This window comes from Narcine bancroftii, chromosome 12 (genome assembly GCF_036971445.1).
Source record: "Narcine bancroftii isolate sNarBan1 chromosome 12, sNarBan1.hap1, whole genome shotgun sequence".
Lineage (NCBI taxonomy): Eukaryota > Metazoa > Chordata > Chondrichthyes > Torpediniformes > Narcinidae > Narcine > Narcine bancroftii.
This window is the reverse complement of record NC_091480.1, coordinates 20,818,741-20,879,492: the sequence shown is the minus strand read 5'-3', so window position 1 is coordinate 20,879,492 and position 60,752 is coordinate 20,818,741. Positions and strand designations below refer to the sequence as shown.

General features: G+C 40.8%; 1 protein-coding gene across 1 annotated transcript; it reads left to right on the top strand.

The window, feature by feature from the left end:
• Positions 1 to 8,195: 8,195 nt before the first annotated feature.
• Positions 8,196 to 47,453, top strand: clec19a (C-type lectin domain containing 19A). Its single transcript, XM_069905716.1, is given in 6 exon segments — positions 8,196 to 8,231; positions 8,233 to 8,347; positions 26,530 to 26,707; positions 31,493 to 31,586; positions 34,543 to 34,675; positions 44,886 to 47,453. Coding segments are annotated over 6 exon segments (642 nt in total). The 3' UTR covers positions 44,972 to 47,453.
• Positions 47,454 to 60,752: the final 13,299 nt, after the last annotated feature.

Sequence of the window (60,752 nt, the reverse complement as noted above, 5' to 3'; positions counted from 1 at the left end):
CCTTGTGTCTGTAATTACATATTGAAAGCTGCTTCCTTCTGGTAATCTCAGTCTGCTTCCCAATTTGTCCTTTAAGTAGGTTTTCATTTGGTGGTATGCAAACATTGTACCGTGAATTATTCCGTATTTGTACTTCATTTGTTCAAATGTTAATAAATTATTTCCCAAAAAACAATTTTCTATTCTCTTAATCCCTTTTCTCTCCCATTCTCTAAAGGAAAGGTTATCTATTGTGAAAGGGATTAGTTGATAATAATAATTATCAATAATAATTTTGGTAGTTGGTAATTTGTTTTTTTCCTTTCTACGCGAATCTTCTTCCAAATGTTGAGCAGATGGTGCAGTACTGGTGAACTTCTATATTGCACCAGTTTTTCATCCCACTTATAAAGTATATGTCCTGGTACCTTCTCCTCTATTTTATCTAGCTCTATCCTGGTCCAATTTGGTTTTTCCCTTGTTTGATAAAAATCTGATAGATATCTTAATTGTGCTGCTCTATAATAATTTTTAAAGTTTGGTAGCTGCAAACCATATTGTTTGTACCATTCTGTTAATTTATCTAGTGCTATCTTCGGTTTCCCTCTTTCCATAAGAATTTCCTTATTATTTTCTTTAGTTCATTTAAGAATTTCTCTGTTAAGGGAATTGGTAACGATTGAAATAGGTATTGTATCCTTGGGAAGATATTCATTTTAATTCAATTTACCCTTCCTACCAATGTTCTAAGTCATCTTATAATTTCTTCATTAATGGCTCATAATTTAATTTGTATAGATTGGCCTAGATTATTATCTAGTCTAATACTTAGGTATTGGATTGCTTGTGTTCACCATTTAAAATGGTGATTCTTTTTTTAAACTTTGTGAAATCCGCATTATTCATTGGCATCGCTTCACTTTTATTTGCATTGATCTTGTTCCCTGATATTTCTCCATATTCCTTCCATTTCTTATGTAATTCATTTAAGTATACTATGATGTCATCTGTAAATAGACTGATTTTATATTCCTTCTCTTTTATTTTTATCCCTTTTATTTTATTTTCTGTTCTTAACAGTTCTGTCAATGGTTCTATTGCTAAAGCGAACAGTGAGGGAGATGGTGGACATCCCTGCCTAGTTGACCTGCTTAATTTAAATTGGTTCGATATATATCCATTTACTGTCACCTTCGCCATTGAACCCTTAAATAATGCTTTAATTCAATTAATATATTTCTCTAGTAGGTTGAACCTTTGTAATACTTTGAATAAATAATTCCATTCTACCCCGTCAAAGGCTTTCTCTGGGTCTAAAGTAACAGCCACTGCTGGCATATTATTTCCTTGTACTGCATGGATTAAGTTAATGAACTTACAAACATTGTCCGTTGTTCGTCTTTTCTTAATAAATCCAGTTTGATCTTGTTTTATTATTTTTGGTACACAGTCGGCCAATCTATTTGCTAATAGTTTTGCTATTATCTCATAATCGGAGTTAAGTAGAGATATTGGACTATACGATGCTGGTGTTAGTGGATCTTTCCCCGTCTTTGGTATTACTGTAATTATTGCTTTTTTACATGAATCTGGCAAGTTTTGTGTTTCTTCAACCTGGTTCATTACTTCCAGGGGAGGAGGAATTAATAACTCTTTTAAATGTTTTATAGTATTCTATTGGGAGGCTATCCTCTCCAGGTGTTTTATTGTTTGGCAGCTTTTTTAATATATCTTGTATTTCCTCTATTTCAAATGGTTTTATCAATTTGTTTTGCTCCCCTTCTTGCAATTTCAGTAGTTCAATTTTAGCTAGAAACTCATCTATTTTGTTTTCTTTCCCTTCGTTCTCAGTTCGGTATAATTGCTCGTAGAATTCCTTAAAGTTTCATTGATCTCTGTTGGGTTATATGTAATTTGTTTGTCCTTTTTCCTTGATGCCAATACCATTCTTTTAGCTTGTTCTGTTTTAAGCTGCCAAGCTAGTATTTTGTGCGTTTTTTCTCCTAGCTCGTAATACTTCTGCTTTATTTTCATTATGTTCTTCTCCACCTTATACATTTGTAATGTTTCGTATTTTATTTTTTTGTCCGCCAATTCTCTTCTTTTTGTTGTATATTTTTATTTGTTGCTAGTTCTTTTTCTGTACTTACTATCTCCCTTTCCAGTTGTTCTATTTCCCGATTGTAGTCCTTTTTCATCTTAATTACAAAACTTATCTTCCCTCTGATGAAGGCTTTCATTGCATCCCATAATATAAATTTATCTTTCACTGATTCCGTTTTTATTTCAAAGTAAAATTTAATTTGACGCTCAATAAATTCTCTAAATTCTTGTCTTTTAAGTAGCATGGAGTTTAACATCTTGGTGGGATGTCCTCCAGTTCTATTGCTAATAACAGGGGTGAGTGATCAGATAACAATCTAGCTTTATGTTCTGTTTTCCTAACTCTCCCTTGGATATGGGTTGACAACAGGAACAGGTCAATCCTTGAGTATGCTTTATATCTACTCGAATAATATGAGTATTCCTTCTCCTTTGGGTGTTGTCTCCTCCATATATCCAAAAGTTGCATTTCCTGCATTGATTTAACCATAAATTGGGCTAATTTGTTCTTTCTGCTAGTATTTTGTCCAGTTTTATCCATCTTTGAATCCAAATTAAGGTTAAAGTCCCCTCCTATCAATATATTACCCTGTTTATCTACAATCTTCAAAAAAATATCTTGCATAAACATTTGATCCTCTTCATTAGGTGCATATATATTGATCAAATTCCAGAGTTCTGAATATATTTGAAATTTTATCATTACATTTCTCCCTGCTGGATCTATCATTTCCTCCTCTATTTTGATTGGTACATTTTTATTGATTAATATAGCTACTCCTCTGGCTTTTGAGTTATATGATGCTGCCGTTACGTGCCCTACCCAGTCACTCCTTAATTTATTGTGTTCCACTTCAGTTAGATGTGTTTCCTGCACGAATGCTATGTCTATTTTTTTTCAGTAAATTTAATAACCCTTTGGATTTGGTTATGTATTCCATTATTATTTATAGTCACATAGTTCAATATGGCCATCTTATATTCTGTTTGCATCTCATTTCTGCTTCCTCACCACCACCTTTCCCTTTTTCCCCATTTTCACTTCTCAGTTTTCTTTTTTTGAATGCACTGTCAGACAACACTTCTAAAGCATAAAATATCTCAACCATTTCCACATCTAAAATTCCCTTAACCCCCAAGTTCCCCCCCTCTCTGAGTTGCCCCTTGTCCCTTGCCGGGCAACCACAACTCCCCTCTCCATTCGGACTGCGAACCCGGTCGCAAGTGTCAACTGATTTCGCAGTGACTGCTATTCTCTCCCACCCAAGCCCCTCCAGAAAAGATTTTTATCTTCATATTACAACAAAGCTCCCCCTCTTCTTCTCTTTTTCTTTTTCATTTTTATTTTTTAACCCCTCCTCTTTCCCCCCCTTCTCCCTTATTTCCCTTTTCTTCCCTCCTTTAGTTCTTACTTATACATTATTTTTACATCTTTATATGTAGTTTGTCGTCGTTCTTTGTTCTTGTTACATCTCTTCACCTCTCTTTCTGTCTTTCAGGTTTTCTGCAAATTCTCATGCTTTCTCCGGATCCGAGAACAGTCTATTTTGCTGCCCCAGGATAACTATTTTAAGCACCGCTGGATATCTTAACATAAATTTATAGCCTTTTTTCCATAGGATCGATTTTGCTGCTTTAAAATCCTTCCTCTTCTTTAGGAGCTCAAAACTTATGTCTGGATAGAAAATTATTTTTTTTTTACCTTTGTATTCCAGTGATTTTTTTTGTCTTCTCTAATTTTATTCATTGCCTTCTCCAATATTTTTTCTCTTGTCATGTATCTCAGAAATTTTACTCAAACATATCTTGGTTTTTGTTGTGACTGTGGTTTCAGGGCTAATGTTCTGTGTGCCCTTTCTATTTCCATTCCTTCCTGCATTTCTGGCATTCCCAGGACTTTTGGGATCCATTCTTTTATAAATTCTTTCATATCTTTGCCTTCTTCATCTTCCTTAAGGCCCACTATCTTTATATTGTTTCGCCTACTATAATTTTCCATTATATCCATCTTCTGAGCTAACAACTCCTGTGTTTCTTTAACTATTTTGTCACTTTCTTCCAATTTTCTTTTTAAGTCGTTCACTTCCATTTCTACTGCCATTACACGTTCTTCCACATTTTCTAATCCTTTCCCTACATCTGTTATGACCAGCTCTCTTCTACTCACCTTTTCTTCTGTACTTTTTTTCTTTCATTTCACTAAATTCTAGTGTCAACCATTCTTTTAATGCTTTCATTTGTTCTTGAAATTTTTAAAAATCTATGTACTGTCCATTCATTTTACCTCCTATTCCTCTGTGCAGAGCTTGGTCTTCTTCTGTGTCTGCTCTTGTATCTGTGTCTCTTCTGACTTTCTTGTTGAGCTGCTTGTCTCAGTTTGTTGGGTATTTTTTTTTCCATGGTTTCTTGATGTTGGTCCTCTTCTTCTGGGCTGGTTATCTGTTGTGTCTCTTGCTTCATTTTTTCCGACTTACCACTCCCTTTCCGTTGCTTTCTTTATCTTCCAGCTGGGAGCCCTGCTGTCGTGCATCTCTCAGCTGTTCATGCTGTGGAGTTTCACTCAGCTGGTCCCCCCTCCCATCGGTGTTCTCCTTGTCATGCGCTGTTGCCCACCTCTGTTTCTCTGTTTGGCTCAGTGAGCCATTTTGGCAGTCCCGCGGTCGGTAGGTCGCGACCTTGCGGGGTCTCCACTAACCTCGGGGAGCGGGCTCCTCTTTCCACAGTGGGCCCCTGCTTTTTCGTGCAGTTAAGGCCTTCACCTTTCTCTTCTGGCATCTTTCCTTCTTTTCTTCCCGTTGTTTTTGGCTTTTCTTTCTTAGGTGCCATTTTCTCCACACCTTTATTTTTTATTTGTTATGATTTGTGTGTCTGGGGGGCTTTGCTTTTTCTTCACTTTGTTTCTTCTTTTCAGGAGAAGGCTGGTATTCTCCTACCAGCCACTCCTCCATCACGTGACTCCTCCCATTGATTTAAGTTGTTGATGTCACAGCTCACAACTCACCAGGGGACTTTAAGCCTCTGGTGTATTTTGTATGCCTTGCTTCCTGCATAACAAATTGCTTTAAATCAGCTTTCCCTTTGGAGTGTACGCCATTAGATGTTAATTTAAATATTAAAACTAATATTGCCCAATGATATTTGTTGCATGATTTGAATTGGCTCCTATGTATTCAAGTAGTTCTTTAGTGAATTCACCGATAAATTAGACCCAACAGGAGATTTGCAATAACCTTTTGAAAGTCTGGAGGTCCCCTTGGACTCAAACCAGACAGTAAACCTGATAATCTGGTGATTTTTCTGACCTCAGGGTCTGCCTTGGTATACAACCAGTATCATTAAAATATACACCGGCTTAAAATGGGAATACATCCACATAAGTCATTGGAACCCAGCACATCATGCTCCCCAGCGTCAGTCAGGAAAATAATCAATATTTAACATGGCCTATGCTTACCCCAATACAAATGCATTAAAAAAATCTAGACTTTGACAATCCTTTAAATGCTAAAATCATTGCAATAAAATAATTACTTTCCTTTCCATGGCCCCTAAAAGTTTGGCTGTAACATTGAGTGCTATGCCTTAGAAAGGTGCCATTTGAGAATATTTGCATTTTTGAGTTGGCCAGTATTGTGGGTTTGATTGTTAAAATAGACTCGGGAGAAAAGAGTCCAATATAGTGATAGATGTAGTTCATTGACATGAAGAGATATGCTCCCTGCCAAATCACATCAGAGAAATGATCTGGATTCTGCGGTCAGTGGTGAAGAAAAGCTGCCAACAAGAACAAGTCCAGTCCAACTAGGGAACAGGGAACTATAGAAGACCCATTCCACCCAGCGCACAGTATCTTCAACTCAGTACCAACAAGAAGGAGGTACAGGAGCATCAAAATCAGAACTGCCAGAAAGAGGAATAGCTTTTTCCCACAGGCTGTGAGATTGATGAACTGTGACAGGGCAGCCCAAATATTTATATATTTATTTTGATTATTTATTTGATCTTTATGTACTGTGTTTTATTTTTGTGTACAGCATGGTCTGGAGGGACTCTGTTTTGTTGGGTTGCATATTGCACAATCAGATGAACTTGGTCAGGGGCTTTTCCAAGTCACTTTAATGACATCACAGTTTATCAACTATGTTGTCTGGACAGCCAATCACATTGAAAGATTCTCATAGATATTAAACCAGGAGAGAAAAATTCAATTTTTTACTAAGATTTTAAAATAGCTTACAAAGCACAAAATGACAATAGTAAATGCACAGAAGATTAAGGTAGAAGCTGAAATATCATAAACTGACACAAAGTAATTAAATTAGCCCATTAGAATATTTTCCTGAGAATTACAAATGAAATAAAATTAGTTGTTTTTACGGCTAGAATGCTAAGTATGGCTTTGTAAGCAATCAACAACGTATGTACAATTCATGTAACAAAGCCTTTTCATACCACCGCGTAAAATGAGGATTCCCGGGAACCTTTCCGTGAACCGGTGGTGTGAAAATGTTAGCCAGGGAAAATTACCTGGGTCCATGACCCTTGTAGGGTCTCAGACCTGGGTAATTTCCCCGGATCACCCTCTCCCTGCGGTCTGAATTGGCAAATGGCAGAGCAGGAGAAGCGTCGTGACGTCAGCGCTTGAATACTGCATCATCATTCAAGAAAGAAGGAGTATGTGGGAGACGTTTTTGTGCAATAGGACGATGGGTTGAATATAGGCATAAGTTTTACTGATTTTTGGAAAAGCTGTGAGTGTGTAATGTGTCATCGCTGGGAATGATACGCCCCCCAAATAGCTGGGGAAGGAAAATTACAGGGAATTTGAACTGTGGTGTGAAAGTTGCTGGGAATTTCACCTGGGTCCAAGTAGGGTCATCACTCACCCACAATGTGAAAAGGCCTTGTGTTTTAAAGCGTGATTCTGAAATACTTAAAGATCTTTTCAGATTACTGATTTGATTTATAATAGTGAAGATTGCAGAAAACTACGCTATCTGGAGGAGAAGAGAAGCATCAACAACAATGTCTGGATCTCTGAATTGATTAACATTTGTGCTTATTTCAAATGTTGCTATCTGTTTCAGAGTGTAATGACAGTGAATGCCTTGATGGAAACTATTCAAGTCTGGCTGCCACCTTGCTGTGTGCGGTAAATTCATTGGATGATGTCAAAAATGTTTGGGGGATTCTTGTCCATAAGTTCCAAGTCATATTAATGCTTTGGATTAGAACGTAGTTGGCATGGTTGCTAAATCTGTGAGCAACATGGAAATTGGTAGCATAGATGAACAGTAAAGAATGTTGCCTGAGATTACAACAGGATTTAAATCAACAGGGAAAATGAGCTAAGAAATAGCAGATGAAATTTACTCAAACAAGTGTGAGATATATTTTGGGAAGTTAAAGCAAGGTAGATCATGCACTGTAAATGGCAGGGTCCTGCAGAGTGTTTCGAAGTACGAGTACATAGTTCATGGGTGGTGAAGAAGGCATTGGCTTCAGTGATCAAGGTATTGAGTTACAACCGAACATCGTGTCGGGGAGATCACACCATGCAGTAATTGTCCCTAGAACCTGGGATCTCATGAGAATGTGGACTTGTCAGGTCGGATGCAGGGATGCCTGTTTAGAGTACCTCAACCTACAGTCTCGGGGGGGTGGGTAAATCGATTAACCGGGGGATAAGGAGAAATGTCTTCATTTTGAAAGGAAGCCTCGATCACAGAAGGCTCTGGAATTGCTTGGGAATGGAAATAACACTATTTGGGACTGTATCTGTGAAGAGAGAGAGGTGGAGGGGAGTTAACATTTCAGATCTAAGCCTGAACCAGATACAATTCCCATCCAGGGCAGCACTCCAACTTGTTTCTTTCTCTTTGCAATCTTTCAAATCCACTTTATTATGTAATTATGCTGGTGAGTGGCCAACTTCATAAATTGCCCTTTTCATGACTGTGGATAAAATGTGCTTCATGTGATAAAATGCACCACTCAAATCCCCGAGATGTTCTCTCTCTCTCTCTCTGGAATCAAACGTACCTTTTTAGGATGTAAAATCAGCCTCGTGACCCCAGTGGCTCATTTCCATAAAGGCGAGGGTGGAGGACTGGATGAAGTGCGGAGAGCTGGCTGGGCTCGATCAGCGGTGTGGGAGACGGTCCAAGGGCTCGCACAATGGTCAGATGGAATGTGTGGGTCTTCCTGGGGCTTGCGGTCACTTCAGAAACAGCGGTCCCCCCGACACAGCTTCAAATTAGCCAAGGTAGGAGAAAACGGTCCTGGAAACAATGCCTGCGTGACAAAAGTTCAGTGGGAAAGCTTGAATGACTTGATGGAGTTCTCATCTGCATTTTGTTTTAAATTTGCACCATTGCTCTGGAGTGACATCTTATATATAATATGCCTTTTCTTTCCGTGTCCGAATGGGTCAGAACCTTCATGGGGAAAGACTGTCTTTTAATTTGCAAGTGGGGAATGAAACTTAACTTGGGGGAGGGAATAAAAAGTTTTGCAGAGTGCTTGTTGGCAACAGCGCCAGTCAATCTGTACAAATATCTAAGTGATCTATATCCCTCCAGCACCCCCCTTCTCCCAAGAATTGAGCTCAGTCAACAGCCCTCCAGACTGGATTGGGAGCTTCAGTGTGTGCAGCGCTCCGGAGATGTCCAGGCAGGAGGCGTTGAATGTTGTGCTGGGGAATTGGGAGCCCCAGGAGCTGGGCAAAACACAATCAGGAGCCGTGAAGGAAATGGGTTTATTGGTTAGGTGTCTTTATGAGTACATGGTGGAGAATGATGTGGGCAGGTTTCAGTTCAGAATCAGAATTTATTGTCATGGACAAGCTATGAAATTCAATGTTTTGTTGCAGCCTCACGATACCCTATTACAATTTTTTTAAAAAATAATGCAAGGAAAGGGCAGAGTCCTTGGTTCATTGATTATTCAGAAATCTGATGGCAGAGGGGAAGAACCTTCTGCCGTCTTTAGGCTCCTGTACCTTCCCCCCCCCCGCCCCTGGATCTTTGAGGATGGAGTCTGCTTTCTTAAGATACCTCTTGTAGATGTCCCTGATGGAGTGGTGCCTGGGATGCCGCAGGCCGAGTTACCAACCCTCTGTTAAAATGTACTTAATTTCTATTATTTTGCATTCAAATTTTCCTGGGGTAAAAAAATCAAAGTAGCAGTGAGAAATAATTTGTAAGGCGTAAGCAAGGATGTTATATGTAAGCCAAAGTAGGTATTAATGTATGAAGCAAACCCATTATGAAATGTCATAAAGTAATTGGGTTGTAAAGTCGAGGAGGTTTTCTATGAAGTTAAACTGTTAATGAGAAAATAACTGGACTTTTGATCAACTGAGCACCAAGACGTGATGCCTTCAAGCGACAGAGTGGTGAAATGAATAGTAAAAGTAAATTAGTTATCGTTTAGATCAGAGAATTGCAAATGTGGCTGCTTTATTTAAACAGAGAGAGAAGATGGACTGGACGAATCTGTCCGTCTCATATTAGTCATGGGGAAATTATTGGAATGCATTTTCAGAGACAGAATGACTGAGTGTTTGGGTGATCAAAGAAAGTCATCATGTCAAATCAGACTAATCATGTTGGATGCTTGAGAAAGTTGCTAGGGGAGTCTCACTGAAAGTTATCTCTCAGTGTGGACTCTCAGAAAGGATTCGATAGCTGGTTATCCTGAAGGTTATTGACTTAATTGAAAGCTTGCAGAATTCAAGATAACCTTTGACATGGATTAGTAATTGTGAGTCGAGCGTAAACATGAGTCGAGTATGTTTTTTTGCAGAGCTGCTGCGTTCCGGGAAATTATTCCCATTTTGCTGGAATGCATGGTGTGTAAAAAGCTCAGAACCGGAATGGGGGACCATTCCAGGTCCGACTTTGTTCTTCCTAGACCCCTTGTCATTTTCCCGGAACGCCTGCAGTGTAAACTGCACTGCAGAGTAAAGAATACGGCGGAGATGAAGGTGACCAGTCGACGTCGACACAGTGGAACTGTACATCCCACATATGTTATACGTCGCAGTCGCCTTCGACGCAGTGGTGTTGCATATCCTGCCTCTTTACAGACCTCAATTGCCAGTACACTGTCTAAAATCGCAAGAACAAACCGAGATTTGCAGTTTTGGTCGTTCCTGTGTGAACACTGGGACATGGGACACTCTTCCTAATGGTAAAACCTGCAAAGTCTGCATTTATATATATATAAAAAAATTATAAAAGAGTAAACATGAAAGTTACATTTCCTCGCAGGCAAGTTTCGATAAATGATTTCCTATGCTAGGGGAACAAAACACCAAAGATGGAAGAACTCAGTGGGTCAAGCAACTTCTGTGGAGGCAAAGATTGTTTAAGACTGAGATGCTGCATCAGGACTGCGAGGGAAGAAAAATAATCGCTGTTACATAGCAGGATGTCGGGTGGGAGGGAGTGAGGTAGAGGCGGATGAGTGGTGGGAACATAAAAGGTGAGGAGCGCTGGATGCAATAGATCAGTCTGGAAAAGGTGCAGTTGAACCTGAAGGGCAGTTTAGGTCCTTCGATGATGTGAGCAAGGAGGTGCAGGGACAGGTGTTGCGCCTACAAGTTGCACGGGCAAGTATCAGCGTTAGGCGAGAGAGAGAGATAAGTATACCAGAGCGTCATGCAGGCAGTAGTTCCTAAGTAAAGCAGAAAGGGGGGAAAAGGGGTGATGCAGGGAACTCATTGCTGGTAGAAATGATGGAGGATGATGTGAAAGGTGTGGAAAGGTGGAATGAGGCAGAGGTCCTATTGGAATGCCAATTTCTGCTTCTGTTCTCAAAGTGGGGCCTTCTACTCAATGGTTGAAATATCCTTTTTCTTCAAAAAATGTGGCTTGTATCATGCAATAGTTGATGGAACCTTCACTGGCTATTCCTTAATTTCTCATACTCCTGCTCTCGCCCCTCTCTTCCCAGACAGAACAGGAATAGAGTTCCCTCAGTCCCCACCAGAATTCTCATTCAACACACCATCCTTCACTGTTTCTATCACCTCCAAACTGATCCTATCACCTCTTCCTCTTCCCTTACGCTTTCCATAGGGACAGCTCCCTTCATGACTCGTTGGTCCACTTGTCCCTCTGGACCCACCCCCTCCCTGTCTCATAGCACTTTTCCCCCTGTAACACCCCTTTCTCTTCATCTCCTCTGTCACCAGGATCTAGCGATCTAAACATCACCTCTAGGTAAGTTATAAGTTCACCTACACCTCTTTTAAACTGATCTACCACATTCTGTGCTCATAATGTGGCCCCCTCTGCATTTGTGAAATCAAACATGGATTGGGTGTCTGCTTTGCAATCGTGATTCCAGTTATTACCTCTCTCCTTCCCGCTCCCACACTGACCTGCCTGTATTCGGCCATCTCCTTTGCTATGCAGAGGCCAAACACAAACTAGAAGAACAACCTGATGTGTTCTGCTTGGTGAGCTTATGACCCAATGGTAGAAACATTGAAGTTTCCAAGCTCTGGTTGCACACACCCCTTGTGTTCTCCTCTCACACCTACCCTCCCCTGCTCCATCTTGTTCCATCTGCCTGTTCACATCTGGTTCCACCTTTTACCCACCTGCCTCTATCCACTTCATTTTGTACTGCTGTACCCTAACTATCTTTTCTATCAGTGATGGTTCAGGGCCTTGACCTGAAAATGACTTGCATCATTTGCCTCCACAGATGTTGCTTGGACCATTGAATTTTTTCAGCATTCTGCTCTTTTTGTTCCAGAGTTCAGCATCTGTAATCTCCTTTGAGTATCTGATGGCCTGTGGAACTTCAGTAAGATGATGTCATGGCTTTGATGATATGTTCTGTCAGTGGGTGAAACACGAAAGTCTGCAGACACTGTGATTGGAGTAAAAACACCCTGAAATGCTGGAGGAACCCAGCTGGTCTTTTAGTGTTCACAGGAGACAAAGATATATTGCTGACATTCCTTGAACTTATTCCTTGAAGAAGGGTTCAGGTTTGAAATGTCAGCAATAATGGTACTCGCTGACTTGCGACCTATTCGACTTGCATCCATCTGCACATTCAACTGAATTTTTAAAACATATAGAAAATAAAAAATATAAAATGTATACAGATTATGTTGTACTTACAAACTATAACAAGGATACAGGGCATGTAAGAACCAAAATGTGGGTACTTTTTTAGTAGGAATCCTGGGGTCCATAGGCTGAGTGTGGCCATCTTGATTCCTACGCGCACGCACGGGTCTCAGTTGGTGCAGGCGCGGTAGGTCAGCGTATTGGAGTTCGGTTGTTGAATGTGCAAAAGTTAAGAGCGCGAATTCAATTTCGTCACCAACATGAATTGTATGAAGTATGTGTTGAATTGGAATTACATTAAAACCACCATTATCTGCAATTCAAGGAACTGGCAGCCTCAAGCAACTGGCAAAAAAACTGCGCAAAATAAATAGGTTTAAAAAAAAATGAAAGCTTAAAACTGGCGCTTGACCTAGAGGTTAGTTCACCAATCATGCAATCTCACACAACTGGCAAATTCACTTATCCAGCATCTACTGATCCCATAGGTGCCAGATGCTGCAGGTTTTACTGTAATTACAGAGAGGTACATCGAGCAGGTATGGGTTGATTTGAACTTCGGCTCTGTCATGGACAGCTGTTGCCAAAGATACCAGAGGAAAAGAGTCAAGGATGCGCTTAAAACCTCTTTGTAAAACAAAATGCAACAGCCCCATTGACCACTGGGAATTTCTGGCCTATGCGTCAGGAGCATGCAGAAAGCCCGAGTAAATGGCAGGAGGAACAGAGACTTCACAAACCAAGCCCCCATTGGCCACCACCTGTCTCATCTGTAGGAGAGCCCCAAGCTGACCTCATCAGCCGTGTCAAAACCTGCAAAATTCTAAATCCCACATCCTCAATCCTGAGGGAATGCCCAAGGGAAAAAAAAATTCCTTCCATCTTAGAATGGATTTACAAATCTAATTGCTATCTTTTGGGTAGGGAGATAATTCCATGGGGAATTGGGAAAAACGCGGGCTCTACAACTCCAAAAGGTAACGTATCTGTTCACCAGCTGGTCATAAAATTGTTTCTTTGCTGCCTCGACTCACCACTGAGGCGGCTTAATGATTCTGAAAAAAAATTTGGGATATTATTTCATCATTTTGCTTTGTAATTGCAGAAACAGCTGTAGTGGGGAGATCTATGAAGTAATGTATGTTTGCAATTTAAGAAATAAATCAAGTTTCCAAATCCCTAATACATCTCAGCAAGTAAGATTTTCACACATTTTTAGTTAACTAATTAGTGTTAACTAAATAAGTACTTCAAAAGATTAAATCAGACAAAATAATTTGGTTTAGGGCACTGCAGTTAGTTGAAGTATTTATGTTTTAATAATAATGTGTTTATTGTCATATATGTAGGTACAATATACATGCACCCAAATTCTTGCTTGCCACAACCAAACAGGTACATAAGATGGAAGTACAACCCAAAAGTCTGCAGTCACCCTGGTTGTAGTCAAAACAAAATGCTGGAGAAACTCAGCAGGGCAGCACGATCACCGTAGCGGTTAGCTCAACACTGTTACAGCGCCAGTGATCGGAAAAGTGATTCGAATCCCCCGCTGTCTTTAAGAAGTTTGTATATTCTCCCCATGTCAACGTATGTTTCCTCCTGGTACTCTGGATTCCTATCACCATTCAAAAATGTACAGGGGATTGTAGGTCGATGGGGTGTAAGTGGGAGGCATGGGCATTTGGGCCAAAAGGGGATGTTACTGTGATGAATGTCTAAATTGTTTAAAATATTTAAACAGTGTACTTTATCAAGCAAAGATAAAGAAACACATCCAATGTTTTGGGCTTGAGCCCTTCATCAGGTATAAACAAAACGGTGGGAGGAGGAGCACAGTCCCACAGGCATGAGGTAATAGGTGGATGAGGGAGGAAGGGTGCACCAGCAAACAGAGGGATGGGGAATGGCTCTGGAAATGGAAAGGGAAGGGAGTGGACAGCTGGAGGAAAGAAGACCGGGATGGAAAAGAGAGAGGATCAGTGGGGAGTAGTTTAGCATAAACCAGAGAGATCGATGTTGATTCCATCCTGCTGGAGAGTGTCGAGATGGAAAATTGGGTGTTGCTCCTCCAATTTAAGGGTGGTCTTGGTTTGACAGTACATGAAGCCAAGAACAGACATGTCAACGCAAGAGTGGGGTGCAGAATTGAAATCATCGGCCACTGGGAGATCCCTGTCATTGATGCGGTCAGAGCGAAGGTGCTCAAAGCAATTTCCCAGTCTGCGTTCAATCTCTCTGATGTAGAGAAGGCCACAGCGGGAGCACCAGATCCAGCAGGTGACACCCGCCGATGCACAAGGGAAGTGTTGCTTCACTTGGAAGGACTGTTTAGGGCCCCAAACGGTGGTGACGGAGGAGGTTTGGGTGCAAGTGTGGAAGGTGTCAAGGGGATACACCAATTACAAGAGTAAACGTGAAATTGCCCCAGTCGGAGATAATAAATGTACAGGACAGATGGATAAATGAATATTCACAAATACAGAGAGTGCAAAGAAAAAGTGATGTTTCAATCGGGTCCTTATGTCGCCCCGAAGTAGTTTATCGTTAAGTTAGTGAGGGGTAGTTCAAGGGCCTTACTGCTGATAGATAAATATTGTTCTTGGAGATGCTGGGCTTCAGGCTTCTGAACATTGTTCCCAAAGGTAGAAGGAAGAAGAGGTTTTGACCAAGGTTGGGCTGCATTTCCCAAGCTTATCACAAAAAGCACAGCTCAGAAGGTAAAGAATACTCAATGATGACAGTGCTGTCACAGCTCTGGGATGGAGATGCATCTTCAGTGCTCCTCTGCAGGGTCCTACTACCCAGCTGTCACACCCAAAAGATCAGTAAAGGTTTAAACCACCTTTATAGAAAGGGACCGATGGTATTTTCTTTGACATCAGAGAATCTACAGAGGCCTGTGTTCATGATGGCAGCCTATTTTTGGCAGTCCAGACCATGGAGGAGCAGTAGACTGTTTCAGGGAACTAGAATAGGAGAGCACAGACTCGCTGGGAGACAACCTGACAGGGAACGAGACCACAGCAGTGGACCCGCAGGGGCTCAGTGCCCGAAGGCTTTGCACTAAGCTGCTGGTGAGTGGCTCATGGGATTCAGATACCGGGACTGTGAGGGGGTTCTTGAAGAATCTCGGCCACTGACAGCTTCCTGACTGTATCAGGAACCAGGGGCCAAGGAGGATAACTTGGCTACCTGCAGCTTGGGTTCACCACTGACAAATGTGTGGCTGTGAGGCTAAGATGATATGCGAATACAGGAAGCAGTGACATCAGTGGAGGTGGTGGGATCCAAGACCCTCTGTCTCTGAGGTGAATCCCTTTAGCTTCCTTTTCCTTTCTTGGTAGGGGTGTGAAACCTCTTTGTGTGCCTTTACAGTATAGAATCATAGAACGTTACAGCACAGAAACGGGTAAACACATTTTGTATATTGGTACAGAATAATAAAGGAATCCTGAACCTTGAAGACGCTGAAGCTTTTCTAAGAGGGAAATATACAGGGAAAAAATGCACCAAGGCAGCCTTAATATTCAGTTTCTTTACACAACCTGTCTAGCCTCCCTCTATCCCTGTGGTAAAAAGAATTGGGAACCTTTCCTCTGATCGATTAAATCCGATGGAATATAACCTAACTATATTTTGGTTATTGCTTGGTTATGGAACTAAGCTCTTGGGCAATTTTAATCTGTTGGCCATAATGCAGCCAAGTTTTGGTGTTACAAGTAAGGTGAATGAGCACCTAACATTGATGAAATGATATTGGGCCCCTAGGTGTAGTTGGGAGACAGGTGTCCACACCATTCCAAAATCCATTGATTTTCAACCATGATGATCTTTGTGGTAATTAGATACTTTGATTTAGAATCTTTAAATGCCATGGAGTCACCCTAATTGGGACGCTGGACTGGCAATAAATTTACATTTCTTGCTGCTCCCATGCAAAGGTGTGAAGTCAACACACCACACCATATTCCATTTTTTTTTTATTGTGTCAGATTAGTGGGATTTCAGCCATAAATTTCCCCATACTTATTACATTAATTCTTTAATTGCAGGGAGTTTTATACTTCTTAAACTAAATTTAAATTTAATCTTTTTTAAATTTTATTTTAAATTTAGGCACACAGCAGGGTAACAGGCCCTTTTGGCCCCCAAGTCCATGCCGTCCGATTGACCTCCAACCCCCTGTGCGTTTTTGAATAGCGGGGGGAATTGTGGAGGAAACCGACGCAGACACGAGGAGAACATGCAAACTCCTTGCAGACAGTGCCAGACTCAAACCCTGGTCACTGGTGCTGTAACAGCATTGCGCTAACCCCTACTCTAACCATGCTGAGATTGTTCCCATTGTGATGGAATTAATTTCTGCTTATTCTGTCCTTTTTTAAATGTAAAACTTAAAGTCTTTGATCTTGCCTCTAATTTGACCATTTTTAGATCCCTCGTGTATCTTTCACATGTGCAACCAGTAACATAATCATCCAACTTTTCCCAAGAAATGCTGTTATCTGAGAAAAGACAGATCACTTGTCAACAAGGACAATGGGAAACCTTTTATCAATGCAACTAAATGTTTCCTTGCATTCCACCGTTAACCGTGCGAACAAATCAGGTCACAATTTTAAACCACCACTACAGATAAATCTCCATTTGTAAACAATCAATCATCATGACATTGCTGGCCTTCCTGCAACTGCCTTGGATTGAAATCCTTTTCCCTGCAACAACTTCAATTTTCCTGCCTGGACCATCCTATGTTTCAGTTAGAAAGACAATGTTTCAGAAAGCAACACTGGATTCATGAGAAAAATATGAATTCTTTTGAAGAATTGTTTTCATGTTCCCCACAAATTTCTCTATTTGTACAAGCTTATGCTGTATAAGGTCGTACTGTGATACCTGTAACTAAAAATAAAAACATTTCCTTGCACAATGTGGCCCTATGGACTTTGTTCCAGATATGGCATATTGAAGCAATATCATGTAACGAATAATTAAATGATGATTATATTTCACAAATATTTATAGAAATTTGGTGTGCTATGGATGCCCCATCCACTTAATATGGATATTACTATTAGAATTTTGCTTCATGGAGAGCTCATTTACACTCTCCCAGATCACAATGTAAGCAGAGAGTGGACAAAATTACTTCCTTGTGTTTCTTAATTTCAGAATCCAAATTTATTGTCATGAACAAGTCGTGAAATTCAGTATCTTGCAGCAGCGACACAGGGCAGACATTCATATAATGAACCATCTTACAACAATAATTTATTAAAAGTAGTGCACAAAAGGTAAGGCAGTGTCTTTGGTTCATTCAGGAATCCAATAGCGGAGTGGAAGAAGCTGTCCCCGAGCCGCTGAGTGCTCATCTTTAGGCTCCTGTACATCTTTCCTGATGGTAGCAGAGTGAAGGGGGCATGGCCTGGGTGGTGGGGGGGTCTTTGTTGATAGAGGCTGCTTTTATAAATACACCGCTTCATGTAGATGTCCTCGATGGAGTGAAGTCTGTTGCCTGTCATGTCGCAGGCTGAATTAACAACCCTCTGGAGTTTTTTTATTTTCCTGAGATTTGGCACCTCCACACCAGACAATGATGCAACCAGTCAGAATGCTCTCCATGGTACATCTGCAGAAGATTTTGAGAGTCTTCGGTAACATACTGAATCTCCTTCAACGCCTCACAATGTATAGCCGCTGGCAAGCCTTCTTCATGATTGCATCAACAAGGAGGCTCCAGGACATCCTCAGAGATGTTGACACCCAGGAGGGTCTCAAGGAGGACTGGATAGTGTTCCCCTGACTCCCTCCTGAAGTCCACAATCTCCTTGGTTTTGCTAACATTGAGTGCAAGGTTGTTGATGTGGTACCACTCAAAGAGCTGATCTATCTCCTTCCTGTACTCTTCCTCATTGTCATTTGTGATTCTGCCGACAACTGTGGTGTCATGGGCAAACTTACAGATGGCATTGGATTTGTGCCTGGCCACACAGTCATGAGTGTATAATGAGTAGAGCAGTGGGCTAAGCATGCATCCTTTGAGGGGGGTGGGGGGGGGAGTGGTGAGCACCTGTGTTGATAATCAGTGAAGAGGAGACTTTGCTTCCAATTCATACTGACTGCGGTCTTCTCATGAGAAAGTCAAGGATCCACTTGCAGGGTGGGGTACAGGGGCCCAGAGTTTGTAGCCTCTTGACCAGCACTGAAGGAATAATGGTATTGAAGGCTAAGCTGTAGTCGATGAAGAGCAGCCGTTTGTATGAGTTGCCATTTTTGTGGTGATCCAGAGCTGAGTGGAGAGCCAGCGATATTGCACCTGCTGTGGAGCGATTGTGACGATCGGCGAATTGCAGTGGGTCCAGATCTTTGCTTGGGTACGTGTTAATTCTGGCCATGACCAGCCTCTCAAAGCATTTAATCACAGTAGAAGTTCGTGCTATTGGGCGATAGTCATTGAGGCAGCTCACTCTGCTCTTGGGTACCGGGATGATTGATGCCTTTTTGAAGCTTGTGGGAACCTCTGACTGCAGCAAGGAGAGGTTGAAAATATCCATGAGCACTCTGGCTAGTGGGTTGGTGCAGATTTTCAGTACCCTGCCTGGTACGCTGTATGGACCTGACGCCTTGCGAGGGTTCACCCTCTTGAATGATGTTTTAATGTCATCCTCAGAGATGGATATCACAGGGTCCTCAGCCTTTGCAGGGATTCTCATTGACACTGTTTGGTTCTTATTCTCAAAGCGGGCATAGAAGATGTTCAGCTCATTAGGTAATACCCGAAGGATTTCTGAACTGATGGAATTCGAAATTTAAAATTAAATTTTGCATTTTTAAATTTAGACAGACATGCAGTACAATAACCAGTCCTTTTGCCCAATTACATCCGATTAACCTACAAGCCCCGGTACATTTTTGAATAGTGGGAGGAAGCTGGAGCACCCAAGGAAACCCACATAGACATGGGGAGAAAGTACAAACTCCTTACAGACAGCGCCGGATTCAAATCATGGTCGCTGGCGCTGTAACAGGGTTGTGCTGACGACTATGTCAACCATGCCATAACTGTTTGCTTTATGCAAATTAATAAGCTACCATATTCCACACTGAATTGAAAGTCCAAAGCAGCAATCGTCATCAGGTGCAATTAACTTTGCCAAGTGATGCAAAATTAACCAATCATTCTGCTTTGTCACTCATGGTTTGGCTTGACTGACTTGAAATAGTTTGCTCCTTGGAGCAGAACAATTGCTTCTTTAACTTCTTCCTTGCAGCCTCTCTCTCAGCTGTTCCCCTTTATCATTTTGCCTCTTATTTTAGATCTTCCCTTTTGTTCTTACCTCATTCCATTTTTTCTGGCATCTGATAGTTTATTCTTTTGCTGACATTTCCAAGTTTTGTTGAAAGGTCATTAACTTGAAGTGGTAAAAACACAATGCTAGAGAAACTAACTCAGCTGATCAAACAGAATCATTTATGTAGCAAAGATAAAGATACATAATCGATGTTTCGGGCGAGGGCCCTTCATCATGTCAAACCTTGTTCTTTATGTATCTGTATCTTTGCTACTGTCGTGGCAGCTACATTGCTCCTGCAATAACACACACAACCATACGGGTTGAGCTCAGTGAGCAGACTGGTTTATTGCAGGCTGCTGGGCTGCACTTATACTCCCAGCCCGGACCTGGCTGAGAACCACGCTGGAGGGCGCTGACGTCACCCGGGTGTCACGTGGTCCCCCAGCACGGGCTTCTGAGAAGGAAGGGAAACCCCTGACGGCGCCACTTTGGCCGGCTGCCCCACCGCGTGGCTTACAAGTGGGGCTGGTTCGCCTGCCTCGTGGTGAGCCGCCACACAGCCCCCCCCAGAACCGGCGCCAGTGTCCTTTTTCGCTGGGCGGCCTCATTTCTTGGGCTGGGCAACGACCACGGGCTCGGTGGGATAGAGGTGCACTGGCTTCAGCCTGTCCATGGTAAATAGCTTCCGCCTGCTGCCAACGTGCAGCATGAACGTTGAACCGGAACGCTGTACAACCCTGTACGGCCCCTTGTACGGTCGCTGCAGAGGTGCCGCGGTCGGGCCCTGCTGAATGAAAACGTACTCCACGGAAAGCAGTTCGCCAGGAACGTGAGACGGGAGGGTGCCATGCCTGGGTGGCAGCGGGAGTTCGAACAAGTCCAAGCATGCCCTGAGGTGAGGAAGTAGTTTTTGCGGCGACCGCTGGGGATTGTGAGGTGCATTGATGAACTCACAGGTAATGCCAGCGGCGCACCGAAGACTAGATCAGCTGACAGATCTTTTTTGGGAGTGGAGCGGATGCCCAGGAGCACCCAAGGCAGTTTGTCCACCCAGTCAGGACCGGTGAGGCAGGCCATGAGTGCCGGCTTAAGGTAGTGGTGCAGACGTTCGACCAGTCCATTGGCCTGCGGGTGGTAGGCCGTGGTTCTGTGTAATTGGATCCCAAATCTGTTGGTGAGCTGTGCCCAGAGCGCAGATGTGAACTGGGCGCCCTGATTGCTGTTGAGATGACCTGGGACGCCGAACTGGGCAACCCAACCATGCAACAGTGCTCGGGAGCAGGAGTCGGTGGAGGCGTCTGGCATTGGGATCGCCTCGGGCCAGCGAGTGGTGCGTTCCAACACCGTAAACAGGTAACGGTTGCCCCGGGAAATGGGTAAGGGCTTGCCGACGTCCATGTGAATGTGGCTGAACTGTTCCCAGACGTGCTTGAACTCCTGTACAGGTGCCCTGATGTGCCTGTGCACCTTAGACATCTGGCAATGGGTGCATGTTCTGGCCCAGTCTGTGATCTGCTTCCGTAGCCCATGCCATACGAACCTTTCTGCCACCATCCAGACTGTGGACCTGATGGAGGGATGTGAAAGGTCATGTATGTGATGGAAGACCTGCCTGCGCCACTGCTGGGGAACCACTGGCCGTGGGATGTCCAAGGAGATATCGCACAGGATGGTGCCTTTGCCGCTCGGAGTCGGGAGATCTTGGAACTGCAGGCCCGTGATGGCAGTCTTGAAGGCCCTTGTCTCCTCATCAGACTCCTGGTCCCAGGCGAGCTGGTCAAAGTCGAGGCCGGGCGTTAGTGCACAGATGGATGCTCATGAGAGTGCATCGGCAACCACATTGTCCTTCCCCGCCTTGTGCCAAATGTTGGTGGTAAATTCCAACATGAAGGAGTGATGACGCTGCTGGCGGGCCGACCAGGGATCCTTTGCCATCGCCAGCACCTGGGAGAGGGGTTGTGGTCGATGAAGATGGTTAAAGTCCTCCCCTCCAAAAATAACGGAAATGCTGCACCACCCGATACATGCCCAGTAACTCGCAGTCGAAGGCACTATACTTGCGTTCCGGCGGGTGGAGCAGGTGGCTGAAGAATGCCAGTGGTTTCCAATGTCCCTTCACCTGCTGCTCCAGGATGGCACCGACGGCTGTGGCAGAGGCAGCGACAGAGAATGTCATATGCAGGTCGGTGTGGGGGTGGGCGAGCATGGCGGCCTTTGCCAGGGCGTCCTTGGTGGCCTCGAATGCGGAGCAGGCTTCTGGGTTCCAAGCAAGCATTTTGTGCTTGGCTGCAATGAGGACGAATAGCGGCTGCATGAAGTGCGCAGCTCCCAGGATGAAACGGTTGTAAAAGTTGACCATACCCGTGAACTCCTGCAGCCCCTTGAGGCTGTCTGGGTGTGGGAACTCCCTGATAGCGGTGACCTTCACAGCAGCGGACATGGCTCCTTCGGCCATGAAAGTATGGTCCAGGAATTGCATGGACTCTTTCCCGCGCTGGCACTTGGCCGGGTTGATGGTGAGGCTGAAGACGGCCAGCCGGGAGAAAAGGGCACGTAGGTGGGCCTTGTGTTGTACCCGGTCCTTGCTGGCGACGAGGATGTCATTCAAATAAATAAAGACGAAATCCAAGTCCCTGCCCACAAAGTCCATGAGGCGCTGGATGGTCTGAGCGGCGTTCTTGAGCCCAAACGACATGTGCAGGAATTCGAACAAGCCAAAGCAGGTGATGATGGCCATCTTGGGTATGTCCTCAGGGTGAACCGGGATCTGGTGATATTCGCGCACCAGGTCAACCTTGGAGTAAACCCTCGCACCGTGCAGGTTGGCTGTAAAGTCTTGGATGGGGTAACGGTCAGGAACTGTTGCCTTGTTGAGCCATCAATAGTCTCCACAGGGATGCCAGCCACCGGAGGCTTTCGGGACCAGGTGGAGCAGCGAGGCCCACAAGCTGTTGGACCATCAAATGATTCCCAACTCCCAACTCCTTCGGCACTTGGAGCTTGTCAGGCAGAAGCCGCAATGCCTTGGTGTGAACCGGTGGGCCCTGGATGAGATGTGGTGGAACACCCCATGGCGCTGCGAGGCAGCGGAGAACTGTGGCTTGAGGATTGTCGGGAACTCGTCCAGGATTCGCTGGAATTCATCTCTGGGCATGCTGATCATGGCCATCTGTGGTTGCTCTAAGTTGTGGAGAATGGCCTGGAAAGTACGGGCATCAACCAGACGCCTACCTCAAATGTCCACCAGAAGCTCATGTGCAAGGAGGAAGTCTGCACCCAGGATGGCAGTCGGGAGGGACGAGACGGTGATCCTCCACGCGGAATTCCGTTGGCCGATCTGGAAATGGACTGTCTTGTCTCCATACGACCAGATTGCCATTGTGTTGGTTGCACAGAGGGGAGGACCTGGACTCGACGGCCGTGGCTGGGATGCTGCTGATCTGGGCTCCTGTGTCAATGAGGAACTGCCGGCCGCTGACTGAGTCCCGCAGGTAGAGGAGGCAGTGACCTTGGCCAGCCGTCGCAGCCATTAACAGCAGCCGGCCTGGTCGTTTCCCTGGAACGAGCAGGGATGACGACACTTCCGAGCCTTGGCTCCCCAGCGCTGGTGTTAGAAGCAGAGGCCTGGAGCGGATGCTGTGGCCTTGGTTTTGCTCTTGGAGGCCCCTGCAGAGGCCGGGTGCTCTACCGCAGCGCTAGGGGCAGGTTTGGTGTGGTCGTGACCTGCTGGACCACTGAGACCTTCGGGAATCGTGCGAGCTATAGCTCTTGGGCCTTCTGGGCGACCTTCCTTGGGTCGGTAAAGCTCTCCTGGACCAGCATTGGCCGGATGTCCCCAGGGATATGTTCGAGGAAAATGCACTGTAAGAGTGGGCAGTTGGTGTGATCACCCATGAGTGCGAGCATCTCGTCCATCAGCTCCATCGGGGACCTGACCCTAGGGCATCGAGGTGCAGCATCTGAGTGGCACGCTGGTGTCTGGATAGTCCAAGGGACCTGGTAAGCACTCGCTTGATGGTCTCATATTTGTCCTCGGCGGGTGGGTGCTGAACAAGTTGCAGCGGTGGCCTGGTTCAGGGCACCGACCACATGGTAGAATTTGGTTGTGTCGGATGAAATCTGGCGGAGGTGAAACTGAGCCTCCGCGTGGCCGAACCAGGTCTCCAGCTCCTGAATCCAGAATTCAGGCAGTTTCTCGGCTATAGCGCTGATCCCAGGTTCCCTCATGATGGGTTTGAAGACATTTGAACCAGTCGGGGTCACCAATTGTAGTGGCAGCTACACTGCTCCAGAAATAACACGCATAACCAGACGGGTTGAGCTTTGAGCAGACTAGTTTATTGCAGGCTGCTGAGCTGCACTTATACTCCCAGCCTGGATCCGCGCTGGAGGGCGCTGGCGTCACCTGGGTATCCTGTGGTCCCCCAGCGCGGGCTTCTGAGCCCCATGCTGAGAGGAAGGGAAAACCCCCGACGGCGCCCTTTTGGCTGGCTGCCCCACCGCGTGGCTTACAATGGGGCCGGTTCGCCTGCCTCGTGGTGAGCCGCCACACTACACTGTTTGACCAGCTGAGTTTCTCCAGCATTCATCCATGCTGCCTGCAAACCTTCATGTTTAACTACGACTTGAAATGGTCACTCATTTTTCTCCAATCTGTTGAGCATTTCCAGTAGTTCTTCCTCCAAAAATTTTAATCTTTCCACCCTACTGTACAGCATTCTGTATGCATTCTTTCCCACCGTCACCCAAAAGGGATCAAAGAATTTCCAATTCAATATAAGGTGTTTTATCCTTGTTAATTACTTATTTGATTACTTATTTACATGCCATTGGGAGATAAATCTGAGCTTGTACATTAACACCAGTCCTTACTAAATCATTGTCTCTATATCTCCCCTGATAGTGTTATCTTAACTCATGGTTTATCAATGTGCTTTGCTGCCATAGTCCTTCCTATATGTTTGTGGAGATCAAATCTACCATCTCTTTCCGTCATAGAAATTCTTGACTGGCATTTAGGCCACTGTCCATTAACCAGAAACTAGATCATATGATGTGCTCTTACTGTGTGCAGTGCAACATATCAAATGTACAGACTTCATCTGCAATTTCCAACCACAGCGGTCAGTTTTCATCCAGAGTGTTCTCTCTGGATCAGCACATGTGTAATGACGTCTAGTATAAGGGTGGAAGATACTTTTATGAATTGCACTTGAGCTTGAGTGGATTTCTCCAGTGGCAACCCAGAACAACCCCATCTTCTCTGTGCCAGTCACAATTGGTGCTTCAACCATTCTTGACCGCTGCCCCACCTCTTCTTCCCACTGATGCCTAGTGTGATCTTTTGCCCATGCCTTCACCTTATCAACCTAATCCCTTCTCTCTCCAGTAAACCTCAAACCTTTGAGCTCCATGATTTTCCTACCAGTCAATCCCAGAAGTATCTGATTTCTTCCATACATGCAACACTGATGATCATGTCAGCAAAAGGTCTCGCCATGCATTAGTGCATTTCATTGGTACGCAAGTCACAAGTTTTATGCATGCATGAATTATCCATGACTGAAGCATTTGATAGCTCAATATATGGAGACTGTTTTACTTTTGTTTGCAGGAAGAAACAAATTCTAGGACCAAATCCTCTCATCGTGTGTGAAAAGACAATCTGAAAAGAATGATTATCACTTCAATCTTTTTTTTCATTTCTTAATTCAATCTATTTTGTACTTTATTTCTAAGTCACCTCAAAATTGAGCTACCAGACATGGCCCACTGTAGAGTCAAAAGGTCTCTTGGAATGATTAATGAACATTTATTTTTCAGGTTTTTCTTTGAGTGGGGGTGCAGAAACAACCGGGAGAATTTTGTGTTGTATGTTGTTCCCAACTAGAAAAATCATGTCTCTATTAATAAAAATGGACATTTTTTTCACATACTTTCTGAAAAAAATTTGGGGACATCTTCAAACTGGACACCAAGATCATTTCAGGTTTGCTGTATCATGTAGGAATTTGGAGAAACATTAAATTAACTTTTATTGAATTTAGCGTTAAGTGTACACTCGCCACAAATGTAACAGAATGTATCACAGTGGTTGAGACATTAAAAAGACATTACTGCTGTATTGAATCTTCCTGAAGGCAATAAATACTACTGTTAAGTAGACTCATGATGCTATTGCCTGATGAACATGCGCATCAACATGCATTCAATCTATATCAATGTAATGAATAGCATTTGTATATGTGAGTTGCTTTTATATCTGTCTGAATCTATCCTAACTAAGCATGCCTAGGCCTAAGACAACATTTGCATAGGACTTGCATTGAGTGCATGCCCAGGTATGCTCAGTCTGACCAAAACAGCTTTGGTCAATATACTAGTGGACTTAAAATATGACAGGAAATCACAAAATACAGGTTGAACCTCTATTATCCGGTGCTCTGTGGTCTGGAACATTTTGAATCTGCTGCAGTTGGTACAAACTCCTTATAGACATCGCGGGACTCAAACTACGGTCCCAATCGCTGGCACTGCAAATGTTGAATCTGCCGCGATCGGGACCGGGGTTCCAGTCCCACACTGTCTGTGAGGAGTTTGTACCAACGTCCTGATCTCAAGCGCTGTAAAGGTGTTGTGTTAACTGCTACGTTAACTGTACTGCCCCACAGTATTAAATCCTGTTTTAAGTTTTGTTCTACCTTTGATATGTTTACATATGGAGTTCCCTTCGGGGTCATTTCCTGTTTTGTGGCATTTTCTGTGGTCCAGCAATGGCCAGGTCCCAATGTCGCTGGATTAATGAGGATCAACTTGTATCTAAAAAAAGATACGTGATAAGAAAATGTTAAGATGAGTTTCATGATTAGCAGCCCAAGATCCATAAAATACACCCAAAAGTGTTTAAGGAGAAAATTCTTTATTGTCCTGTGTAATGGAATCATGGTCATTCATGTCTTGGGGATTTGTATTTTCTTTCTGAATGAGCATGTATTAGTCCAAAGACAATAAAATGGCATTGCATTGTATGACATTCATGTCTGATCCATGTATTGCAGAACTGCCTCTTCGTCTGACTGGAACCATTCCAGCCTACTCCTGCCCTCTCTTCTGGACGGAATTCAATGGATACTGTTTCCGCTTCTTTCCTGAGACCAAGACCTGGGCAGAAGCTGACCTCTATTGCGCTGAGTTTTCAAATGGACTTAGATCGGCAAAATTAGCATCCATTCATAGGTAAAAACAAACAGCTGCTGAGATAATCGTATGTTGGCATATATCTCAACAGCATTACAAATTCAAAGTTGAATCCAAAATTCTTCATCAAACATTTATGACCAGGAATGATTATATTCTGTTATGCAATTTAATTCCCTGTATTGACTCCAAGGCAGAAACAATGAATTTAATGAATTTGTGGTGACATAAGATTATGTGGATTTAACATTCAAATATATTTGAAATGACTTCAAGCTTCAACTTGAAGGTTTATTTTCTAGCCATTGAAAATATTAGATGCAAGGTTTGCATTGAAGAGTGACATGGATTATTGAAAATATAATTCTCTTTATGAAAGTTTGTGGAAATAAGGTTGGTGAAAGACATTACTGCAAAGATCAAAATGATGAAATCAATTTACATTTTCTGCTGAATCGGACATAGCACAAAGCTCCACTGCAGATGTTGGAGATCTGAAAATGGAGCAAAACTTGTTATCTTTGGGGTTAAGTATTATACAGCCCAATTTTGCCCAGCGTCCATGCCAACCACATTGAGTAAATCCCTTTTGTCGCCATTTGGTCCATATCCCTCTACACCTGTCTTTATGGCTTTTAAATGTTTCTGTTTTCCCTGCCTCTACCACTTCCTCTGGCAGCTGCCACACACCCACTACCTACTGTATGAAGAAGCTGTCCCCGAGGATCCTTTTAAATCATTTCCCTCTTGCCTTAAATCTATATCATCAAGATTTAGTCTTCCCTACCTGTGACCAGTCACTTTATTTGTTTCCTACAGGGGTGGCCAACCTTTAACATTTTAATTTAGACATGCAGCATGGTAATGGGGCATGCACTCGTGGGCTGAAATGACCTGTTACCATGCTGTATGTCCAACTTAAAAATTAAAAGGTTGGCCACCCCTGTATGATCTTGTATGCCTCTGTAAGATCACCCCTCAGTCTTCTACGCTCCAGAGAAAAATAAGTTCCAGTCCTTCCTTATAACTCAGGCCTTTCACTCTCAGTAACCTGCTCCTTATCTTTTCTTCAGCCTTTCCAACTTCATGAAATCCTTCATATAGTTTGATGACCAGAAACGCATTTGCAGTAATGCTCCACGTTTCATCTCACTAAAGACTTGTACAATTATAACTCCTGTCAAGGCACAAAAATGCTGGAAGAAGTCGCCCTATCTTGCAGCATTCATAGGAGATAAAGATATATTACAGACATTTTGGGCCTGAGCCCTTCCTCAGGATAATATAACTTTACCACCTACGGACACTGAAACCAGCTGAGTTCCTCCAGCATTTTTGTGTTTTGATGACAATCTCAGTGTTTGCAGACTTTTGCTGTACTCATGAGGCTAACTAACTAAACAGATGCTGAACTTGTACCCAAAGATAAGGAGAACCTCAGTATCCACCCCCGAGTGTCCCTGGATGAGCCCAGATTATATTTGTGGGGAGTAGTGTAGAAACATGGCCCCTCCATTAGCCATCTGCATGTCAGAGGTTGAAATGCCCACCACTGTAATGGTAAGAGGCATTACACCAAGTGCTTTCAATTTCCTTGCGATATCAGGTGACTCCATCCCTGCTTTGACAGTATAATTTGAAGGAGGTGGCTCTGGAGATGGATGATACTCATGATTATTGCCCTTCAAAATTCATGGAAATGTTCATGTGGATTAAAGGGTCGCAAATGTAACTCCACTATTTAAGAAGGAAGGGAAAGAGAAAACTGGGAACTCCCAACTTGTTGGCCCGATCTCAGTGAAGTGGAAAGTGGCAGAGTCAATAGCAAAGGATGTCTATATAATAAAGCATCCTGAAAAGAATATCAGGATCGAGCAGAGACAGCATGGATTAATGAAACAAAATTGGGTTGGATTAATCTACCGGAGTTGTCTGAAGATGTGAACAGGAGCATAGGTAAGGTGTATTGCAACTTGGGAAAACTCTTGATAAATGCATGAAGTTGGTCAACGTGGATTTGTTGGTAAGATATTGTCTGGATTTTGAAATGGTTGTTCGACAAGAAGCCAAATATGAGGATGGATGGATATTTCTCAGGTTGGCTGGCTGTGGCCATTGGAGTAACATACCGTGTAAGATTAACTCTCCATGTATGCTATTTGAATTGCTGAGTAGTTCCAATTTTCTCTTTTCTGTTTCGAGAAATGTGGTTCAGACTGTCTGATAGTTACAGAATTTGTTTATCTCCTTAATTCTGCTCTTAATGTCTCAGTTCCAGTGTTTCTTTATCTCAATTCATTTATTTCGAACTTCCATATCTGCAGGCATTATTTTACGGCCCCTGGCTTGGGTTTATTTAACATGGTTTTAAAAAAAAAATCTCATTATAGATTTAGCCTCGCCTGCTGGACAGACTCAAACTCTTCTTTCGTCCAGATTTCCAGCAACTGCTGTGCTTTGTATTTTACAATGTGGCGATTGGTTTCCTTCCTTTCCGTTCTCCCATTTATTTACCCCTTCTCCAGGCAGATGAGCAGCGCTTGGCAAGACTTTGCCATTGGCTGTCTGCTTTATCCATTCTCTCATGACCATTCCGCCTGTTCTTCCTCCCACTCCCTTCTCCAACGCTGACTTTTTAAAAACATGCATCTACTTTTATCCTTGACAGAAGCTGCCTGACCTCCTGGGTATTTCCCGCTGTTTCTGTTTTGATTTTGAATTTTGACCCCTGAAAATTTTCTCTTGCTTTTTGAAAACATCGTGATAAGGGTTCTAAAATCTCAGGGTAAATATCGTGCTGGTTTTGTGTACGTGAAGTTTGAAAAGTTAATGTCAGTGCAATCCTTTTCGAAACTAAACATTGACCTGACCTACATTTTGTCAATTTAACCCTGGAAATGTTGTTGACAGAATTATAATTAGGGTAGGTGCATTTGTTGTGTAAATGTGACTATAAACTGAGTTGAGTTAAATTTTGCATGGAATTGAGTCTTCCAGGCTTTGATTTTTTTTTGGCAAATATTGATTCTCTTGTTGTTGGATTCATTAATATCCTTTATTCAGGTCCAACATATTTTATAGGTAATGTAAACTGTTTTTTTTCGGTATTCGTGAGTGAACTTCTGTTACTCTCAAGATGAGAGATTTCTATTCTGAGTACAGCCATGCCCCTCTGCAATGTAGAGAGCCTGCACTCACTCACAGAAGAGGGATGTCCACAGGCTTGTGCAGCTTCAACTACTATTACCAACCAACTTTAACCAATAGCGCAGATGCCTGCTTTGTTCCAATTAATTACTTTACTAGCTACCCTGCAGGAGATTGAGAGCAGCTGTGTAACTTTTCAGCCCAGACTTTACAATTTGTCTTTAAAATAGATCAAAGGTCCCCAGATTATGCTCAAGTGAGAATGGGTAATGTGCTGCAGGACTGTTTCATTGAGAAAGTGTCAGATTCAGTGGGTTCATACATGCACAATTTATAAAGGAGCGAGGGAACCAATCGCAATGGGAAACAAACAGGTATGAACTTTAGACAGTACACAAGGATTAATTTACACAGGTGATGCAGTTGTTCGCACCCTATAAGCAGGGGTTATACACACCCTCCCGAGCCTCTGAATAAAGGGAGGTGGATCTGGTACCATTGCACCCAAAGGGAAATATGCATGCCCTGATCAGTTGAGCTATGGTTCTACTGCCAGTATTGATCTATAACAATTTGAGCTATAGCAATACCATGGCTCAGTTTCAGTGCAGTATGCACCTTACCCGCGACCCTTCCAAGCTACATCTGCAACAGTGACCTGGCATGGAGTGGTGTCCGGAACTAGCACCAGAAGGCAGAGAGAGCAAGTGCTGGTGCTAAATGCAGGGCTCTTGCCAACAAGACCGCTGAGTAATTTGAACCAGCCAATGGCAAGGTGTGCACTGACCAATGGTCTGAGCCCAAACTTAGCTGGTATTCCACCCGCAGTTTGTAATAAATGTTTATGACTTTGCAACAAAAAAGTGCCTCATGTACTGACAGGTGTTTGACTTCAGAATGAGTTTTAGGCGGGAAGGCCACATGACCACCAGCAATAGGCAGGTAGCTTCCCCCACACATAACAAGGACCTCTTGTATTGATACATTCCAGAAAATTGTTGGCTTGCTGTAATTGCCCAGATCGTTATGTGAACAGTTCTGGTCTCTGCCATGTGGGGGATTGAGGTTGATGTTACATGCTCACCTTGGGTTCTTGTATCCGCAGTCCCAATAAATGTTCACTTCAGATTTCCAGCAACTCTGCTCCTTATACTTTCTGCACCATTTTGGTCTTCAGTTCTAATTCAAGTCTGCAAATCTATAAATCAAAAAAATATTCAATGCAATTTTTTTCAATTCAAGATTGCAAGTTGTGGAGACCCTGCACTGATCCTATGACTGTTCAGTTAATACATAATTTAGTGTATGTATGGCAATCAGTACCTAGCTTTTAAATGACTCATCTTGCCTTCTTCTAAGAACAAGACTAAGCAGATCATGGAGAGGTGTAGCAGGCCATGAAAATAGTATCCTCAATGATCACTACAGACCTACAAATATGCCTATGTTAATGACAGCTATATTATTGATGTAGGGAAGGAAAATGCTTAGTTTAAAAAATCCTCTTTTTGCCTCCTTAATCACATGAAATCTGCTTGTTCATTCTCCTTACATAAAGAACCACTGTAGAAAAGAACAGCACAGGAAAAGGAAGATGATGATTGGAAAAAAGGTTAAAAAAAAAGAAACAAAAGCATTTATTTAATTATACTTTAACTGTCTGTCTTCTCTTACTAGCTGGGAAGAGAATGTGTTTGTTTATGACTTGGTTAACAGTCGGGTTCCTGGAATACCTACTGATATCTGGATAGGACTCCATGACAGAAGATTGGTAAGTCCATTTTATAAAATACTATATATTTTGGTGTATAAATCGAGTCATAAAACCCTAAAAAAATTCTCAAAGAAAGGAGGTCGACTTATATGTAGATATATGCTTTTGAGACCTTAAATTCATCAAAAAAAGACAGATTGATATAACCACTCCTACCTGGGATCCTGATGTCACCGCTTCTGCCTGGTAGGCTGAGGTTCCTGCTCCCGCCGGGAGCACGATGTCGCCGCTTCGGCTCCGTGGGCCAACACCTAATTACTTACTTGATTTGCTACATTTATTACTTGTGATTGGGGTGTTTTTTTTAAAAAAAACTGTGTGTTATTTCTGGGAGGCCCAGACAGCCTGAAAAATGAGGTAAGATTGATAGGCCAGATATAACACAAAACCATTAAAATGAGGCGACAAAAGGGGAGTCGACCTATCTGCCGGTTGACTTGTATGCCAAAATATATGGTAAATAACAATGAAAAGTTGTTTTCACGGTCTAGCGGCATTGTATCATAAAATCTAAATCTCGATAATTAATACATTCGATCTCTGTTATTTTTTTAACCAAAATGTTACAGTGGAGGTAAAGTCATGTAAGAGGATCTTTTTCCATCTAGACTTATTTTGACAATGGTAGATCCTCCGTAACTTGATTTGAGGTATTTTGTTCATTACAGGACATTGAAATTATGTTCAAGAAAACACATGGAGAAAACATTTGTCATTAGTTATTGGTGCTGAATGGATGTGAAAATGCTAACTGCCAGCTATACTCTGTTCACTTCGTTCAATTTGCTTTCATTGGAAATGCATGTGCACCCATTTTGGTCCAGAGATGAATTGCTCCCTCTTGGATAAACAGGAATAATTTGTTTGAAAAATGTAAAACAGGCAAGAATTTGAATTAAAAGATAACCAGGATAAAACACATTTGAGGAACTAACAACATGAACTTTAGAACAGTGGTTCTCAACCTTTTTCTTTCCACTCACATACCACTTTAAGTATTCTCTATGCCATAGTATGATTAGTAAGGGATTGCTTATGGTGGTCTATGGGTGGAAATAAAAAGTTTGCAAACCACTTTGAATCGCACCTAATTGACTCGTTATGTGCACGGTTTCATAATGCCGAAGAAAATGGGCCAATGACAATTTTTCTCAAGCAAAATATTTCACTAACAATTGGGTCTAGAGCAGTGGTACCCAACTTTCCCTTCCCACTTACATCCCTCCTTAATCACTCCCTTACCAATCACAGAGCACTTATGGCATTGGGATTACTTAAAGTGGTATGTGAGTGGAAAGAAAAAGGTTGAGAACCACTGCTTAGAAGAAAGCAATAAAGGAACAAAAAGAAATCAAGCAATTAGTCATTTTGCCCCTTGAGAGATTTTGCAGATTCATGTCAATATCCAAATTTGATGCTCAGATCCTTCATTAAAAAATCTTACATCTGCCTTGAACATTCTGATTGAATCTGTACTGTAATTTTGTTAAGTGCCCTCTATATTTTCACAACACTTTGTATGCAAAACCAATTCCTGAATTCACACTTGAATGGACCCAGTCATAAGTTTCAGATTGGGTGTCCTATTCCAAATTCATTCACAACCTGCTCAAAAAAAAATGTTATGGCTGTTAAGTACTGACGTTCACAACCAAATCTGCATTCCTTGTTAAAACCAGGGAGCACACCATTTACTCTTTCCAGTCCAGAGAATGTTGTATTATGGACAAATGTGCACAGCAAAATTCCTCATGCTACAATTGCAAAGATGGCCAGTTAATCTTGAAGTCTCTGTTAGCAGCCTGTGAATGCCCATTCTTTGAGGGAACCTGCAATGCAGGACAGCCCATATCTGCTCTCTCTGCTCCTGAGGTTTGATTGGAAAGTAAATGAAGTCATCTTTTCTTGAGAATGCAGTTCGGGGTCCTTTCTAATGACTCGGGTTTATTGTTACAAACGTGTCTTGAAATATGTTGTTTTGCGGCAGAAGTATGGTGCAGAGCAAGGTGTAAAATTTCTATAAAATTACAATTAAATAAATAAAAGATTTTTTTTTAAGTTGTGCAAAAAAGAAAAATAGTGAGGTCCTGTCCATAGGTTCATTGTCTATTCAGAAAGCTGATGGTGGAGCAGAAGAAGCCGTTTTAGTAACGCTGCATGTGTGTCTTCAGGCTCCTGTATCTCCTCCCTGATGGTAGCAGTGAGAAAAGATGATCTGAGTGGGGAGGGCCCTTGGTGATAAAGGTTGCTTTCTTGAGGTACCGCCTCTTAAAGGTGTCCTTATTGGAGGGAAGGCTAATGCTCTTGATGGTGCTGGCCGAGAACAGGCTCTGTAGCATGTTTCTGTCCTGTGTATTGGCACCGCCATTCTAGACAGTGATGCAACGAGTCAGAATGCTCTCTGCAGAAATTTGTAAGACGCTTTTGTGATGTACCAAATCCCCTCAAACTCCAAATGGAATACAGCGCACCTGCTGGTGGGCCTTCTTCATGACTGCCTCGATGATCCCCGGATAGGCCTTCAGAGATGTTGACACCCAGGGTTCTGAAGTTTCTTACACATTCCACTGCTGACCTCTCGATGAGACCTGATTTGTGTCCTCCTGGCTTCCACTTCCTGAAGCTCACAATCTGTTCCTTTACTTTAGTGACATTGAGTGCAAGGTTGTTGTTGTGATACCACTCAACTAGTTGATCCATCTCACTCCTGTACGCTTCCTCATTGCCATCTGTGATTCTGCCGACAACTGTGCAGTTATTGGCAAATTTGTAGAATGGCTTTTGAATGCAGCAGTGAACAGAAACTTTGCAGATCAGTAGCCAGAAATGGTTGTGAGGCTAAGAAACTGGGAGAAACATGCTCCACACACAAACTAGCGAAGGTGAATGTCTGATTGCAGTGGTTTGGATCACAGCAGAGAATGCTTTTAAATTCTATTTTTAAATTACTCAGGAAGGTAATTTTGAGTGGACTGACGGGACGACACATGACTATAGTTATTGGGATCGAAATCAACCTGATGATGAGACACAGCTAATACATGAAGAGGAAGACTGCGTGCAAATATGGTTCCGGCAAACCAGTGGTATGATGTTTACAAATGAGTGCATTTCTCTGATATAATCCATGTTTCTGCTGGGAAATTAATTATAAAACATTCAAAAAGCATCCTTTGTAATATTACTTTTGTGATGTAGAACATAGAAATCTACAGCTCACAGTGTTATGCCAACCTAATAACCTGCTCTGAATAGCTGCCTAGAATTTCCCTACTGTAAAACCCTGCATTTTTCTCAGCTCTTATGTATCCATTTAACAGTCTTTTTAAAGATCCTATTGTCCCTGCTTCCACCACTGGTGGGGTAGCTCATTCCATGCACCAACCACTCTCTGTGAGGAAAAACCTACATCCTTCTTCTACTTACTCCCAAGCACCTAAAAATTATGCCCTCTCACGTTAGCCATTTCAGCGCTGGGGAGAAAGTCTCTGGCCAGGCACATGATCATCTTCTCCACCACCTCGTCCTCCATCGCTCCGAGGAGAAAAGTTCAAGTTCACTCAACCTATCTCCATCAGGCATGCTTTCCTATCCAGGACATGTTATTGCATTTCCCTTTTAAGAACATTGCATAACTCTGAGTCGGTCGAAAGGCATGGGTGAAGGATTTAGAAGGAATTATGCTCTTTACATAATTCGCCGCAGTGAATCTACACAATTAGTCACTAATGTGCAGGCTAAAACAGTCTGAGTTTGTACCATTAATTCCAGAAAAAAATGTATCCTGACATTACTACAGTACTAGATTTATCTAAGACTTCAAACTTAAGAATATCAGTAACATTACTGCAGATGAAGAAAAGACAGGAGAAATTAATTATTCCTTTCATTAATTTTGTACATGTAATGCTAATAGGGAAATACTTGTGTTTCATGCTTAGAAATAATTTGATTTATATTTTTTGATAGTATAAATAAATAATGTAATATGTGTACTGACTGGTGAAGGGGTAGGAAGAAAGTAGCTGTAATGAAATTTGGTTTAGAAATATTAGAACCCTTTAATTTCTGACAATAAATGTTATACATCAGTATTCTGAATTTGAGGTCATTAAATTTGCAGATTACTTCTTATAAGGATAAACACAGAATTTCATGTTTATTGTCATACATATCAAGATACATTGATAGAGTTTGATTTGCAAACAGTCTTGCTGAGGATCTCGTACATACCACAGCAAGCAAGACACAGTAGTTACAGAGAGGGATCAGTTTTGGTACGGAGCAAGGACAATGCAGGGTTGCATTTTAAGTTGTCGCTGGTCAGTGATCTCGTGGAGGAAAGAGAATGCATTTTGGAAATTGGCTTTTAAAATGCCCAATTTCAGGTAAAGGTTTGAATAAAGAGGGGATGGTGTGTTTCCCCTTTCACTCTCAAACCTGTAATTTTCCACACATTAAAATGAATGATTATAAGGTTTAAAAAAAAAATCCTGCCAACACCTTTAGACACTTTAGGGGTACAGAACATTTTGAAAACCATTATTGTTACATCTACTCATGAATATCACTGATATTCCCAAAGAAGATGGGGGTTCTCTTTAAAATACTAGCATCATATTTGTATCGTACACAAATTGACAGTGCATCCAAAATCTCACAAGCTCATGGGGATTTGACCTTTCCAAATTTCAACTGCTGTCACTTTTCCCAAACAAAGTAATGATTGCTAAAATGGGATAAAGGGATTCTAATAGATTTAAGAAGCCTTTGCAATTTTTTTTCATCAACAAATAGATGACAAGAGGTATTTAGTTCTCTGTGGTTTCAAAGGAGAAATTCAGACTCTCTGATACATAAAATGATGGGGAGGGGGGTCGACTATAGTGTATATGGTATGTAAACATTGCTCTGGTTTATTTCCATTGACCATGTTTCACTATCACATAAAATTTAGATCAGCTTCTGTCTGAGGGTCATTGAGGCCTGTTATAGAATTGATATCGAGTCTGAAGGAACTACATAAATATGCATAAAAACATTTTCAGAAGTATGCTTTCTCAAATCTTGTAAAGCCTCCTGAATTTAAAATACCGCTGGAGATCAGATTGTGTCTGACGGCATGGAACTGGGTTCATAGTGCGGACTATGTGGGGAGCAGAGAACTGACCCTTCAGTAAAAGGAGGTATTTGAATGAGGTTGAATCCTTGGATATTTGGTCTTTGAAGTTCTGAGCTAGTGGTTGGCACAGAGGGGCACAACTCACCTCATATCTCCAGCACCCTGAGTTCAGTGTTAAGTTTCATTGGAGTTTGTGCATTCTCCAGTTGAGTTTGTGGGTTTCATTTGGGTGCTTGGTTTCCTCCCACATCCCAACAGTCATGGATTGACCGGTTAATTGGTCACTGTGAATTGTCCTTGGTGTACGGTGAGCACTGGCATCTGGATGGAGTGGTTGGGAATGTAATGAGAATAAAATGGGATTAGTAGATAGCTGGCACTGAATAGCTGTGCTGTATGACCAATTAGTTATAGTTATGAAGCAGCAAGACTGTTTGCAAATCAAACTCTATCAATGTATCTTGGTATGTATGACAATAAACATGAAATTCTGTGTTTATGCTTATAAGAAGTAATCTGCAAATTTAATGACCTTAAATTCAGAATACCGATGTATAGCATTTATTGTCAGTAATTAAAGGGTTCTAATATTTCTAAACCAAATTTCATTACAGCTACTTTCTTCCTACCCCTTCACCAGTCAGTACACTGGTTTATGCTATCAAAAAATATAAATCAAATTATTTCTAAGCATGAAACACGAGTATTTCCCTATTAGCATTACATGCACAAAATACAAAACTAACTACAGTACAACTCCAATTATCCAAAATCCTCAGCTATCCGAAATGTTTTTGGACCTGGAAGTGATGTGTGTCGGCTCTGAAATTTTTTTCAGACAATTGAGGATTTCAGAAAATTCAGAAATTCTCATTAATCCGATAAATTTTAAAGCCGAAATGATGTCATTTCATTTCCGAAAAGTTTGGAATAAATGAGGGTATCTGAAACAATCAGAAATCCTCAGTCATCCAAAACATTTTTGGAGCCAAACTGATGTTACAGGTCGAAAGCATTTTGGAAAAACCTCTGAGTAAAATTTTGAGTTTTCAGTGTTGATTTATCTTATTTTGTTCAGGTTGGGTTTTTTTTTTGTGGTGAGAATTAAACATTATTTTGTACTTAAAAAGCATTCCCTTGTTGTTGTTTAAACACTGTTACAAGTGATTTACTGTTGCTACTGGGCTGCTTTTTAAAAAAAATGACCAGTTCTCCAAAAATATTGTTTGTCCAAAACAGGCCTGGTCGCAACCATTTCAGATAATCGGAGTTGTACGGTATATTAAGTAGGACACTTGTTTACCTTTCTATTGACTTCAGTGGAAATAAAGATCAAGACTAACATGTAACTTGATGTCACCCATTTTTCTCCACCATCTAGATTCAAAATTTCCATTTCAAATAGATTCATTAATGAGGAAAGTTTCCCATTTTTCACTTCAATATAACTCGCATTGGCAACCTGCGAAGAAACCTTCACAAAGTATTCTAATTTATCTCTCCCTCCTTTATTTGCTCAAAGAAACTACAGTCTAAAGATATTGAAAGCTTTTTTTGGGGTGAATTAGTGAAAATATTGTTTCCCCAAAGAGTTTAGTTTATTTTGTTTTTTTTTTTTTTTTTTTTTTTTTTTTTTTTTTTTTTTTTGAAATAATTTATTAACATTTGAACAGTTGAAGTATTTTGGTAATTGTGATGCAACTTTCCCTAATGTACTTCTGATAAAAAGATTATATTGGAGAGTTAACAAACATGAGTGTCCTCCCATTATTAACTTCATAATCTTATAAAATGGTCCAGTGCAACTTGAAAGACTATCTATCTCATCTGCTTCCAGTAGAAGGAAGGTTCACATTCTAACCACCATCCCGATGAAGAAATGTTCCATTTCTCTCCTGCAGCCATTCTCAACCTTTTCTTTGGCTCTGACCCCTTGGGTCTCTGCTTCAAAGTTGATGACTGCTTCACAGGGAAAGAGGGGCCGTGTTTTTGTTTCCTCCATACTTTTCTCCCACTGATGACATAAAAAGAGACATATTCACATTACATGAGATGAAAAGAAAACAAGGATTTTATCTAAATGCACTGTGCCCCCACCCCGGAGGCCAAAGCTTCCCCCCCCCCCCCCCCAACCCGCCCTCGAGAATGGCAGTTCTGCTGGATTCATTACAGTAGCATCCTGAATTTATCCGCCGTCCCTCATGGAATGAAGCATCCCAAGACATTAAATAAGATGCAACCAAAAAGTTTGACTAAATTTGATAGTGAGGTATAAAGAAATATCAGAACCAGTGATCAAATGTTTGGCCTAAAACATAGGTGGAAGGAAGATAGTAAGAGAGTTAATGATTTGGGGAGAGAAGGCAGGTGAAACCTAACTGGCCGAGATGGGAGTGAATGAAATCAGTGGTGCACAAGAAGACGGAAACGGAGGAACTCAGAAACATGGAAGTATTGCAGGGTTGTAAAGAGCTGTAGAAATAAAGTCATGATTTGGCTTGCAAATAACAATGAGCACTTTAATATTGAAATGATTTTGGAGTTAAAACCAGCAAAAATGTTGAATGAACAAGGTTTGGAACAGATTAAAGTCAGGTCATGGGGATTTTAGATGAGCGCATTTATGTGTGATAGAAGATTGGTTGTCATCTGGGAGACATGGGTAAGCATTTTTGCTGAAACAAAAACAAAATGTTGATTATATAATTGGACATTGTATTAGAGCAGATATATTGGTGAAAACTCGTCTGTGTTTAAAAACAATCTGAAAGTTGTGAGCATTCTGACTAAGTGTTGGACAATCTCTCGGGCATAGAAATGCAGCCAGGAGCTGGGTTTGTGGCTCCCACTAACTGGCAATGATAGCACCAGAGGTCATGAGGAGGCATATCCCAGAGCTCAGCTGAAAAACCAACATCCTGCCAATGCTTATTGCGCTGGACAGTCATGACTAAAACTTGAAAGCTGATGTACCAAGAGCATCCCATCGTGTGTCTGGGATTACTTTGGATTGCATTCCAGGAGACTGTCATGGTGAGCTATGGAGGTAGAGAAGGATAAAAAAGAGATGGTGGGAGCCAGGGAATTTCCAGTGGATAAAGCGTTGAAGGCAAATTAAAAAAAACTGCAACTGAAAATCCAAAGTAAAAGCAGAAAATGCAGGAAACAGTCACTGGGTCTGGTAGCATCTATGGGCAAAAAAGCAGAGTTAATATCTCGGTTCAAACACAATGTATTTCCAGTATTTTTTTTTCATTAAATCATCGAATGACATTGATGGTTGGAGATTGGACAGCTGGGGAAAAAAATTTGTAGATAATATGTTGATGAATCTCAGAGACCAGGGTGGTTTGCTGAGAGTCTTATTTCCTTTTCTCTGGAAACATACTAATGGCATTCCAGAGCAGCAGGACCCATCTTGTAATGAAGCCGATTATAATTGCCTGTTGTGGGTGAAGCACTTGCTGTCAGAAGCATTGATTGGGCTAGTATTTCAAATAGGGTAAATGGCTGCAGAGCCATGGGTATTGAGACTTCCCAGTTGAAATTCTGAAATGACACATTTGATTTGTATTGCATGCACAGCAGGCAGGTCTGAATTTTGCTCTCTTGAATGAGCAATTGTTTGCAAGCATTGCAGGACACAGGAAAATGTTGCTAACAACATTACAAAAGTCTGGCAAATCATCCAGGCAGGGGTATCTCTTGGCTTATGTAGGGACTGACAATTTGCAAAATGATTCCAGAAAAGATAAAGTATGTAAGCACCTCGTGCTGTACTTCTCTAGAGAAACACTGGCTGAAAATGATATGTACAATTTGTCCATGGCATCCAAGATTGCAGTGGCAATATCTGAATTTTGAAATCTCAGGGTTTTTATCATTGTAGAGCTCGTCGAAAGAATCAAAGACTTGTTGATCCAAACCAAGGCTTTTATTAGCAAAAGACAGGAGCTCTTCACAGGTGGCCGACTAGTCCGGAATGATCCGACCTGGCTAGGGACACACCCTTTAAGGCCCAGACAGTAGGTGTGGCTAAGCTCTCAGCCAATCGCTGTAAGCACAGTCTAGATACTGTAACTATATACACTATATACATTGGTGATAGACCTGTACTATCACAGTCATAACAAAGTTGATTACATAGGTTAGGGTGATATTTGTCTATTTTAGTGAACTCAGTTTTTATTTCCATCACTGCAATTAATTTGCTTTATTCACCGCTCCATAAACTTACTTGCTGTTAAAACCCTCACCAAAGAGGCAGACAAAAGACACGGTTTTATAGGCCAGTTAGCTTAACGTTCATGGATGCTTGAAACTATCATTTAAGGACGAAATAGCAAGACATCTTGATAGAAATTACTCCATTGGGTGGACGTGGCATGGATTCAGGAAAGACCAGTCACGTTTGATGAACGTACTGGTGTACTTTTGAAGAGATAATGAGTGCAGTTGATAAGAGGTTGATAGAGTTGATAACAGGTACTCCCTGACTTGCGACCCATGTGACTTGTGTCTATCTGCACGTACAACCAAATTTTTAAGAAAAAATACAAAATTTATGTGGTTGATGTTGTATTTGATAAACTATAAACAGTGATACAGGGTATGTAAGCTGAAATGTGTGTACTTACCTTGTTAGTTGGTGTCTCAGGGTCCATAGGCTGGGTGCGGCCATCTTGATTGTGCGCATGCGTGGTGGGTTCACGTATTGGAGTTCGGTTGGCGCATGCGTGAGAGTTAAGGGCGTGAATTCAATATCATCAAGATGCTTAACTCTCACGCATGCGCCAACCGAACTCCAATGTGCAAACCTGTCAGGCAGACTAGCCAATGTGCACAGGAATCATGATGTGCCCAGCCGATGGACCTCCCCCGACTATTTTTAAAAAAAAAAAGATAAGCATGCTCCAGAATGTGGAAAGATTCGCCAAGGTTGATCGACAAATTCAAGAAGCTCCATGTCCACAGGCAAAATTCTGACTGCATCCATTTTGAGATACGACCGATCCTTCTGTCCCAATAACGGTCACAAGCTGGGGAAAACATGTATACTTCGATCAGTTCACAACATGCAGAGAAAGGGACCAAGTGTTGTATGTCCACATATGCTAATCACATTGAATTGAGTGGAAAATAAATGGATTGAATGGGAAAAGGTCTGGGAGGTTAAGTACATTAGTGAGTGAGATCATCCACTTGGAACAAAAAATAATGGATTAGACTATTATTTAAATAGTGAAACAGCAGTAGAGAGATCTGGGAGTGTTTGTGCATCCTTTGCAAAATGTTTGCAGGCAGGTGATGAAAAGGCAAATGAAAAATTGGCCTTCATTGCTGGAGAGATCAAATTTAACAGCTGGGAGGTTCTGCTGAATCTACAGGGTACTGGTGAGGTGACACCTGGAGTACTGTCTGCAGTTCTGGTCTGTGTACTAGACAAAGATTATACTTTGGAGGTGACGCAGAGGAGGTTCTGGAAATGAAGGAGTTATTTGATCAGGAGCAATTAAGTAATGGAATTATTTCCTTTGGAACTTAGAAGGATATGTTCGGGGGTGGGGGGTGGATCTTATCAAGACCTATGAAAGAAACAGATGAGTTAGAAACAGGGAAGTTGTTTTCATTGGGAGGGGATTCAAAAACCAGGGGACATATTCAAGATTCCTTTGTTGTCATGTAATAGAACAAAACACCTACTATTACATGAAATTACCTTCAGCCTGCTGTAAGGCTAACAAAGAGTTCCCATTAGTGATGCCTGGTTCCCCTTAAGAAAGAAAGAGAAGTAAAAGAGAGTCCTTTCAGAGCCATTGAGTGGATTCACCTCCAGCGCTCCCATAGCCGCAAAGACTCCTTTGCGAACCATTGGCAAGCCGACCTCCAGATCCAAACCTCCAACGTGATCAGGAAGCCTTCAGTGCCTGAAGCCCTTCTTGCCCTCAGCACCTTCTCAAATCCTGGCTTCGGGACTCCCCGACCGCGTGTCATCTGCAGCCTAGCTGGATTCCTCACTTGATGAGCCTCTCGCTGGTCCGCCACCATGATCACCATCCTGTTGAGTGTCCTCTGCTTCTCCTTCTCAACGGAGGTTATTCTTGTTTCTGGTGCCCACTGCTGGTTTGCTGCTCCCCAGAGTCTGCAACCCCTTGTGTTTGGCGCCAAGCACAGGCACTGCCATCTTGGGCATATACCCTTGGTTGTAGAATTTTAGTTTAAAAACACCGTTGACTCCTTTAACAGACCATTTAATGCCTGAATGGAGCTGCCAGCATGAGGACTAGGCAGCTGAATCCTTCAAAGCAACGTTGTGTCTATAGCTTCTGCTCTCCTGCCCCCACACTGGTGCCACCATTTGCTTTTTGTATTATATCCTCAAGATTTGGGGAATAGGTTTAAGATGGCAAAAGAGTGCACAATCTCTCAGAGTAGAGAATTGTGTTAGGGTTAGGCCCAAGTAACTGGTAGAGGCTGACTCATTCAGTGGGTTTCAGGGAACAGGTGGGTTAGTGGAGCTAAATCCATGCCCTGAATGACAGAGCAAGGTTCAAAGGGCCAGGTGGCCCACTGCTCCTATATCTTCTGCTGACATTGAAAACATTCAAGTACTTCACGTCCACATTTCTTTTCTGGGGCAACTAATTCCAAAGACTCTGACATCTCTGAGAGAAGAAATCTGTCTTCACCTCAGTCTTAAATTATGATAATCTCGGTTTATGCCCTCCCACCCTAACCCATCCTGGAAGCATTCTCGAAACTCAAGGATAGACTAAAATTATGAATGTACTGAGTTGTGATAGTGGGTCCCTTTGAAGCCTGCATGGTTACCAACCTTCATGGAGATGTATTCTTTCTTAACCAAAGCAGGAAATGTTCCTCAAAAGCATTAACGCAGCGAAGACAGAGATGGTCAGTGGTAGGGTGACTAGATTTGATGTGTATTGTTTTCTTTTAAGTCGGGTCACAAGGGGAGACATGGACCTGTTTTTAAGCAGTAAATATTGATTTGTATTGTGTTGTTCTTCACATTATTGATTACACTGGACAATTTTTTTCCCAGAAGGTTTGGTTCCTGAATAAAAATTAGGGATTATAATGGACGACTTCAGGCTGAACACAAAGATAATTTCAGATTTGTTGCATCACATAGGTAGTTGGTGAAACAATAAATTAACTTTAATTGAATTTAGCAGGCTTAATTGCATAATGATACTGGCACATTGAGTTACTTCAGCTGACCTAAAAATATTTTCCCGCTGATTTTCATTTGTGTCAGTGTCCAACAATTGTCGGCCAGCATTGATGGATTCCGGTTACCATTTTTCCATGGTTGCAATGTCCTGGTGAAACCTTTCACCATTTTCATCGCTGACTGCACCAAGATCAGCAGGGAAGATGTCCAAATGCGAATGCAGAGATGAATTTTCAATGACATGTTGCATTTCATGTTTTTGTATGGTTGAAGTAGACTTAAAATATGACAGGATATTACAAAAATAGGTTATATCTAAAAAGCAGTATGTGATCGAAAAGTTTTCAGGTGATTTTTGTGATCATTAGCCAAAAATCAATAAAATACACCCCAAAGTGTTCAGGAAACAAAATCTTTGTTGTCCAATGTTATTAAGTGAACATACAAGAATTGAAACTGGATGAGGGCAATGCTCCTTTATCTTGAGCCTTTATCTCCTTTATCTAAGCTAAGCCTCAGTTAAAGACTGAAAATATTCCCATCACAGCAGTGTAATATTTAGCTTTTACAGTAAGAGATCATTAGGGGGTTTCAACCTAGCTCATAGTTGAACAAATTCACAGCCCAGAGTCCACATAAGCTGATATTACATTGGCAATACCTCTCATAGATTTTTTAAAAATGTATTGTATTGAAACGTGAGGCATCACATGGGCATATGCTCTGAGTAATTTTAAAATATTTTCCTCTGCTTGTAAAGAATAATGTACTTGATCTGGATGTTATTAGATGCTATTGCTGAACACAATAGCTGTCAATACCCCCCCACACACACATAGACACACACACACAGACACACACTATAATCGCTCAACATATCTTTTCCCAAATGTAAAAAGTCCTATTCTAATGCAATTAATAAGCATTCATTATTCAAAACCAAACCCTCAATTTATATTTCTCTTTTTTTTATTCCTAGCTCTTAGATCGTGGAATGATAATCGTTGCAGTCGTGAATTTCCATTTGTTTGTAAAATTCCCTCCCTGGAGAACAACTATAAGTAGCCTTGGTTGTTTGGGATTCATTCTGAAGATTTTTGTTTGGAGTCAGTAGCATTGATGCAAAGACATTCTGTCCAACAGGGGAAAATAATTTTGAGGTTAAGATCAAAATGCCAATTCATTAACATCATTACTGTGAGCAGTAAAACAGCTTGGTCTATGTTCTGTTTCTTTGTGTTTTATTTCAGGCTACAATATATCGTAATCATTTTCATATGCAATGTATTGAATTATATTTGTCTCAGCACCAAATGTTAATATTCTCTGTTAGAATTTTGATTAACAAGTCGAACTTGTCTTCCACAAATGTATTAGTTAGATGTTTGTCATTATCTTTCGTTAGCTTATTTAGTTACAAGCCCACTAAAATATGTATGACATAAAATTTAGCAGCGATGACCCAAAAATACATGCCTTCAAATTCACATTGGAAGTGAATTCCCGCAGAATGTAAAATTGCTTTTCAAATATCTGTATAATTGTATTTTCAGTTGTCAAATTTATATAGCCTAATCATATATTTAGATCTTTCACACATTAAAAAAAAGAACATGGGATGCAAAAGAGGAACATACATTTTCACTTGCCTATTAATGCCCTTCGAACGCTAGGTGAAGTATTTTAACAAGAAGTGAAGCTATGTAGGCTTTACCCTGGGGTTCTAATTAAAAATCTGCCAAGAACTATTATTTGCAAGAGCTGCCAGTCATTGACATCTGTTAAAATGCCAAAATGGAAAGATTTCACTCTATTTCAAAAATCAAATTCCATTTTATTAAATGCCACTGTTAGAAAGGGTACTTCTATTTTCAATATCTGAGTACAAAAGTAAAGCAGAAACAAATGGGGAAAAAAAGTACAAAGAACTGCCAACAATAATATTTAGAGTGGTTAGGATGTGGACAATCATCAATTTATTGTATAGTTCATTCGCTTTATATAGACAACATTTGTTCGATAAGTAAGCTATTTAATGATCAGCAAGTTTGAATTTTTGAACAAGTGATTGTACTACGCAAACGGTCCTGTACCCTTTAAACCAGTGGTTCTCGATCTCTTTCTTTCCACTCACATACCACTTTAAGTCATCCCTATGCCATCGGTGCTCTGTGATTAGTAAGGGATTGCTGAGTGGGAAGGAAAAGGTTGAAAACCACTGTTTTAATCATACCTCATTGACGTTAAGTGCATAGTTTCATAACTCCAAAAGAAATGGGCCAATAACAATTTTCCTCAAGCAAATATTTGGGTCTAGACCAGTGGTTCTCAACCTTCCCTTCCCACTCACATACCTCCTTAAGCAATCCCTTACTAATCACAGAGCACCGATGGCATAGGGATTACTTAAAGTGGAATGTGAGTGGAAAGAAAAAGGTTGAAAACCACAATGATGGATTCACTCTAAAAAGCTGCTCTCCTTTTTCAATCATTTTATTAACATTTCATAATATACACAGCATAAGGAGAATAGAAATAACACAATTAAAATGGTATGTCTAAGTCTACATGGTATAAATATCATATATATTACAAAAAGTGAAAAAGTGACACATTAGAAATAATTCTCCTAACAAAGAAAAACAGAAATAAAGAAATAAATATAATATATTTAAGAAAAAACCCAATTAATTACTAAAAAAACCCCAAAAAGCTGCTTTCTTTACAAGTCACTGTTATTCATTTAGAATAACTATGCAGAGAAACTGAAACACCACTAACCGAAACACCACTAACCAAGACACCAATCATTTCGAAAGGCAGTTATTCTTTTGAGAGTATAAAATTGATTGTTGCAAAAAAAAAATCAAACTAACAGAATGGTTTTTTGCTTTGGCATGGGATTTTAATTGTAGAACAAAGTGTCTCTGCATTCCTTCATTTGACCTAATGACTGATAAAGAAAGCTGAGAAAAAAAAAATCCAGCTCTTTTGAACAAAGAAAATGTTCCATGTAGCAAGCAACCATGCATTCTGGGGTACATCTGTCAATTGTCCATGCTGCTGTTATCATCTGCTATAGTTTCAGTGATCAGTTTCTAATGTGCATCCAAACCCAGCAGAAAGAAGGAGACCCCCTTCGTCTCCCTCTCCCCACCGTAGCAGGCCTATTTCATCACTATTTTATTGCCAAAAACCTCTGCACAGGTTCAATTGTTGAAGGTACTGAGACTCTTTTATAAGAACAATGAAAATTAATAACTCTAAACAGTGCTATAATGACTATATCCATTGAAAATGCAAACCAAACAGTTTGTGGGAATATTTTGATAGTATTTTTTATTTATTTTCTATGACAGATGAAGTAATTAGATCTGTAAACATGATATTTTTGTATAACTTTTCTTTCAGTGCTTGTGATGAAGTGACACACAATGAGTTGTGACTTGTAGACATTGTTTACAAGTGAGATACAATGTATGTAAAGGACTTGTGTAGCCACATGGCCAACAAATAAACCAACATTATCATTAATGTAAAATAAAAATGCTTTTTCTGCTGTCATATTTCAATTCATTGGGTCAATATTCCTCAGTTTTTCCACCTATGAGTTTGTGCTGTCAAATTTCAGTATTTTGGTGGATTTAGTTTCAATTTTTGGGTGGAGTTCTTCATGTACATTGAACCTTCAAACTCCATCGCTGGTGAATAGTCCACACAAGAAGTGGAGTTCCACGCAATACAATATGTCCAGCCCAGGTTCTCCATAGGCAGGTGGGAATGTGTTCTGACATGTAATGCACACTTTGGTCTCACTTGCAAAATTTATTTTTGTGCCTTTGAACTTCCTTGATAATTTGAGGCACTCTCACTGAAAAACAGGTCTTAACTGGAGGATTGTGTCAGCTGGAAAGTCTTCAATTGGAGTCATCAGTCCTCTAGCTTTTTGCTGTGTACCTTCTCATCTGCTGACAATGTCTCAGGCCCTTTCTTGTTTTTTTTTCCAATCCCCAACACACATCTGACCCCTGCCCTATTCAAGTCATTATGTTATGAAAGACAAGACCGTTGATTTGATGCACAATTGGAGCTGGACCTTGCGGGGTCATTAGTTCGTTATTCTGATGTGTACTTGAGAGCCACAGAAGATTCTGAGAGAGTAAAGCACAGTTTTTAGTGAAAATACTCATCCAGAAGAATTCAGAACCCCTTTCATTCCAGAACAAAGAACCAGTAAGATGCCCATTAGATACATAAAGCTTTGTGCTCCATAGAATTTGACTGTTGAGGGAGCAAGCACAAAATCTCAAGCATGGAAGAAATCCTGGATCATAATATAAGTTTGACTTGCTGTAAGCTTCATAAATATGTAATGAAAAGGAGACTGATAATAATTCTCCAAGGAAGGCTGATATTAGAATAGCTAGTATTCGATCTGATGCTGTTGGATTACCTCCAACTTGACACCTCATGGATGAAATGACTGTTTAATGGATGTTTCATTCCTTTAAGCATTTGCCTTTTCTCACCAAACTCTCCAGAATGTGAGTCAGTGTGATACTACAGGATACTATCACCAATGTATATATTTATATATAGTAGTAGTGATTGGCTGAAAACTGTAGCCACGCCTACTGGCAGGTCATAAAGGGATGCTCCTAACCAGTCTGCACTGGTTGACCTTGCTGTAATACGTTCCATTCTTTTGCTAATAAAAGCCTTGGTTTGAGTCAACGTCTTTGAGTCATTCGACGTGCTATAGTCAGAAGGTGAGTTCTTCCAGCCCATCATTGTATCCTGAGCTTTAGTCTTAATAATGACACATAACCTTCAATGCCTTCATTTTGCAATGTCTAAAATCTGGATCTCAGATTTTCTACAATTGCGACCATTTGAAGAGGATATGTTCAGGATACTTCTGAAGGATTTACTTGCTACATTGCTAAGGGCAGTCACGTTTATACTTTCATTTATACCACATCAAAGCAAGAAAGAGAAAACCTCCATTGAAATAACCTAAGAACATCCAAAAAGTCTTTACAATCAATTCCTTTTAAATTGTCATCTCTTGGAAGCCTAGTTGGAGGTTCATATGAATGAGTTAATAGCTGGATAAAGTAATTTTTGTAATATTCATTCAGGACATGGCGAACAATCCTGATCTTTAATTGGTGTCATGTTCACCTTCAAGAATATATCATGGCTAATGTGATTTATGGTGTGAAAAATAAAAAATTTAAAAAAAAAAGAATAAAAGGGACAATTACAGTACATAGAGAGACTGGAGGACCTTCAGTAGGACATGCAGCATCTATGGAAAGCAATAGGTAGTCAGAATTCTGGCCCACAGCCCTTCATCAGGAAAGACTAAATGGGACCTTGGTGAACCTCCAGCATAGTGTTGTCACATGAACTGTTAACAATGTTGTAGGTTAGCTCAATTAGAAATCAACCTCTCAACTGTATATGTCTGTATCTCTTTAATCATCTCTCTATCTGTGCACGACATTGTTTAATACAATTTAAAATTGTACATAGTCTACATATGTCAAAAGTTGGATTATCTCATTTTTATTACTGTAACAAATGTAAACACTTTTGAGGCCTCTCTGATTCATATGTTTTGGGAGTGTCCAGAACTACAAGAATATTGGGAACAATTGCATTTTATCAAAGCTACACAGTTAATGAATATCTAAGCAATGTAATATTTCTCTATCAAATTAATAAAAATATTTTTAAAAGAACTATCTACCTACAGTAAAACTCCTAAAATCTGGATTCCAGAAACCTGGACAACCTAAGAATCCAGACTTCTCAAAAACTCTCAGCTTTTGCATGCGTGGGTGCATCCGTACATTGTGTGTTTTGTCTAAGTATCAGAGATGTACCACATGAAAATCGAGAAAATCCAAAAATACAGACCGACCCAATCCCAAAGCGATCCGGATTTCAGGGCCTTTACTGTACAGGTATTTATCTATTGCCATCCCTTGCTTTTGCCTTCTCTACTGATTCCTTCCATCTAAACTTAGCAATGGGGCTATCATGCATTTCATCTCTATGCCTCTCATTTAATTTGATTGCAATTTACTGCCCCTTCCCTTCATATTTGCACAAAATGTTCATGTCAGCCCCCAAAGCATGGAAAGTAGCTGAGCAAGGAGAATGTGGGTGAACTAAGTATTTCCATTCAGGTCAGGGTCAGACACATTTCAAATGATTTGGGTATAAATTACATGCATATTGAAAGTCAAGGCTGATCCCAAAAGAAATGATTGAAGCATTGATGATTGTTGGCTTCCTCTTCAGTATCTCAGTCCAACAGCTAGTGAACAGCTGTTCCTCTTTAGGAACATGGCCCAAAGTCTGCTCCCAAGGAGGATTCCAGGAATTTTCATTGGTATAAAGCTCAGGCAGGACCTTTGCTATTCCACTTCCTCGCTGATATCACAGCGATTACATTGGTGAAGAAATGTGTCACGAGCATGAGATGGGCACAAGCAATTAGTGGGACAGAAAATTGGTTTGTTATTTCTCTGTTGTTGCTTTATCTCCATTTTGGCAATGTTCTTTCTTACCATCAGGTGTTTCTGCCATGATTGGATACTTTGTCCATTGAAATTTTCCTCTGTTCCCTCTGTCTTTCTCCCTTGCCTGGTCTGAGTCACTTTAACTGAGGTTCTATTCTTTCCCATCTTCTCCCTGTTCTGCGACTGACAATTTGTCCCCATTGGTCATTGGCCTCTCAATACATTTTGGGTTTATCTCTCGTAAGGTGAGGAGTTCTGGTCGATTTATTTCTGATCGTATGGAAAGTGGTTTGCTTAACTTCTGCATCGATCAAAGAATTTTAGTGCCTCAGGTAAAATATGACTTCACCGAACAAGTGACATCTTGCTAAATTAAGAGCAGAAATTTTGTGGAGAAATGTTTTTTGAAGCACTGTTGAAATGAAAGTGGTCACGTGAAGTCAAAATAATCAATCTAGATTGTGACATTTCCTCTTGAATAAAGTAAGTGCCTCATGGAAAGGCAGTTAAAGTTCCAAGTGTGTTGAGTAACAACAAAAAATGCAAAGCAACTTAAATTCACTTTGAAGAAAATACCTCTTCATAAAATCCAATGAGATTTACATTCTTGTGACGTTGGCCACTATACAATTAACCTCTGCTTCCTAAAATCCTCAATCACCAGTTTTAGTTGTTGACGACAAATTGTGGAGTACTATAAGAAAGGGAAGATTATTTTAATAAAAGACAATTTGTTAAATACTGAGCCCAAATTACACAATGTTATGTGCTTGAATATTCAAAGCATTCATATAATATTGCATTTCATCCCCTTTCAATGGAGGAATTAGTTAGTAAATTTTAAATGCAGGGAAATATTTCTGCTTTCATTACATAATCTCACATTAAAGCAGTATATAACTACTTAGGAAATAATTTTGAGGCTTTCGATGTATCAGAGAAGATTAAGATTAAACGTATCAGGCTGAAGGCCTATATGAAGAATTCTATCTGGTTACAAGATGTTGATCCATAGTTGCAACAATCCTATGTTTAGTACAATTAAAAAGGCAACTACTGTTCTAAAAAGAGATGCTTAAGTTTTTGCTAGCTTCCATGCCTAGGGAAAATTCCCACCATCCCCTGTATTTTGTGCTTCCCCGAGCTTCCATTAACACAATGCAAATTAACAGTGCAATTTAATTAAAAGCGGAAGATGTGATATTCTATGTTGTAAATTTGTGTTCTTGGGCCAAGTTTGCTCAATGGTGTCAAGGCACTGTAGGAAAGGGACCACGGCAGCAGACCAGTGAGGGGATCAGCGGCTGAAGAACCCAGGTTGCCGGTGGCTTGTGGCCAAAGGACTCGCACAGGCTGCAGGCTGGCTGCTGACAACCTGTGGTCAAAGGATTCACATCAGACTGGCCCATGGGAACCAGGTATTGGAACCGGGATTCGAGAGGGTACTGAGGGCAAAGAGCGCTCCTGAAGGGCCTTGGGTGCGGAAGGCTTCCTGATCATTTCAGAGGTCTGGTCCTGGAGTTCAGGTTGCCAGTGGATGGAACAGGAGTCTGTGAGGCTGCAGGAGTGCTGAAGATGCTCAATGTCTCTGATGAGATTCTCTTTTGCTTCTCTTTCTCTTATTGTTTGGGGCATCGGGCAATGTTCACGACGACTCTTTGATCATGATTAAAAGTTAACACCTATTCTCGTTCCGTTGATGTCTTGCATACCCGAAGGGGAATTCATGAGGTAACATTATGTGCATGTGCGAATTGGGGGCACAATTTGTTTGTAAATATAAGTTATCTATAAGTTGGATGTTCGTAATCTACGGACTCTCTGTATATCATGTGTATTACATTCTAATGAATGTTTACGTGATAATTAAAGGAAATTTAAAACTTGAACACAAAGGAGCACAAGAAATATTTGCACTTGTTTACTTCTCAAGCCATATTACATTCAGTGAAGTACATATGAAATCCAAATGTTCTTGTACATAGCATCCAATATGCACACAAAAAGCTACAGAAAAAAAGTCATGTGATAACGACCAGACAATCTGTTTAAGTTGAGTGTTTTGAGAGATGGGTATTGCTCAGGGTGTAAGGAGATGCCTTTTCCATTCTTCCAAATAGGATTGAGGGTCAGGAGATGTACTTCAGTTCAACGTTTCATTTTAAAGAACAAACTGAGCTATAGTCGTCAGCCCCACAGCCCCGTTGGATCTTGTTGCAGCTTTCCCATGAACCTCTATCAGTGGATTATAAATCAGCTTTGGCATTGCCATTCCTTCTCCACAAGAAGAATAACAATAAAGGGTGGCTATCTTAAAAAGGGATCACTTTTTAAAAAATGTACATTGGTTTATAATTACATGATTTCAAATTCAAGTCAGCTGTTGACATATCACTTTCAGTGATCTTATTTGCTCTGCAGGCTTTCTGAAGATCTTACTTGTGGATTTTAAATGTGTTGCTTTTATGGGAGGTGACTCATGCTCCCCTGTATCCACTCGCAAGGCTGGATAAGCTGTCAGGTAACAATGGTATCCCCTTGTGATCTAAGTTTGATATTAGTCATTTGAACACATATTTCATTAATTTCTCCAAAGGCAGACTGAACAAACACTTAAGTTGAGGTCAGTTATGAATCACCAAGAGGCGCTCTGAGTCACAGTGCTGTGTTTGTAAATGAAGTACACAGTTTCACTCCAAATGCCACATAAAAAGGAAATAATAAAATTGTAATGTTCTGCACTAGTGGACCATAATATCTATACTTCTGGCATTAGTCTCATTACTGAACAAGCACAGTCTGTATGAAACTGAACCTCTGTACTTTGGCTTGAATCCCAGGGCTTCTCCAGTCAGCCTGACTTCAGTTCTATCACCAGCCAAGACCAGGATGTACCAGCCTAACTTGGCAAAAGCATTTTAGATTTTGAAAGAGTATTGCAATTACAGCACCAATATGTGCAAATGACCATTGGAATATTAATTTATCTTTTATTGACTGCAGCAAGTGAGTTCACACGTCCTACTTGAAATCTAATCAACCCCACCATATCTTGTGGCCCCGTGAATTTAACTTCCTGAGGGTGATATGAGATTTTGGCAATGTGGGTAGCAGTGATTAACAACATAAAATAAGTATATGACATATCTAATATCTGTGTTCTTGCAGTAAATTTTGGCAAGCAGAAAATATGAAATAGATTTCAAAAGCACTTTAATATTTAGTTCTTAAAATATATTACAACAAGCTCTGAAATTATGACATGAAATATTTGCATGAAAGCCCTCCTGTTATTCAAATGAATTAATTGCCTTATGGAGATTATTTTTTTTAATTTAAAAAAAATTTTAGACATGCTGCACAATAACAGGCCATTTAGGCCCATGAGTCTGTGCAGCCCAATTTACACCTAATTAATTACACCCCCCCCCCCCCCCCCGGTATGTTTTGAGTAGTGGGAGGAAACCGGAACCCCCGGGGAAAACCCAAGGAGACACAGAGAGATCGTACAAACTCTGTGCAGACACCATGGGATTCAAAACCCAGTCCTGATCGCTGGCGCTGTAAAGGCGTTGCACTAACCGCTACGCCAACCGTGTCACCTATAGCCACTGATTCTAAGTAAACATAATCTGTTGAAGCTACATTCTGGATATTTTTGGAAAGAGGCAAGATAGGAATAGGATTGGAGTTGGGCAACTTTACACAAAGCAGCCTCTGAGACAACACCTTCACTTTAATAAAATTAGCTTTAATGGATTTCAAGTTATTTAGCCGTACACTTTTTGATGAAGTCTGCTTTTTCATATTTATTTGAATTTTCCTTGGTATCATCTGAAGCAGGTTATGTGTAAAATGTAAATCAGTGAACTATTAATGGAAGGACAGAGTTTTAACACATATTTTATTTAATTATGGATCTAATGTTTAATATCAATTGCATTTTAAACCAAACATAAGTACTTCACCAAAATTAATGTCCCAGCTCCCACCAACTCCATAACCTTTTCTCCATAACTGTTAATTCCCCTACTATGCAATGAGATATATTTAATGAGATAGCCTCAACTGCTGTCTTGAGTAGAGATTTCCACAGATTTACCACAGGCAAAAGCAGTTCCTCCTCATCTGTATCGTAAATGTACTCCCCTGAACCTTAAGGCTCCTAGTTGCTTCCACATCTTCAGTTTTCTTTTGTTTTCCACCTGCTTGGTTATTGAATGATTTTTGACTGTTAAAAATCGGCCTTGTCTGCTCTTTCCAATCATTAATAGGAAATAAATAAAAGTATTCAAGGAAAATTAAAAGAAGACACGATGGGTATTTCCTTATTGATTGCTAGAGAATTCAATACATTCCTGCAGGGTTAGTACTGTAACTTTTCCTAATCCAGCCTTTTAATCCAGATTCCCCCTACATTGGCTGGAACACCGCCTCTTCAGCCCCAATCAACTTCATCTCTAGCCCTGTTACCTTGATGAAGGGCTCAGGCACAAAATGTTGGTTACCCTTTACTTCCTATGGTGACCTGCTGAGTTTCTCCAGCATATCTGCGTATTGTACGCAGCATCTGCAGACTTCCACTCTAGCCCTTTCTCTTCAACCACAGCCTGAACCATTGCAGTTATCTGAGTTGGGAAGAAATTTCTTCAACCAGAGTGCTGTGGAGATTTGGTTTCTGAATATGTTCATGTTCAAGATGGCTAAAATTTTGAATATTAAAGGAATCGATGGAGATGGGATTAGTTTGGGAAAGTGCACCTGAGGGAGATGTCCAGCTATGATCACACTGAGCAGCAGAGGAGCAAATGTAAAAGACTGGGCTCCTTCCACTACTACTGTGATAGGGAGGATATGCCAAATACCTTGAATGTTAGGTGGGTAACATGGAGTCTAAAGTAAGGACAATGAGAAATGGAATTCTGAGATAAGAGACTGCTGGAAATATTCATCAATATTGAATGAGTAGATAAAATAAACTGTGTTACTGTCACGCTGGTGACCTAACATTACAAATTGATGGCAATAGTTTAGTTCTTCTCTTGTGAATGTGACCTGATCTGCAGAATATTTCCAATAGCTTCATTTAATTAGGATTTCCATCTTATAGTTCCAGCATTTTATTTTCACTGACCATTCTCATTGATCCCCCTCTATTTATGCTCCTACAGAGATATTGGCCATGATTAATTGGATGACATCTGGACAACCTCTGTCTCATCCAATCACAGACATCCCCCTTTGTTCTTCCTACCCCAACCTCCCAAAACTAAGACTGCCTTCACATGTTCTAATTTCTGATGAAAAGTCATTGACCTGAAACATCAACTCTATTTCTTTCTCCACTGCTTTTAATTCAGATGTCTGGGATCTACAGGTTTGTTTCTAAATCTTTGCATTTCTGGATCTTGTTTAACGTAGTAACAACATCTCACAACACTTCAAAAGGACAGTAACAAATAAACTATTGGGAGATGAGGTGAGTTTTTAGCTACATCTTTAACCCTCTGGCCATTTTTACCTTTCATTATATAGATACTCTGGACTGGATCTAATATGAACCAACTGGTGGTTGGGAATAAAAGCAATCCCGGAAAATGGGGGCATGGAGTATATGCACTTGATTGTAGTCCCTGAAAACAGGGACACAAAAGTTAAAGAGGAAAGACATACAAGATTTAGGGAAACTTTAATGCTTAGGCCATAAATGTTGAACCAACTAGTCTTGGCTGGAATTTGATAAGTGTATATATTTTAGAGGTTGGCAATAGTCTGGAGACAGGAGAGAATTTGAAAAGAATATTGAAAATTTTAATATACTGTATTATGAGCAGAGAACATCTTAACAGAATAAATATCATTGTGCTCTTTGATGACTCATGCACGCAACAGTTTCCTCCATTCATTATCTGATATTAAAAAAGTATGTGGTAGGATGGTGTAGGTTATGAGTTTTCGAGCCTCGATATAATTTTCAGTGAAATGTTACAAAACAATTACTCTTTGCAGATCACCTTGTCAAATTGAGTAGTTTTGGGACTACTCGATGAAAAACCTTATACTTTGTATTAGATTTTCCCACATGCAATTCCATTTCAAATCAATAAGCATTTGGGATCCAGCAAATGCCGATTAATGGGAAATAACCAGAGAATCTGCAGCCGGTGTGCTGAATAGAAATCTGTTTTAAATAGAGTCTCTGTACTCTAATGACCATCACAGGTCATTATGGAAAAAAAACTTGAGAAACCGAGATTCAGTGACAGTGGGAAAAATTAATCTGCTTGGAGCTGTTTCCAACTGAATTTCATGTTGTTCTCACTTCTATCATATCACTTTAAAAGGTTAGAATAATGGAAAAGAGGCAGGAGTTGAGGTAGCATCCTAAATGTCATTTCCTCTAGATAAATTTGATGCACAAGTATTACCATGGGTCTATTTCCTTCCCTCATTCTCTTTCTCAAAACAGTTTTACTGATTTTTCTCCCTGGTGTCTGGTAATCTGCGTACTCAAAGAGAGAAAAGTCTAAACGCCACTTGGCTATTGAGCTGTTTGATTTTTCCAATAAATCTCTGACATAATATATGCTGATGTTGTGTCCAGTGATTCTACAGGGACTTTTTAAACTGGAACATACTGAAGGTTGCACATTTTAATTAACGTGCAACTAAATATTCGGAAAGTAATTTCTTTTTAGCAGAATGCTTAACACTGTTGATATTATATTTTTCTTTTGATTCTTTCTTGGTGAGGGAACGTGTGCAATATTCAAACTCTTGGGTAGCTTTTCTCTGGAAATATCATGTGACTCCATCTTCCTGGCCAAACACTAACTAGCTTGAAGTCCGATCCCACAGTTGGAAATGTAAAACCACATAGTTTTAGATGTACTGTGCCTATTTTGTAAAGAACTGTGGCTCTGCAAGACCATTATTGCCTCACAATTAACTGTGAAATTCCTGCGAGTTTTGCATTATTTTCAGAAAGGTCATGACCACAGGGTGCTGGACATTTTATACATTTTACTCTGTGCTAGAAGCAAAGTGGATTTATAAAGTTCAACCTCAAAAGAAATTACACCCTGTAGCTTTCTGTGGTTGACTTTAAATCTTTAATTTTGAAAATGAGAAAATCATGAATAAATGTTTGTGACAGGAACTTCAGCTCTATTAAGATAATTAGTATGGTGTTTTTCTTTTAAACTTTCTTTTTAATATAACATAGGTCTCCATACTATTTGTATTGCAATACAAAATTTGTTGATTTTATTGTTATGTACCTATGGAACATTTATTTGATAAAAAATCTTTTTCAATATTTGTATTGGGTTTTAAGGGTGGCACAGTTATTGTAGCGGTTAGTTTAGCACTGTTACAGAGCCAACAATCAGGACTGGGGTTCGGATTCCGCACTGGCTGAAAGGAGTTTGTACTTTCTCACCCTATCTGCATGGGTGTTCCTGGGGGCTCTGGTTTCCTCCCTCCCTTCAAAATGTAATTGGGCTCCAGAAGGAGCCTGCTATTGTGCTGTATGTCTAAATTTAAAATTTGACATTTTAATTTTAATCTTTAAAAAATTTAATAAACATGCCTACCACGTGGGAAGAGGTGGCAGATTTCATTATCAAAGTCTGTCTTTGCTGGAAGATTCTTCCTGTCTTATGTTGGATCTTGATTGCTGTGAGCCAATGTTATGCAATGAAGGCAGATTGGTTAAGGACCTTTATCTTCCAGAATTTAGTGTAAGACCATCCTCTGAAACACGGCCGCAAAGGAATTGAGTGATTTGGAACTCTACGCCTGTGTGCACACATATGCAAACATCATATGCTTACTGTAATGGAATGTTGGTGTGACCTTGGATCTGAAAGTTAACAGATAAAGCTTGAACACTTTCTAGCTATGTACCATACAGAGTGGGGGAGGGGTGGAATGTTGCTGATGTGGGAAACAACTGCAGTAGGAAAGACTGAATAGAAGGTTGGGACAATGAGAAAGCCTTTCCTAACCTGCTTACATGGTGGACCCACTGACTAGAATCGTGACTGGGATTCATCAGGGAGGGGGTGGGGAGAGAGAATGGTGTTGAATTTTTGAGTTGAGCCATATTTAAGGAGATCTCCCAATAATTACTTGTTGGAATCAAAACTTGGAAGGTCAAAGAAGGCCACGTACAGTATTGGGAAGGTCAAAGAAGGCCACGTACAGTATTTGGTGCCGTGACATGCATTAATGGGTTGGTCTCCTGAGGAAAATCATGTCCAATGTTCCTCTTGATGGATGGAATATATAACTCTGGAGAAGATAAAGGAGGTACAGAATTGTGTTCCCTTTGGCAGGCTGCAGGAAGATGTCCCTTACTTGAAACCATGCACATAACAAGTCCATTAGGGACGATTAAAACAGTGGTTTTAAACCTTTTTCTTTCCACCTTCAGCAATCCTTTACTAATCACAGAGCACCGATGGCAGAGGGAATACTTAAAGTGGGTTGTGAGTGGAAAGATAAAGGTTGAGAACCACTGGTCTAGACCCATTGGATGATCTTTTGGGGTCATGTCAAGATCATGGTGTGCTGTGGAATTGAATCAAAGATGCTCACAGAATATTGGCTGAGAAGATCTTTTAAAAGCTTGAGTCTGATTTTTACAGTGTTTCTCATTCTCTGACATGAGGACTGGAGTACTTTGGGTAAAATGTGATCCTATTTTGGTGGTACATATTTTGATAGTTCTGTGTGGGAATGCATCCTCAATCAGTCAGTGATTTGCAAGACGCAAGTTCATAAGCAATACTATCAAATGCAGTAAAATGTGAAATTCAACTTAGAGATATTTATATGCCAATTAATTATTTTAGACCTACTCAGAGTAGCTGATACAGTGGCACCATCAAAATCAAGTTTTAGAACTATTCAATTTAAATTTTTTTGAATACAAAGTGGTTCTATTTCCAATTATTTTCTTCTTGGTCCTATGGCAATTCTTGGATCCTTAATTCGTGTTGACATTTTCACTTTCCAGAATTGGCAAGTTCCAACTTTGCAGGAACAAAAAAACAATAATTGGGTGAAATTGCTTGCAGAGTTTGTAACAATTTGATTAGCATTTAATTGGAATAACTTTGCAATAGATGGTAAGTTCCAGGAAGTTTGCATACAGTTTAGCAAGATTGATGAGAGATCTTATAAAGTGTATAAGGAGTGTATAAGGTTTGGCTACATATTTTCTAATGGCCAGATATTTAGACTGCAAAAAATATTCAATTAACAGAAGAATTTACTTTTATCAAAATTACTTTGAACAATAGTCAAGTTGATGACAAAATTGCTTGATTATGACTGGTCATATCACTTGAACCATTGACCAAGTTAGTATGGAGTCCTCAAGGTTGACCACTAGTTCGAATTGCATTTGTCACTCCGCAGGCATTTTGCTGAAGCTTGATTTGTCATCAGGTACAGGTTTGTAGACTCTGCCATTGTTTATGTGCACATGCTTGTTCAATGCTATTCCACTTTTTCAGAGCATGACACATAAAGGTCATGAGATTGTGCCCCCAGTGAGTTGAAGTTTTGAAAATTCAAAATACTGCAGACGTTTGGAAAAACAGAAAATGCTGAAATTCTCAGCCGGCCAGGCAGCATCAGTGAAAAGAGAAATCGTGAACATCAGACAGAACTGGGAAAGAGAGAAAAGTTCATTTTAAATTGCAGAGAGAATGGAGGGGGGAATGGGTAAAACAATAAGAATCTCTGATACAATAAGGCCTTATTGTTCACGATTTCATTCTCCACTGATGCTTCCTTGCCGAAGCTGAAAACAACACGAGAGATAGAATATCACTTTGCTGTTACACTCAGCATTCAATCCACCGGAAAGGCACTCATTTGCTGAAGGGAGAAACCAGAGTTACTTTGCATTCATTTGCTTGACATAAGGGCTGTCTGATTATCCCACTCATTTGAAAGTAACCCCTGTCCAGAACAAATAGAGAAGTGGAGTAAGAATTAGCTTACTTTATTTGTTAGAATATTTTGATATTTTAAAAAAATATTTAAATTTATCTGAATTACTTCTTAACTCTCTCTGCCTCTTGGATGTAGTTGGTCAGCACAGGATAGCAGACCCAACAACTGATGTGCAAATTCTCACCCATTTATCAATCCGTTCACTCATCAATGCAGCTGAGCTATATGTGAGCTCTTCTCATTTCTGCCTGAATGGGGGAAAAAAGGGAATGAACTTTAGTTGGGTTTCTCGGCTTAATGGTCATTTGCCACTTATCTCAAACGTATATTTAATTTCAGTGCAA